This window comes from Zingiber officinale, chromosome 3A, assembly GCF_018446385.1.
Source record: "Zingiber officinale cultivar Zhangliang chromosome 3A, Zo_v1.1, whole genome shotgun sequence".
NCBI classification, from domain to species: domain Eukaryota; kingdom Viridiplantae; phylum Streptophyta; class Magnoliopsida; order Zingiberales; family Zingiberaceae; genus Zingiber; species Zingiber officinale.
Genome location: NC_055990.1, coordinates 125,605,053 through 125,677,141, shown reverse-complemented (window position 1 = coordinate 125,677,141; position 72,089 = coordinate 125,605,053).

The following is a 72,089-nucleotide window of genomic DNA, read 5'->3' as shown; positions in this document are numbered from 1 at the left end:
TAGGTTCCTGTCGTAGCCTCAATGAAGCCTTAAATCTACTCATATAAAGCCCATCTTGGTTTCCAAGAGGAGGGCCAACCCAAGGCTTGGTGACCAAGCCAAGGGGCCGGCCACCATCTTCTCTAAAGGGGCTGACCACAAGTTTTGTAAAGGGGGCTAGCCATAAAATTCAAACTAGGAGGGGTGTTTTGAATTTTTTTTAAAATCTTCTCTTTGTAGATATCAACAAGTTTTAAAAGAGAGTTTTAAAAATATAAAACTTTCCTTATTTGAATTAGGCCACATGGTTTAAAAGAAAGTTTAAAAGTTTTAAAATTTTCCTTTTTAACCATCCTCATGGTTTTAGAAAAAAGGAAGGGAGTTTTAAATTTAAAACTTTCTATTTTTGTAACCATATTAAAAAAGGAAATTTTAGAAGAGAAGTTTAAAATTTCAAAACTTGGTTTTAATTTTTAAAACTTTCCTTTTTTAACATCCACTTTAGGGAATTAAAAGAGAGGTTGTAAAATTTTATAAGAGCTTTTCCTTCTTTGCTTATAAAATTTTTACAAAGTTTTTTTTTCCTCTTTTAAGGGACCGACCACCCTTGCTTGGTGCCCAAGCAAGGGGTCGACCAATCAATGATTGATCCAATCAATGATTGAATCAATCAAGAGGAAGGAAAAGGAAAAATAAAAGGGGAAAAGGAAAAATAAGAGGAAGATTTTAATTTTTGTGAAAATCTTTTCCTTATTTGCCTTGGGCAAGTTATATAAAAGAAGGGGAGGGGAGGCCTCATGATCATCAATTCTTATTCTCTTGTTGGAGCTCTTCATTGTGGTCGGCCCCTCTCTTATTTCTTTTCCCCTTGCTCCCTTTTGTTCCTTGGTGGTGGTGGTGGCCGAATACTAGAGAAGGAGGAGGAGCTTTGGGTGGTGTTCATCTTGGAGGATTGTCACCCACACGACGTCCAAGAGGAGGCAAGGAATACGGCAGAAGATCTCGAGGTTATTAGCATAGAAAGAAGAGGTATAACTAGTAATTATTTTCCGCATCATACTAGTTCTTCTTTGTTAGGATTCCAAACACAAGAGGCATATGATTCTAGAGTTTCGGATTTGTTTCGAAGTTGTGTTTTTTTTTGTTTTTCGAATTTGTGATTCGATTGTTCTTTTTGGTTAAACCTAGTGTTATTTAAGGAAATTAAATATTTAATTTTGTTAAGAGGTTTTGTTGAGGCAGTGGTGGATGCTCCCATACCCAAGAAGGCGATGTGCCTCGCCATGTTTGTCCTGTGAACCGATTTCCGAAATAGATATTCAATTAAATTTATAACATAGGTTGATTTGGATCAATACTGTTAAATTCTGCTTGCGATCCAAATCTAAACCATTAAGAACAGATAAGTTAAATTTGGAATCAATAATGTTAAGTTCCTTTTGCGATTCCTAATTTAACTTCTAAAGAACACAATAGGTTGTTTAGGAAAGGTACGACACTTGTGCAAAATTTTTATACAGTGAAACCGGTACGATCTTCCTAGGACCAACCAACAGTACTAAGCACATAGAAGTTAAACATCACTTTGCAAGGGATCACGTAGCTAAGGGTGACATTGTTTGTACTTGACTATGTTGAGTCCAAGTCAAACCTAGCTGATATTTTCACAAAACCTTTACCTAAACTTGAGTTCAGTATACTTAAAAGATAATTAGGTATGTACTTAGTAGAATAGATTCTAAAACATTCAAAATCATTCCTTTTATAGTATTGCTTTTTCAAAAGTATTTTTTTTTTCAAAATCAGCTTGGTTTAGAAATTCTATGAAAAATTATTTTATTTAAAATTTTCAATTTTACTAGTATTTTTAAAAGATTGGACTTATCCTCGATAGCTACCCCCTAGAAAGTATGTACCCATAGGTTTCAGCCAGAGCATCTCACAAAAATACTAGGAATACCTTACTTGTATATAAAAAATACTTAGAATAGAGTGAGATGCATAGGTAGCCTAGAATTTAGAATGCTTATGTTTGTGCATCAACATAAGTCTGGACAATAAATACCAAGTTAAATTAATCAAGTTAAGTTATCCATTTTAGTCAAACTAACTGGAATAAATGCTTAACTTGACTAACCAAGCGAAAACTCTACCTCATAGTAAACAGCTAGTAGCTAAATATTAGACACTTGTTTAAGGAAAGTAGATGGTTGTTTTGAAGATTTTTTTTTTCTTTTACAACTCTCATACTTGGACTCTAGGACCCTAAAACTTAAGGCACTTAATTATATTTTTTTAGGGCATTAATTAAGGGGGAGTGAAAGGAGTTAAGGAACTAAATTTTGTTTGGGTTAAATATTTTCTCAAAGTTAAAGTATTCCTTTTTCAAAATCTCAAATATCCTTTTATGTTTTTTTTTTGAAGTTAAGCTTTTAAGGTTTAACTATTTTTGAAAAGAAACTTTAAACAATTTTTGTAAGGCAAGCTTAAATATTTTTAAAAAAGCAAGGTTAAACTAAGTATTTAACAAGGTTCGTTTGAAATATTTCAAAAGTAAAGTATTTAGCTAAACTTTTTAAGAAAATCTTTTCAAAGCTAAGTATTTAGCTATGTTTTTTTTTTAAAGAAAATCCTTTCAAAACTAACCTTTAAGTATTCCTTAATTGTTTGTTTCAAGGCTTTACAAAAGGGCTAAGTATTTTTTTTTTAAATGAAAAGCTATAAAGTTTTGAAAAGCTAAATTTCAAAAATTCTATTTTTTAGCCAAATTTCTTCTTCAACTCCCTATTTGAATTTTTTATTTTTCACTCTCCTTATCAGAGTTTTTCAAAACAAAAGAATTCTATCTCAAAAGGATGTTTTCCAAAGTAATTTTTCAAAGACAATTGGTATCAGAGTTAGGGTTTGCCTCTGTGTGTTTTGGTTTTCAAATAGATTATGCACATGTCATACATAATTTAGGCAGGATAATAGTAGGATGTGCTAACTTTGTGGTTGCAGGCTCCAACTATTATGGCATATAGATTGTAACGACCCAGCCCTTTGGCCTCTTGGGCAGCCCTTGCTGCGGGCCACTGACGACCCCTTATGTCGTCGGCCCATTGGCGACCTCTAATGTCGTCGACCGACGACCCTTGGCCGTGTCGTTACTCACTAGGACTTTCCACCCCTGGCAGTGGATATTTGCTTCCCCCAGGATTCGAACTTTAAACCTCCAGACTTAAGTATTAGAGTTTATGAATCCTGGTAACCAAGTGAGCGGCACTCACTTGGTTACCAGGATTCATAAACTCTAATACTTAAGCCTGGAGGTTTAGAGTTCGAATCCTGGGGGAGGCAAATATCCACTGCCAGGGGTGGAAAGGCCTAGTGAGTAACGTCACGGCCAAGGGTCGTCGGTCAACGACATAAGGGGTCGTCAGTGGACCGTAGCAAGGGCTGCCCAAGAGGCCAAAGGGCCGGGTCGTTACAATAAAAATGCACCTTTTTATTGTAACGACCCGGCCCTTTGGCCTCTTGGGCAGCCCTTGCGGCGGCCCACTGGCTGCCCCTTATGTGTAACACCCACGAAAATTTAAAATAGGTATATGAATATTATTTTCCTTAGAGCATAAAGAAATGAAAAGAATAAGAGAAAAAGGAAAATAAAAACAAAAGAAAATATATAATAAGAAGAGGTGAGGTCAAGGATTGAACCTTGAACCTCCCACAGTTAATGGAGATAAATTGATGAATGATAACCATTAGGATAAGGAGAAATAATTGGATATAAAGGAATGAAAAATTTAGTTAAAGGAAAAAAGAAAACTAAGCAAAAAGAACAAGAGAAAACCAAGTTGCTTACCTTCTTTTCCCTCTTGGTTAAGAAAAGGGAGGAAGCAAAAGAGGGATTTCCTACTCCCCTCCCTCTCTCTATTTTCGTGGGAATTAATGGAGTGAGGGAAAAGAGGAGTTGGGGGAAAGAATGGGGACATGTCTCATTGGCAAAGGGATAAATAGGATTAGAGAAGAAAAACAAAGGGATTTAATTCATTTTCTTCTTCCTCCTTCTCCCTTCTCCATTCTCACTGAACCAAGAAACCCCTTTCCTCTCCTCATACCAATTTCTAAGTTAAGTTCTTCTCCAAGAAAGCTAATTTCCGAGAAGGAAACTTCAAGTTCTAGCCCTTACAAGCAAAGGAAACAAGAGGAGGTACAAGAAGAAGAAGCTTCCACCTTCCTTATCACTAGAACACTTTTCTCTCTAAGGAAAACCACAAGCGAAAGGATGTAAGTTCCCCTCACCTGTGGTACAATAGCTCTTATTTTTCTATGTAGAATTCGGTCACATAAAAAGCTAAGAAAACATCATGAAGAATTTCTAACCAAGATAAGACCAAAGGAAGGACCTAGAGAAAGAAAGGATCTAAAAATTTATATGCTTGATATTTCTCTTGTAGCATGTATTTTATGGTAAGGAGTTATCTATGTTGAAATGTTTGGTAGAACTTAGATTTATGAGTATTCGGCCATGGTAGAACTAAGGGCCTAGGAGAGCTTTAATTTTAAACTAAGTATGCCAAGATCTCCTTAAGATAAGATATGAAACTATTACGATATGCCCATGATTATATGTTAAGTTGAACTCTATTTTATGTCCATGAAGGTTCGGCTATGTTTGGATGTTTTGTTCTTAAAAAGCCTAGGAGAATTTAAAGCAAATCTAAGATGCTCATGATCTCCTTGATAAAATGATTGTGTAGCTAATCTAATGTGCTTATGTTAATTGTTGTATGGAAATTAAATTCATGCTATATAACCTTCGGCCACTTCATGATTTAGGACTTAGGAAACTTAGAACCCAACTCAATCATGCTCATGTTATTCTTTGAAATGTTTGTTAAGAAAATTGTTAAGGTTCTCATGTTTTTAGGGCACTTGAACCCTAATATGAAGCCCTACAAGTTTCGGCCACTTCAAGATTTAGGGCTTAGGAAACTTAGAACCTAACTCAACTATGATCATGTTATTCCTTGATATTTTTGCTATGCAAGTTGTTTAAGATTCTCATGCTTTTAGGACACTTGAACCTAAATTTTAAGTCCTATAATATTCGGCCAATACATGATGAAGGACTTAGGAAACTTAGAACCTAACTCAACCATGCTTATATTATTCCTTGAAATGTTTGCTATGAAAGTTGTTTAGGGTTCACAAGCTTGAATGATAGTCTTTAACCCAATGTATGCTTGATAAGGTTTGGCCATGATAAGTTGTAAGTTTAAGTAACCTAGAACTCTACCTAAACTTGCTCATGATAGTTCTTATGGTATAAGAAGTGATGCTTGCTTAGGGTTCACATGTTGGGATGAAGTTTTACCAAAAACCCAACCTATATGGTTCGGCCACTAAGAGACATTAGGGTTAGAGATCGAATTATGTTTTCCATGTATCTTATATGCCATGATTTTGAGATTTCTATGCTTCTATGTTTAATTATGCACACTTATGATCTATACATGATGGAAACCCTTATGCTATGGTGTGTATTATTTATGATGAAGCTATGTGCAAATTTATGCATGAAATATATGATGTGCTGTGTGCTAGTTTATGCATAAAATATATGATGTGCTGTGTGCCCAATTTATGCATAAAATATATGATGTGCTGTGTGCCAAATCTTTACATACCATTATGATGAGCTGTGTGCCCAAAAGTCTATTGGTATGATATGATAAGTGACACGATGTACAAGAAAAGATAAGAACCATGATATGTATAAACATGTTATTTTACTTTATGTATGGCTTGTACCAAGGGTGGGCTCCATAAGCGCCCCGGGGTCGATGGACTAAGAAACGGGTCTCGTTAGGGATGGACTCCTAAGTGCCCCTAGGTCGATGGACTAAGAAACGGGCCTAGTATGTATGCCTTGTAGGGTTCAAGACTTGCTACCTTGGACCTACATAGGACGCGCGCATTTATGTATGTGGTACAAGCTGGGGCCCCAATCATGTTAAGATTATGTTTAAGTATGTATATTATAAGTTTTCAAAGGACATATTGCATATGTTTTTATGATACATGTTTATGAATTCACCTTGCATATACCTTATGTTTATGCCATGATATTTATGATGATGTTATGATATGTCAGGGTGCAGTTGATGATTATGTTATGTTATGCCATGATACCTTATGCTTACGTTATGATATGCCATGATATGCTGCATGATATAATGAATTTCCTCCATGTGTTATGTCTTGTGATTTTAATATGTTATACGGTTTTGTGAGTAGGAAAGGAACTTACTGAGCCATGAGTACTCACAGCTTACTTTCTTGTACCACAGATAAAGGCAAGGAATGGATGAACTAGGGGAGCAGCAGGAGGGGCTAGAAGGATGTGTGTGGTAGTGCCTTGGCTAAAGGAGAAAGACCTGCTTTTTGTTTAATAAGAACTATGCCTAGTTATGTTACTGCTTTATGACTCCATGACATTTAATTTTGTGTTTGGGCATTATGACTTACAAATCATGTTAAGTATGCTATGTGGTTTTATATGTCCAGGTGATTAGTCATGTTGATTTTAAAGAAAAGAAAAGTTTTTAATTTTTATAAATAAGACTTCCGCTGTAGCAAGTAAGTATACATAGGTATGTGTAAGTAACCCCCGTCGCCTTAGCACGAGGGGCGGGGCGTTACATTATGTCGTCGGCCCATTTGGCGACCTCTAATGACGTTGACCAATGACCCTTTGCCGTGCCGTTACTCACTAGGTCTTCCCACCCTTGGCCAGTGGATTTTTGCCTCCCCTAGGATTCGAACTCTAGACCTCTAGGCTTAAGTACTAGAGTTTATGAATCCTGGTAGCCAAGTAAGTGGCGCTCACTTGGCTACCAGGATTCATAAACTCTAGTACTTAAGCCTGGAGGTCTAGAGTTCGAATCCTGGGGGAGGCAAAAATCCACTGGCCAGGGGTGGAAAGTCCTAGTGAGTAACAACACGGCCAAAGGGTCATCCGTCGATGACATGAGAGGTCGCCAAATGGGCCGACGACATAAGGGCCGCTAGTTGGACCGCCACAAGGGCCGCCCAAGAGGCCAAAGGGCCGGGTTGTTACATAGATATTGTGTGTGATTGGACCCTTGGACATGTCAAGGGCATTATTTTTATGTGTGCATGATTGTATGTGACTAATACAGTAGCAGTTGTATTATCCCTAGGATTTTAGAATTTTATTTTCGATCTAGATTACATGTACATTCCTTCGTGGAATATAGGATCGATATATGTAAAATTCTATTTTTGTCCCGGATCGTATCCTTGCAAGGCATGGTGCTATTGGAGGACCAGAGGCGCAGTGGAATAAGTAGCAAGATGAATGCGATTACTAGACCCGATGGCGGTGGTTAAAGATGGCAGCAGCTAGTGTTGGAGCACACAGAGGACAGTGATGGAAAATGTCATAATAGTTGAAAAATTAATTTTCAAATTTATTACTTTTAATTACTGTGATGTGTGTGTGTGCATGTGATGTATGCTTGCATAAGTTAAAATTCCTTACCTTAAATAACTAAGTGGGAGAGGGATTTTTAAATAAATTCCACGGTCTCCATTACTGGTTTATAAGTGATGCAAACAAATTTACGCGTTGGCTCTGAGTGCCTTCCTCCATATCAGATGAGTTTGTTTGTGGATCACTAGATCAAACTTTCATTTTGGATGACTATAGGAAATTAATCAAGAGCGTGTGATCTTCCCCATTAGAAGGGGCACACTCTTATTAATGGACTAAGTGTCAAGTAATGGTAAACACTTAGGCACGTCTAATAGTATCCTCCCCATCGGAGTCACTACTATTATTTGTGTGATCGAAGGAAAACCAACTATTAATTTTATTTGTCAAAAAGTTAGGTTGACAAGAATAAAATTAATTGGTAAAACATCCTCTTACAAATATTTGATTTTGTATACGTCCACACTATCGTGGCATACAAAATTCACGGTGATTTGAGGTGTTGGTTAATTTAAATAGTATTGTTTGAGGAATCAATATTATTCTAAATTTAGAGTATTGACCAAAGTCTATTTTGTGATTCTTAGGATGACTTTCAACCCACTGACCATTATTTTGAAAGAGAACAAACTTATTGATCCAAATTATATAAATTGGAAAAGAAATCTAGATATTGTCTTAACTGATAAAAGCTATAAGTTTGTACTGTCAGAGCTATGCCCAGATACACCTAACAGTGATTCTACCCCAGAGGAGATTGAGTATTATAAGAAATGGGTAAAAGTAGATGAGATGGCGCGGTGTTACATTTTGGCTTCAATGTCAAATGTATTGCAACATCAACATCAAAATTTACCAACCGCTTATGATATAATGAACAATATCAAAGAACTCTTTGGACACCAGAGTCGGACTGCTAGGCAAGAGGCAATGAGAAAGTTAATGACAGACACCATGTTAGAGGGGACACCTATAAGGGATTATATCCTCAAAATGATGGCTTATCTGAATGAAATACAAGTCCTTGGAGGTGAAATCGATGGGGAAACCCAGGTCGATATTATTCTCCAAATGCTACCCAGAAGTTTTGACTAGTTCTGCCTAAACTATAACATGAACAAAAGGGAGTATACGTTGGCAGAACTTCTGACAGAACTATAGGTAGCAGAAGGTATATTTCGTCACAGTTCCCAAATTCACTATGCTGAAAATGGTTCTACTTCTAAGTCGAAAGACAAGAAGAAGAATAAATAGGTTGTTTCAGCAAAGAAGGTGAATAAACCTCTAGGAACAGGACCAAAAGTTGGAATGAAGAAGCCGAAGGGTAAGTGCTTCATTTGTAAGCAGTAAGGACATTGGAAGGCGGACTACCCTCGTAGGAATTAGAACAATAAAGGTATATCTCATTCTCTAGTAGTTGAAACATGTTTAGTGGTGTTATCTACCAGCACCTGGTGTGTAGATACAAGAGCCACTGATCATGTCTGCAACTCTTTGCAAGGGTTCCAGAAAATCCAACGACTATTTGAAGGAGAGATAACCGTCTACATGGGCAATGCTATTAAGGTGGCGGCTATTACAGTGGGAGATGTCTACTTATCTTTTGATAGGAATAGAAGTTTGATTTTAAGAAATTATCTTTATGTACCCAGTTTTAGAAAGAATTTAATTTCAGTTTCTAAACTGTATTTGGATGGATATTCTGTTTCCTTCAATAACAATGTGGTTATAAAGAGAAATAGGGTTATTATCTGTTCTGGTGCATTGGTTGGAAATTTATATACTTTAAATCCAATTTCTCCCTCAAGGCAACAAATGGAAATTAATAACACATCTTCTAACTCTAAAAAGAGAAAAAAACCTTTGGAAATGAACCAAACATATCTTTGGCATCTAAGGCTTGGTTATATTAACTTAAGTAGGATTCAAAGGCTTATAGCCGATGGACTCTTGGATTCATTAGAGTTGAAAAATTTTTCAACCTGTGAATCTTGCTTGGAAGGTAAAACGACCAAGATACCTTTTAAGGCCAAGGGGTATAGAGCCAAAGATGTGTTAGAACTGGTTCATTCTGATTTGTGTGGTCCTATGTCTATCCAGGCAAGAGATGGTTTCGAATACTTTGTCTCTTTTATAGACGATTATTTGAGATACGGATACATTTACTTGATGCGCCGCAAGTCTGAGTGCTTTGACAAGTTCAAAGATTACAAGGTTGATGTGGAGAAACATCTTGGTAAAAGTATCAAAACACTACGGTTTGATCATGGTGGCGAATACCTCTTAGGAGAGTTTAGGAATTACTTATCAGAGACCGAGATTCAATCCCAGTTGTTCGCACCTGGTACATCCCAACAAAATGGTGTGGCAGAATGAAGGAATAGGACTCTTATAGAGATGGTTAGATCGATGATGAGTTATCCAGAATTACCAAATTCATTTTGGGGATACGCTCTGGAAACAGCAGTGCACATTCTGAACTTAGTACCTTCTAAATCAGTACCCTCTACTCCCATAGAATTATGGAATGGGCGAAAGCCCAGTCTAAGATATATTTAGATTTGGGGTAGTCCAGCACATGTGCTGAAAGCATATGCTGATAAGTTAGAATCTCGTACAGAAGTTCACGTGTTTGTGGGTTATTCTAGAGGAACGAAAGGTGGTTTATTTTATAGTCATAAAGACCAAAAGGTCATTGTTAGCACCAATGCCCAGTTTTTAGAAGAAGACTATATAATGGACCACAAGCCCAAAAGTAAAATTATTCTAGAAGAAATAAGAGAGCGCACATCTAGTTCAGTACCAACAGTACAAGATGAAGTACCACAAGAGACTGCAACACGTGTCACACATGATACACAACCGCAGATAGTGTCTCGTTGTAGTGGGAGGGTTATGAGGCAACGAGAGAGATTCATGTTTTTGGGAGAGTCTTCGGATTTGATTCCAGGTAAACATGAACCTGATCCTTGGACATATGAAGAAGCACTCCAAGATATAGATGCAATATCTTGGCAAAAGGCAATGGATTCTGAAATAGAGTCTATGTATTCTAATAAGGTTTGGGAGCTTGTAGAACCACCAGATGGTGTAAAAGTCATTGGATGTAAGTGGATCTATAAAAGGAAAAGAGGGAAAGACGGGAAGGTAGAAACCTTCAAAGCAAGACCTTTTACGAAAGGGTATACTCAGAAAGAGGGAATCAATTATGAGTAGACATTTTCACCGGCAGATATGCTTAAGTCTATCCGGATACTCTTATCCAATGCCGCTCATATGGATTATGAGATTTGGTAAATGGATGTCAAGACAACTTTTCTTAATGGAAGTCTTAAAGAAAACATTCATATGAAGCAACCAAAGAGATTCATTGAAAAAGGCAAAGAGCATCTAGTGTGCAAGCTGAATCGGTCTATTTATGGACTAAAACAAGCTTCAAGATCTTGGAACATCCGATTTAACGAAGTAATCCAGTCATATGGATTTGTTCAGTGTCCGGATGAGTCTTGTGTATACAAGAAGTATAACGGAAACGTTGTAACGCCCCGCCCCTCTTGCTAAGGCGACGGGGGTTACCTTGCTACGCATACATACTTAACACAGCGGAAGTCTTACTTAGAGAATTTAAAAACCTTTTCTTACTTAAAAATCACCATAGACATAAAAGAACCACATAGCATACCTATCATAAATTTTGAGTCTTAATACCCAACACATACTTAAGGTCATGGAGTCATAAAATAAAAACATCAACATGACAAATTTCTTATTAAACAAAGGCATGCAGGTCTTTTCTTTTAGCCAGTCCACTACCGCACACATCCTTCTAGCCCCTCCTGCTGTTCCCCTAGTACATCCATTCCTTGCCTTTATCTGTGGTACAAGAAAGTAAGCTGTGAGCACTCATGGCTCAGTAAGTTCCTTTCCTACTCAAAAAAACCGTAAAGCATATCAAAATCACAAGTCATAAGGCATAAAGACAATGTATCATGTCAAGAGCATATCATGGCATATTGTAACATAATATAAAGTATCATGACATAAGATAACATGATCATCAAACATATCCTGTCATAGCATAACATCATCATAACTATCATGGCATAATCATAACGTATAAGAAAGGTAAATTCCTAAACATATATCATGCAACATATGCAACATGTCTTTTGAAAACTTATACAATACATACTTAAACATAATCTCAACATGATTAGGGCCCCGGCTTGTACCACATACATAAATGCGCGCGTCCTATGTAGGTCCAAGGTAGCAAGTCTTGAACCCTACAAGGTATACATACTAGGTCCGTTTCTTAGTCCATCGACCTAGGGGCACTTAGGAGCCCATCCCTAACGAGGCCCGTTTCTTAGTCCATCGACCCCGGGGTGCTTATGGAGCCCACCCTTGGTACAAGCCATACATAAAGTAAAGTAGCATGACTTACATATCATAGTTCTTATCATTTCATGCATATCATATTTCTTAACATATCATAAAACATGCATATTTGGGCACACAACACATACATAAATCATAACATACATCATGAACATATCACTTATCATTAAGCATGCATATTTGGGCACACAGCACATGCATGAATCATGGCATACATCACGAACATATCACTTATCATATCATAAAGCATGCACATATGGGCACACATCACATGCATGAATCATAGGCTTGCATAATGAACGTATCATTTTATCATATCATAAAGTAAGCATATTTGAGCACATAGCACATATTTGGGTCATAAGCATACATGAAAGAACATATCACATATCATAAAAAGACATAACCATTCATGAAATCATTAAATATCATCTCTTGATTCATTCATAGCATGTGAGGTATATCTAGGTCACTAAACCCATATGGCCGAAAGTCATGAGTAGAGGCATGATCTCTAGACAACATACAAACATAAAAATCTCATGATATCTTCACATACTAACATAAGAAAGGTCATAAGCATGTTAACCTAAATTTTTAAGCCCTCCTAGGTTTCTAATTCTTTCATGGCCGAAACCTTTCATGAAGAGAAATCAAGTTCTAAGCAACATGCAACATGTAAACCCTAAACTCATATCATATCATATTTCATAAGGAACTACTTAAGCATATTTAGTTTGGGTTCTAAGTTCCTTAAGCTCCTAATCTTATCATGGCCGAACCCTAGCATGTCTCATTGTAGGTTACAAGTAGCATGGAAGTGTTGAACCTTAAGCCAATATCTTATACATTTTCATGAGGAACAACATAAGCATATTTGTTTTAAATTTCAAACTTCCTAGACCCCTTAACTCAAGGTGGCCGAAACCTATAACTCATGGAACTAGGTTTTTAGTGGCATAAGAGCATGGTAACCACAACTACATTTCATGGTACTTATCACAAGAAACATCATGAACATATGTAAGTTGGTTTCAAAATTTCTCTAGGCCTTTACTCTAGTATTGGCCGAAACCTATCAAGCATGAAACTAAGTTTCTAGTGGCATAAGAGCATGGAAAACACAACTACCTTTCATAGTACTTACCACAAGAAACATCATGAACATATATAAGTTGGGTTCTAAGTTTTCCTAGGCCTTTAATCCAAAGGTGGCCGAAACATATGAGCTTGGTTTTGTTTTTCATATGGCCTAAAAGCATGGAAACCCTACACAATTTTTCATGGTATCATAACAAGGAACAACATGAGTAAACTTAGTTACAAATCTACACATCCTAGCTTTAAAAACTTGGTGTGGCCGAAAGTTATATATAACCAAAATTCTATGTAACAAGCAACCATAAAAAAAAAACATCAACTAGTTTCATATTATTTTATCAAGAAGGTCATGAGCCTCCTAGCCTTGGTTTCAACTTTCCTAGACATTTAAATCTCCTCATAACCGAACCTTCATAGGCATGAAATAAGATTCATAACTAACATACAATCATGTCATAACATTTTAGCTTCATATCTTGTCTTAGGAAAAATCTTAGCATGCTTAGTCTTAGGTTTAAAACTCTTCTAGGCCTTTACTTCTTATATGGCCGAATATTCATGAGCATGGAAATGGAGTTTCAAACAACATACAAGTAAGAGAAAAAGTTAACAACCTCATTATCATAGGGTACATAACAAAAGAATAAGGAAACATGCTTAGTTTGAGTCTTAACTTACCTAGTCTTCTTGTTCATGCTTGGCCGAGAGTCTAAGGCTCATGGATCTAATTTTCATTATTTATTCTAGCATGGAAACCCTAGATCAACCTCTTACATAAAATACATGTCACAGGAAAAATAGTAAGCATATCCAATTACAACTTTCTTAGACTCTTCTTCTTGTTTTTGGCCGAATTTTCTCAAAGCAAGTCCTAGGTTTTTAAGTGATCTATCTTCATGGAAAAACCGTATAAACTATTGTACCACAGGTGAGGGGAAGCTTACCTAGTGTTCACTTGTTAATCTTTAAAGAATTGGTACCCTTGGTGAAGAGGAAGAGGGAGCTTCTTCTTCTAGCACTCCTCTTGATTTTTCTCTTGCTTGGAAGGGTACACCTTGAAGGCTCCTTCTTGTAGTTTAGTTTTCTCTTAGAGAGAAACCTAAACTTGGCTTGTGGAGATGAGGAAGGAGGCTTCTAGTCTCGGCAAGGGTGAGGGAGAAGGAAAAAAATGAAATCCTTTAGTTCCTTTCCTTTTTATGCTAAGTGGGTGGAAGTTACAAAGGTGAACTTTGCTTCCTTTCCACCTTAATGCATGCATGTATTTTTCTAATGAGAATGTGTCTTCATTCCTTCCCCTTAACTCTTCTCTTCATTATTCCCTTAAACCCCACGAAAATAGAGAAGGAAAGGGAGAAGACAACTTGTCTTTTGCTACTCCTTTTCTTAACCAAGAGGTAAACAAGAGGAAGAAAGCTACTTGATTTTTCTCTTGTTCCCTCACTAAATTTTATCTTTACTTTTAACTACAATTCCCATCATTTCCCATTCACATATTATTCATTATCCTAGTGGTTATCATACATAGTTTTATTTCTATCCTTTGTGAGAGGTTCAAGGTTCAAACTGTAGGTCCCTTTGGAGGCCGGCAAGAGGGGAGGGGTGAATTGCCCTAAAAAATAAAACCAAAAACCCTTCTCGGATATTCAACTAACTTAAAAGAACTTGTAATTAAAAAAGGCAGAGACTAATTAAAACAGAAAATAGACACAGAGGAATTACTTGGTTTGCAATCAGAGGATTGCTAATCCAAGGCAAAGAAGGCGCACTAATTGATTCTCCTCTGGGCGGAGTTGTCTCTTACAGCGTTGAAAGCACAGAAAGAAATAACACAAATGAAAGCACTGGATTACAAGTAGTTACTCTTGATTCATTATTGCTTCTGGACCAAGGCTATATTTATAGTCTTGGTCCGGGCGCCTGGAAGGGTTCCGGGCGCCCTAGGGGGGATAAATTTTATCCCCCAACGGTCGGATCGAGTCAAAGCTCGATCCTGTAGAAAAGTCGATTCCGGGCGCCCGGAAGGGTTCCGGGCGCCCCGGTCGGTTCTGGGCGCCCGGAATGGTTCCGGGCGCCCGGAGCCCTAAGGTCAACATAGGTTGACTTTTCGACTCCGGTTCAACTCGTCTCGATCCAGCTCATCTTGGTCCGGGTCTGTTTGCTCCGGCTCCGTTTGTTTGGGTGATCTCGGCCTTCCGGAATAGGGCTCACCCGAACCCATGTTCCGGCCTTCTCCTCGAGCAGCCTTCCTTCCCGGTTTCTCGTCCCTCGAACGCCGCGCACGTTCTTCTCGTCCGCCGTTGTACTCTTCCACGGTCATCTCGTCTCTCGAATGCACCGAGCCCGTCAGCTCTCTCCCCGTGCCGTCCTTCTCGTTAGCCGCGTCTTCCGCTCGACTTCCTGTGTTCCTAAGCTCCTGCACACTTAGACACAAGGGTTAAACAAACGCAGGACCTAACTTAGCTTGTTTGATCACATCAAAACACCTTGGGGTTCCAACAATCTCCCCCTTTTTGATGTGAGCAACCCAAGTTAAGTTAGGGTAACCATATGCAATAAAAACGATTTATATTCCAATAAGTCCAAATATTTTTCAATTGAAAAATTATATTACCTCCCCTTAGACTTAACATTCTTCTCCCCCTTTGATCACATTAAAAATAGGGGTTCTTTAAACAAGTCTAAGGTAAACAAAATTTTAAGTGAATTTTCATAAAAATTCTAAGTCAATGTTTAGAAAAATTTTTAAGTTATTTTTCATAAAAGATTTCTAAGGCAATTTTCAAAGGAAAATTTATAAGACAATACTCATAGAAAAATTTCTAAGTTAATAATTTTCAGAAATTTTCTAAAAAAAATTGTTTTTTTTTAATTATAAATTAAATATTTTTCTAACACAAATTGAATAACTCTTTTAAAGCATTAGGTAAATTAAATTAATGCTTTTTCAGTTAGTAAATTAAACTTTTCATTTCGATACTTGGCTTCCAGGTCGTGGCGAGGCACTAGGCCTTCTTGGTTATTGGAGCAACAACCATTTCCTTAGACAAAACCTCATAATAAAATTAATCGTTTAATTTCCTTACTGAAAATGCTAAGTCTAAATTTAAATTAAACTGGTTTTTGGAACCCAATAGAGGTTCCTACCTACAGGGTTAACCAAGTATTTTCTAGGTACATAGATTTTTGATATATTTCTAATCTGACTTTGATGAAATCTATAATACCAATTTAAACCTCTATAATTTCTAAAAGTAGAAATATTTGAACTTTTATATTTTTTCAATCTTTCTATTTCTTCTTTTAGTTTTTCATTTTCAATTTTCAATTTATCAAAATCCTCTATAAGACATGATTTTGCTAAAATTCTTTTTGTTTCCAAAATTTCATTTTTTAATTTGATATTTTCATTTTCTAATTTATACATGGATTTAGTCATTGCCTTAATCCCAGAATAAAGTTGATCAGGGGGTAAAAGGCATACCTCACTTACCATATCGGACTTGAAGCCTGAATCTCCCTCTGCTTCGCTGCCTTCATCTGAGGTCGCTCCCCCTTCATCGATGCTAGGTTCTGATGAGCTTTGCCCTTCGTAACTTGCCATCAGCGCTATCCCAGCATATTCTTGAGCTTCTGATTCGGATGAAGAAGTGTCGTCCCAAGTTGCTTTTAGGTTGTGTTTCTTGGGTGTCTTCATTTTGACCTTCTTGAGTTCTGGGCAGTCTTCCCTTAGGTGTCCCTCTTTCTGACACTGGTAGCACCGTACCTTTCTTCTACCTTTTTGATTCTTGTTATTCTGCATTTTAAATTTATTAGATCTAAAAAACTTTTTAAAGTTTCTTACCATGTACGCTTCTTGATCGTCTTCGGAGTCTGACTCGGGTTCATCCTTATTGGTTGCGTTCAGTGCCATAGTCTTGGTTGTGTCCTTTGATATCTTTGCACATCTAGTTTCGTGTAATTCAAGGGTAGAAAACAACTCTTCTAAAGTACTTACCTTCAGGTCTTTTGAGATGTAGTAAGCATCGACGATTGATGTCCATTCCGGAGTTCTTGGAAACGCATTGAGCGTGTAGCGTATAGTGTCCCGGTTTGTTACCGTTTCACCAAGATTTTCGAGACCAGTAACTAGTTCTTTTACCTTTGCATGTAGACTGGCTACTTTCTCACCTTTCTCCAGATGGATGTTCATCAGTTTGTTGCGGAGGATGTCCCTTCTAGCGAGCTTTGCTTCGGACGTGCCTTCGTGGAGTTCCAAGAACTTCTCCTAAAGTTCTTTAGCAGATAAGTAGTTTCCGATGCGGTTGACCTCTTGAGGCGGTAACACGCTCAGCAGGTGATGTTCCGCACGGCTGTTTGCTACCGACTCATTCTGCTCCTTCTTTGTCCAATCGCTCTCTTCTTTTTCTTTTCCATCTTTATCTATTGGAGCTACAAAACCATATTTCATAATAAACCGAATTTCAAAATCTGTTTTTAGGAATACCTCCATACGACGCTTCCAGTCTGCGAAGTTCCCCTCGAATTTTGGTGGAAGAATACTTGGTCCGGCCATCTTTGTTGCTTCGATCGGCGGTTAGTCCTCCTGAAGCGCCTCGCTCTGATACCACTTGTAGGTCCCTTTGGAGGCCGGCAAGAGGGGAGGGGTGAATTTCCCTACAAAAATAAAACCAAAAACCCTTCTCGGATATTCAACTAAGTTAAAAGAACTTGTAATTAAAAAAGGCAGAGACTAATTAAAACAGAAAATAGACACAGAGGAATTACTTGGTTTGCAATCAGAGGATTGCTAATCCAAGGCAAAGAAGACACACTAATTGATTCTCCTCTGGGCGGAGTAGCCTCTTACAGCGTTGAAAGCACAGAAAGAAATAACACAAATGAAAGCACTGGATTACAAGTAGTTACTCTTGATTCATTATTGCTTCTGGACCAAGGCTATATTTATAGTCTTGGTCCGGGCGCCTGGAAGGGTTTCGGGCGCCCTGGGGGGGATAAATTTTATCCCCCAACGGTCGGATCGAGTCAAAGCTCTATCTTGTTGAAAAGTCGATTCCGGGCGCCCGGAAGGGTTCCGGGCGCCCCGGTCGGTTCCGGGCGCCCGGAATGGTTCCGGGCGCCCGGAGCCCTAAGGTCAACATAGGTTGACATTTCGACTCCGGTTCAACTCGTCTCGATCCAGCTCATCTCGGTCCGGGTCTGTTTGCTCCGGCTCCGTTTGCTTGGGTGATCTCGGCCTTCCGGAATAGGGCTCACCCGAACCCATGTTCCAGCCTTCTCCTCGAGCAGCCTTCCTTCCCGGTTTCTCGTCCCTCGAACGCCGCGCGCGTTCTTCTCGTCCGCCGGTGTACTCTTCCGCGGTCATCTCGTCCCTCGGACGCACCGAGCCCGTCGGCTCTCTCCCCGTGCCGTCCTTCTCGTTAGCCGCGTCTTCCGCTCGACTTCCTGTGTTTCTAAGCTCCTGCACACTTAGACACAAGAGTTAAACAAACGCAGGACCTAACTTAGCTTGTTTGATCACATCAAAAGACCTTTGGGTTCCAACACAAACCTTCACCTCTTCTTTTATTTCTCTTATTTTTTTTTTTGATTCTTCTAACTTTTATGCTCTAAGCAACTAACACCCATATACTTGTCTTATAGTTTTGTGGGTGTTACAAACGTGGTGGTATTTCTTGTACTATACGTAGATGATATTTTGTTAATTGGCAGCAATGTCAAAGTGTTATCGGACATAAGGGAATGGTTGTCCAAACAATTCGATATGAAGGACTTAGGAGAATGTGCACACATTCTTAGGATCAAAGTCATAAGGGATCGCAAGAAAAGGATGTTGTGCTTATCTCAAGCTTCATACATAGATACAATCCTTGCTCGTTTTAGCATGCAAAACTCCAAGAAAGGTTTCTTACCTTTTCGGCATAGAGTAGCTTTATCTAAAGAGATGTGTCCGAAGACATCAAAGGAAATAGAGGACATGAAGGCAGTTCCTTATGCTTCGACTATAGGAAGCCTAATGTATGCAATACTGTGTACGAGACCGGATATCTTCTTTATCGTGGGCATAGTTAGCAGATATCAAAGTAACCCTGGACAAGGACATTGGACTGTTGTAAAGCATATATTGAAGTACCTGAGAAGAACTAGAGATTATATACTAGTTTACCAAGCAGACGATTTGCTCCCTGTAGGTTACACGGATTCAGACTTCCAATTAGATAGGGACAATAGTAAGTCTACGTCAGGCTATGTGTTTACTTTAGGAGGTGGAGCCATTGCATGGAGGAGTGTTAAGCAGAAATGCTTTTCAAACTCAACCATGGTAGCTGAGTATGTGGCAGCCTCTGCGGCAGCCAAAGAAGCTGTATGGCTCAGGAACTTCCTAATGGACTTAGATGTGATTCCTGGTTTGCCCAAAATCATCACAATTTATTGTGATAATAGCGGTGCAGTTGCAAACTCGAAGGAACCACGAGCCCATAAGGAAAGTAAACATATAGAGCGTAAGTACCACCTGATACGAGACATCGTCAAGCGAGGAGAAGTTGTCGTCGCCAAGATTGCATCAGCAGAAAACCTAGCAGATCCTTTCACTAAGGCCCTTCCGGCGAAAGCTTTTGATCGGCATGTGGAGGGGATGGGAATCAGATGTATGGCAGCATATATAGCAGCTTAGTCTTTTATTATAAGTGGGAGATTGTTAGAGTATATACTAAAATCCTAGCTTTTGTAAACATATCTTTTTTGAAATAAAAGAATCACATTGGTCAAATATCTACATTTATTTATTAAGTGTAGTTGTTCAATTAATTTATATTGTAGATAACATAGTGTGTGGTGTCACACATAGAAGATCATGTTATTAGTTCTTTATAAATTATAAACAGTTGCTCACGACTAAGATGGAAAGGAACAAACCATTGGAATTGTCGTAGTGTAATTAGGTATTAGTTTATCTTAACTAATAAATTACATTAGTACACTCTAAATGTATTGATTAGGACCATTTTAGGTAAGTTCTTTTTATACTAACTTAATAAAATAACTAGACTTAGTTATTATGGAAGTGCGTACTCTTAATCCTAATATAATTGTCATGCCCGAGGTAGTCCCTGCCAGAAGAAATTTCGGCAGCATCTTCCTTGTACGGGTGACAATATGAATCCAGAATACATATATCCATACATCGGCCCACACGGCTGGAATAATACTATACAAATAATAACCAAACCATGCAGTTTATATCAACATTCCACACAGTTTAATATGAACAAAAGACGATATAGAAATCATCGCAAATATATGTCTAACATCCTACTCCACTACAACGAAGAAAACGAAATCCATGAAATAATGAAAATATCCGCAGCGGAAAACAAAAGTAGCAACCCCAAAGGTTCAACATAAAGTCCATAATACAAAACCCACATCACCGGTATATGCATAGAAACCATAACAGAAATCAACAATAAATCCTCGCGACAAGGGGAGCTAGCGACTGGAATCTCTCCTGACGGCCTCAACCAGAAAAATAGTAATATAACGGTGTGAGTCCAAAGAACTCTGCAGGTAATCCAATAGATATGTACAGCAACATATAACTACCAGCAACAATCCTACGGTACAGTATCCTAACAGTAAACATATAGTACAGTCTCCTGACAGTAAACAGATATGTATAACTGAATAAACTGCAGTAACCAATAATAGACATGTAATACAGTCTACTGCAAGAATAATAAGAAATGCAATACTGAAATGAACTGTACTCACTTGCGAGGCTTGGGCAAATGACTATGGACATACACAGATAAAGATAGTCAGAGCAAATAAGCATGTATCATGTATGCATGTCAATCATATGCAGTCACCAAAATGCATCATCCAATATGAAACAATCACAATAAATGCAATCTGTGCATATGATGCAATATGACATGGTCACCCCTGACGCAAGTCAGCCATCTCACACGCGATGGTGAGACCGAGTGGGTAGGGATGTGACACCGTGCACTCTGCCATCACTACCCCTGATGAGTGACCGAGTGAACGGGATGCTGTCGGAGTACACCTATCCTCCTACCTCAAACATAGTGAGGGAGCCAATGCTCTCATCTCCCGGTACGCAATGACGAGGAGGGACCCTAGCGTGCTACCACGCTCCTGTCACGCTACCCATGAGCGTCCTAGCGGAGCACCACCGAGCAACCTACCATACACACCCTGAGTGTTGTGCCACTACCCATGCAGTGATCACGTTATGTGCAGGCCCATGTAGCCGGCTGACGAGCTCAACAATAATAGAGTCGTCAATCGCCCAGCATGCAATCATGCAATATGGTGCATGTGGCTACAGTATGTCATACCTGAACATATCCTCCTCCATATGTGTAGGTGCCAAAAAGGTAAACACATATATAACCATGATAACAAACAACATGAATCCAACATCACATATCCAACATATCTATCAACTAATCCAGTATAGAGGGAAGCACAATAAATACTTCTATCTCTATGAACACAGATAAACATAGCCAGAAAGAAAAGCATGCCAGACTAATGTATATCAGCTAACAGTAGAAGCATGTATCAGGTATCAACTAAACTAAACCCAGGGAAAGTGCTAAACTACCAATCACTAGTAATTATATATAAACTATACATATCATAAGACAATATCGAAAAGATAAGTCTAAGGGTACCCGCCTCAAATAGAAGGTACAATCAAACAATCCCAAGTCGAGATGCCCGTCTCGAATCAGAGTCCTACATCATACAACAATATATATAGTTTATTTAGCTAAATCCAAATGAATAGCTAAATAAAATCCCTAAAACTAAATTAGGGCAAAACCCTAATCAATACAATCTCAACCTACCTAATTAAATCTAACGGTCAATTAGGGGTAGTTACCTAATCCCTAATCACCAATAGATTAGAAATCTAAACTTAGATTAAATCTAATAGTTGACTAGGGTTAAGTTTCTTAACCCTAATTATTCCATTAGATTAATCTAAGCAATTAAATCTAATCACAATCAACATAACCCTAATTCAAATCTACACATCATGTATCAACTAATCATGGATTAATCCAATGTATTCCTAATCCAATACATGAATCTAATTCATCAACATGTAACAATTACTCTACTCCTTACCTTGATTCTCAACTGCTGGAAGGAGATCCTGCCAAAACAAGAATACCCCACATAACAGACCAACCTACTATTGATGCTGGAACCAATCAATCCACAGAACATCACCTTGCTGGAATTCTTCCCACGAAACAGATCAAGATGATATCAAGCAGGAATATCACTGATCGGAACAAGAACAGAGATCAAGCCATGGGAATTATAGATCTAAACACCAACCTAATTAACAACCTAAGCTTACCACAATCGTGACCTTAATTAGCAGCAAGGAAGATAAGGTCCAAGATCCCTATCGATCACCTCCAGAACACACAACCTCTCTGCTGGATTTCTTCCCTACAAGGTGAGATCAAGATTGGAATCGATCGGATCAAATCAAGGAAATCCAAAGTAAGAATCGACGATGCCTTACCTTCAAGAATATAGCTAGGGCACACCTTTGCCTTTGCGATGACCGATCGGAGCTGATCGAAGGGATCTAGGGCAAGGGATCTAGGGCACGGTTGCACAAGAAAAAGGGAAGAAGAAGAATCGAAGCTAGTTCCTCACCTCTGTGCTCTGAGCCCTAATCTGCACCGGTGATCGATGATGGCACGATCGATCAAGGGCAGTGGGAATCGGCCGCTGGAAGCAAGGGAACCTGACGTTGGTGAGGCTTCGGAGAGGGAAATGCCAACCGATTCTAAGCTCAATCGGAGACAATGCCGGGGAAGAAAAATCGCCGAAACTGGGTCTTGCTCTCGTCGCCGTCGCTCGTCCGCGAGAGAGAACATAGAAGGAAGAGAGGGGAAGAAGGCTTCGGCACAGAGGGGGAAGAAAGGTCGGGATCGGGGAAACACCGTTTGGGGAAAGAAAAATAAAAGGAAAAGGTTTTATAAATAAAACATTTCCTCAATTAAACGGGTATCCCAAACAGGCTTTATCCGTACTCGAAATTAATCCCCTCAAAACTTGTCGTACGAGCTCCGAAAACTTCTCAGAAAACCTCTAAAAATTCCGGAAAAATTTTATAAGGTTATTTCTCAAATAACCCTATTATTTAAATTTTTCGATATCTCACATTCTCCCCTACTAATAAAAATTTGGTCCCCAAATTTTGCTATAACCAACAGCAAACACTAGAATATAACCAAACAGTATAAATGCTGAAAGAAATTCTAACCCACATACCTCAAGTAAAAAGATGAGGATATCGAGCTCGGATCATATCCTCCAACTCCCAAGTAGCCTCCTTATCAGAATGATGTTGCCATCCTACTTTAACCAGCTGGACAGTCTTGTTCCGCAACTGACGTTCTCTATGGTCCAAAATCCGTACAGGAACCTCCTCGTAAGTAACGTCAGGCTGAATGGGAACTGATATATCTGACAGAACATGTGCCAGATCGAATACGTATCTCCTTAGCATAAATACACGGAATACATCGTGAATGCTAGCTAGAGATGGTGGTAGCGCTAGACGGTAAGCTACTGCTCCAATCCTCTCCAAGATCTGGAATGGTCTAATATATCGTGGAGCTAACTTACCTCGAAGACCAAATCTCTTCACCCCTTTCGTGGGTGAAACTCTCAAAAATACATGATCACCAATAGAGAACTCTAGGGGTCTCCGTCGCCGATCAGCATAACTCTTCTGACGGTCCTGAGCCTCTGACATCCTCCGTCTGATAATACGAACCAACTCTGCCTCCTGTTGAGCTCTCTAAGGTCCTAATAGTTGGGCCTCCCCAACCTCCTCCCAGAGGATGGGTGTCCGACACGGTCTTCCATACAAAGCCTCAAACGGTGCCATCTAGATAGCCGAATGATAGCTATTGTTGTAGGCGAACTCCACCAATGGCAGGTGGTCCTCCCAACTGCCTTCGAAGTCCATAACACAAGACCTCAGCAAGTCCTCCAAAGTCTGAATGGTCCGCTCTGACTGCCCATCTGTCTGCGGATGGAATACCGTACTGAAACGGAGCTGTGTGCCCAAAGTCTGCTGCAGACTCTGCCAGAATCGGGACGTGAATCATGGGTCTCTATCTGATATAATGCTCAAAGGAACACCATGCAACCTGATAATCTCACCACAATATAGCTCTGCTAATCGATCCAGAGAATCAGTCTTCCAGATCGCTATAAAATGTGCGGATTTGGTTAATTGGTCAACGATTACCCAAATCGCATCATGGCCTCATCGAGTCCTAGGAAATCCTACCACAAAATCCATAGTAATGTGCTCCCACTTCCACTCTGGAATAGTGATCATCTGAAGTAAACCAGCAGGTCTTTGGTGCTCAGCCTTCACCTGCTGACAGACAAGACATCTAGCTACAAACTCCGCGATGTCTTTCTTCATACCGTTCCACCAATAGGAACGCCTCAAATCACGATACATACGGGTCCCACCTGGGTGGATAGCAAATCTAGAATGATGAGCCTCCTGAAGTAACTCCTCCATGACCAAGTGAGACTGAGGTACACATAATCTGCCTCGGAAATAAACAATACTGTAAAATACCGGAAATAGGCGAATATTAGTAAAGGAATTTTCCGGAATTTTTGGAGATTTTTCAGGAATTTTTCGGAGCTCGTACGAACGAGTTAACGGGGATGAAAACGGGGCCAGGGAAAAGCCTGTTTAGGCGACCCATTTAAGCGAGGAAATGTTTATAATTTCATTTCCTTTTTCTTTTAATTTCTTTATATTGTTTTTTTTTCTTTTTTCTTTCCCCGTCGAAGACGCGTGCCATTCTCCTCTGTGCGATTCTGTGCCCTAACCGGCGCCGCACGAGTCCTTCTTCCTCCTCTCCCGAGCCTCTTCTCTTCTCCTCCGGCCCTGCCCAAGCGCCGGCGAGCGCAAGCCATTGCCGGCGATCCATCCTCTGCCCTAGACTCACTCCGCACCGCCGCCGACCCATCTCCTCTTTGCGCCAACCGTGCCCTAGATCTACCGCCGGCCACAACTCACAGAGCCAACGCCGAGCAGTGCCGGCGATCCATCTTCGTGCCGCCACCACCACAGAGACACCCCATCCTCACTGCCGCACCTTCGACAGTTACTCTTCGCCGTCGCGCACGGTCTGTTGGCGCCATTGAGTCCTGCCGAAGCCGCTACCCTCACCGGACAGGAGCAGTGCTGTCGCATCTGCCCTAGCACAGTCGTGGGCCATCAGATTCAACCTAACATCGTGGTCGATACCCTAGTTCACCCCTACACAGTGGGTTTCTTCCATCTCCGGTCAAGGGTAAGCTGCTAGCGTGAATTTGGGATCTGATTTTATACATTTTTTTTTGTTAGGTTTTTTGATCACCTCAGTGGAGGGTTTACAGCAGCACCCCTTGTTCCAGAAATCAACAAGGCTGAGGAATAAGGTAAGGAGTTAAGCATTTTATACATGCTATGGATCATGGGCTGATTCAATAATGTTAGATAGTTGTTCATGTGTTGATTTAGGTTTATAAGTTGTATAACTGTGTGATTGGGGTTCATGAAACTAACCCTAACTAGTCAGTGGGTTAGAAATTAGTTTAGCTATTTGTTTATAATTAAATTAGCTAAACTGTTCCATTTAACACAGGACCTTGACGCGAGACGAGTATCTTGACGTCCGGATTTGGACGGATTGGACCACTTTATTGGAGGCGGGTACTTTTGACTTATGTCATTTGATATGCTTAGTAATTAAATTAACATGTTGCATTAATTGTGTTTCTTATCTGTTTCGGTTAATCACTACCCAAATCTTACATGCTTGATTGATTGATTGGTTTTGCATCTCGGGTATATTTTACCTGTTTATACATGCTTATAGGGGTAGTGATATGCCATGCTTGACCATGTTCAGGACCTAGGTTTTATACCTTCTGTATACCTTTGATTCGATATGATTCGTTGACCTAGGGTGCACTTTTCTATATATATGGATTAGGTCAGGATGTTTATATGGTTATTGCCATGCATCATTTGCATGATTGCATGCTGTGCGATAGTCCGCTCCATTATTGTTGAGCACATCGCCAGTTACATGGATCTGCACATACCACCACTCATGGGTTAGTGGTCGATTCAGGCTGAGTGTGTTGCAGCAGGGACTTTGTTAGGCACCGTTGGTACGCTCATGGGTAGTGTGACACAACGTGTTATCCGGCAGGGATTCCTCCCCGTCTTTGAGTACCGGGAGTTGAGAGCATTGTGCTCCCCCATCTATAATTTGGGGTAGGAGGATAGGTGTACTCCGACAGCGTCCACTCGGTCACTCATCGGGAGTAGTGACGACAGAGTGCACGGTTGTCACAGCCCTACCCACTCGGCCTCACTATTCTGTGAGATGATCGACTGGCGTCAGGGGTGACCAGGACGCATCATTGGCATCATATGCATGATGCATTTATTGCTTGTGTTTGTGTTTGCTGCATTTATATGTTGCATATTGTTTGGATACCTATGTTTGACATGCATACAGGATTTCCTTATCCCTCGGACTGTTTGACCTTATACTCAGGACCTGGTTAGTACAGTATTCTCCTGTTTATTTCAGATGCATTCTTATCTTTCTTATCAGGAGACTGTACGCATGATTAGTGCTAGGTGTTGTTTCTTTACTTTGCATATCAACTGTACCTGCTGAGTGTTGGACTCACCCCGCCTCCATTGTTGATATTTTCAGGTTGATGCTGTCAGGAGGGAGTTCCAGTCGCTAGTCCCCACTGCACGTAGTGCTACTCCGCTGTTGGTTTTTGAGTTGTTGTTTCATTTTATCTTTTCGCTATCAGACTTTGTTTTAGTTTTGTTTTGGACTTACATATGGATATTGTATGGAATCTTTCCGTTGGATGGACTTTTAGTATGATTTGGATTTACTCTACTACATGCCTGTCTGGACGGCAGAAGAGGTAAGAAAAAAAATCGGATTTGGGCTTTACGAGTGTAGTTGAGTAGGGTTGATTTCGAGTCAGAGTATTACTATGTTGTTTATTTTATTAACTGCGTGGTGATTGATTTTATTTACTGTTATTATTCCAGCCGCCTGTGGCTGAGGTATTTGTGAGATGTAGAAAAGTTTCAGATTGTCCACCGTAGAGGAGAGATGCTGTCGAAATTTTCTCGGACAGGGACTCCTCTGGGGCGTGACAATTTTTAGTGGTATCAGAGCACAATTTTACGATCTTTTGTTTCGTATTTTGGATTTTCGGGATTTATCTGATACCAATTTATTTGGTATCAGAGCGGGTTATGATACCTGCTTTTGGTGTTCTGGAGATTTATCGGATACATGTTGTTGGTATTCTTGATATTTGGGTTAGCCAGGTTTGCGAGTCAAACTGGGCATTATCGGATTTTCGATATGGTTTTGTTTCGGATTTCCGTTTCAGATTTATTTGGATTTCCGGCGATATGTACGTTCGGAATTTTGAGGTCAAATTGGGGACTGGACAGCGACGGAACATCTCCAGACGGCAAATAGGTATGTTGTTATTTTATGTTGGCTATATTGGTATTAATATCTGTAATTTAATTTAACAGATATGAGACGATATACTCAGATACGCGAGACGTGGCCGACGACCACGCGAGGACCACGGATCTCGGATATGCCGAGATGCCCACCGTTAGTGAGCCCGCTACCGTGATGCACTTAGATGCAGCAGAGCATCGTGCCTCAAATCCCGATAGCCCCGTAGAGATACCTATTTTGGCCACACCGACGTATCCACGCCTACCCTGTACGGTACCATCGGGGATACCATTGGTGTACCCGACATCTGCTCCAGAGCAGCCTACGACGTATTCAGTGCCACCACTACTTGGATCTACAGTATCCTATACCTGGCACTGTACTCCCTGCCTCAGAGGCAAAGAATGCCCACATCCAGACCTTTTCCCACTGCACTCCTTGCCACCACTTTTGTTCCCTAGGCAGTACCACCGACGACTTATCCTCCAGTATACAGCAGACCGGGAGTTCCTCCGGTTTATTCCGCGGTACCACCTGTAGTATCGCTCCAAGAGCCCGCCAGCCTCGCACTCCCGACATACCATCGACATCATCACGCACGAGCTAGGATTCCAGACCGGCTGAGTCGATGAAGACTCGTTTCACTCTTTTCCGCGGAGATCTCGATCCGAGTATGGCTCTGTCATGGATAGAGACTATGGAGCAGACTTTTTTCTATATGGCTTGCTCCGAGTGGGAGAAAGCAGAGCTGGCTGCCTATCATTTACGGGATGAAGCTAATGCCTGGTGGGTTACTCAGCGTTCTAGTATTGGTGAGCGCAACGTCACATGGACCAGGTTCAGAGAGGCTTTTGAGAGCCGCTTCTTTCCACTGTCTTATCAGATGGCTCGCCGATAGGATTTTATGAGTCTGAGGTAGAATAATCGCTCAGTGACCGAGTATAATACTGAATTCCTCCGGTTGGCTCAGTTTTGTCCAGAGTTAGTTGCGGAGGACAGAACTCGCATGATGCAGTTTATACAGGGATTGGATGGTTATCTGCATGTACAGCTTACCAGATTTGGGATTACATCTTACTCTGATGCATTGAATCGAGCTTTGATGATTGAGTTAGCTCGGCAGACCGCATATCCGGACAGGAAAAGAAAGCATACGGGTCAGACATCAGGGCAGGTCCAGCAGACACAGGCGATAGGACAGCCTCAGAGTAGTCGCAGACAACAGTCGAGTTCTTCCGGGCGCCTCGTAGGCCTCGTAAATCGTGGCGGTCTTCTTCAGACGCCTCGGTTTTCTCAGAATCCCAGAACCACCTTCCTGATACTCATTGTTTCGGATGTGGGTCCAGATCACCTCACCCCTTGCTCGGGATACCGCTTGCTTTTATTGCAACCGCCGGGCACCAGAGCCGAGATTGTCACCAAGGCTCAAGACACGACTTTGAGGGTCAGTCGAGGGACAGCTAGTCACTGGGGCATATCGAGGAGGGCGTAAAGCCCAATCTTCACACAATAGGGAGCAGCCCTCCGCAGCAAAGATTTGGCATGCTTGGACAGAGTACTCCGGCTCAGAGCACCCCGTAGTTTTGCTCCAGGACCTTATTATCCGACCAGGCGTGATCGCACTCCGGCCCAGCCACCAGACAAGACGCCACCATCCTCTCGCCTTATCCGCACATAGTCCAGAAGCCGCCACAGAAGACTACCGGCAGCATTACCACCTCCTCCTCCGCCAGAGACTGGTCGTGTTCATGCTATTACCAGAGAGGATGCTCAGCGGGCCGACAGATCCGTTTTCCGCGGTACGATTTCTATTTATGCATTTACTGCTGATATTTTGATTGATACTGGTAGTTCGCACTCTTTTATATCCCGTACCTTTATGCGGGAGATTGGTAGATTACCTACTGTTAGGTTGCGGCGATTGACTGTCTCCCTACCGTCCGGTGATACTTTAGACGTCACCAAGGAGATCAGAGGTTGCCCGTTAGACTTTGGCAACATGATACTTACGGTAGATCTTCTAGTATTGGAGATGGTCGAGTTTGATATCATTCTTGGTATGGATTGGCTATCAGTATATCATGCTACCGTTGATTGCCAGACGAGGGTGGTCACCTTTCGGCCTCCGAACCAACCCTCGTGGATTTTCACTGGCATCAGAGACGACGGCATCTCGATTATTTCGGCGATTCAGGCGCAGAAGCTGCTGTCTCACGGCTGTCATGGTTTTCTGTTGTCGTTGATCAGTACTGAGGACAGTAGTAGTTCACAGCTCTCCGATGTTCCTGTTGTCCGGGAATACCCAGATGTATTTCCATAGGAGCTGCCAGGTTTGCCTCCTAGAAGGCCAGTGGAGTTCGCTATTGAGCTGATTCCGGGAACCGCGCCGACATCGAAAGCTCCGTATCGTATGGCACCGAAAGAGTTGAACGAGCTGAAGGTTCAACTCCAGGAGCTTTTAGACAGGGGATTTATTCACCCTAGTATTTCACCATGGGGTTCTCCAGTTCTGTTTGTCAAGAAAAAAGATGGTACTATGAGGTTGTGTATTGACTACAGGCAGCTGAATGTAGTTACCGTTAGAAATAAATATCCATTACCATGGATCGAGGATTTGTTTGATCAGCTCAAAGGTACATCAGTGTATTCTAAGATTGATCTGCGATCCGGATATCATCAGCTGAGAGTCAGAGACTCGGATATCCAGAAGACAGCTTTCCGTACCAGATACGGTCATTATGAGTTTTTGGTAATGCCATTTGGGCTTACCAATGCTCCAGCGGTGTTTATGGACTTGATGAACCGCATCTTTCTGGAGTATCTGGATCAGTTTGTTATCGTTTTCATCGATGATATATTGGTCTACTCTCGTTCCGAGGAGGAGCATGCACAGCATCTTCGCACAGTCTTGGAGATTCTTCGACGACATCACCAGACAAGTTCAAGTGTGCATTCGCTATCCTCACCGGTTTTCGGGACACGTGGTTTCTAGCAGAGGTATTTCACTGATCCTCGAAGATAGAGGTCACACCGTTGGGAGCACCAAGTCGATTCAGAGATCCGCAGCTCGATTGGATATTACCGACGCTTTGTCGAGGGATTCTCGCATTGCTATGTCGCTGACACGCCTTACCGGGAAAGGCGTGAAGTTTACATGGTCCGAGGATTGCGAGACAAGCTTTCAGGAGCTGAGATAGTGTCGGCTCCAGCTTTGGTTTTACCTTCCGGAGAGGATGGATTTGTACTTTACACCGACGCGTCTTCATGGTTTGGGCGCTGTTCGATGCAGCACGGCAGAGTAGTTTCTTATGCTTCTCGTCAGCGAAGGAGCATGAGAAGAACTACCAGTTCATGACTTGGAGTTAGCCGCCATCATCTTTGCTCAAGCTTTGCGCCATCATTTATACGGTATCACATTTGAGATTCTCACTAATCATAAGAGTCTCAAATATATTTTTACTCGAAGGAGCTTAATCTCCAACAGAGGAGATGGATGGAGTTCAAGGACTATGATTGTACCATTAGCTATCACCCGGGAAAGCTAATGTGGTTGCAGATGCACTCAGCAGAAGTCCAGAGGGACTTTGGCTTGCCACCGACTTCAATCACTGACTTGATTCAGAGTTTCTGAGTTAGATCTTGAGGAGCATGGACCAAAGCAGGGTATTCTTGTTACCATGGTTGCTCAGTTCGGGACGAGGATCCGAGAGGCACAGGCGGTGATCAACATTTGCGGTTTAGCCAGATAGCTTCCGGGCAGCAGACCGAGTTTACACGAGACGAGGAGGGTATTATATTCTTCCGAGGCAGATTATGCGTACCTCAGTCTCATCCGGTCTTACAGGAGCTACTTCAGGAGGCACACCGTTCTCGATTTGCGATCCATCCAGGCGGGACCCGTATGTATCGAGACTTGAGACGTTCCTATTGGTGGAACGGTATGAAGAAAGACATCGCGGATTTCGTAGCTAGATGTCTTGTTTGTCAGCAGGTGAAGGCTGAACACCAGAGACCTGCAGGATTACTTCAGCGGATTCCTATTCCTGAGTGGAAGTGGGATCACATTACCATGGACTTTGTGGTAGGGTTGCCGAGGACACGATGAGGCCATGACGCGATTTGGGTAATCGTTGATCGATTAACCAAATTAGCGCACTTCTTAGTGATTCAGAGGACTGATTCCCTGGATTGATTGGCAGATCTGTATTGCCGAGAGATTATCAGACTACATGGTGTTCCATTGAGTATCATTTTGGATAGAGATCCACAGTTCATGTCTCGTTTCTGGCAGAGTCTGCAGCAGGCATTGGGCACACAGCTCCGTTTCAGTACAGCTTTCCATCCACAGACAGATGGACAGTCAGAGCGGACCATTCAGACTTTAGAGGACCTGCTGAGGTCATGTGTTATGGATTTCGGAGGCAGTTGGGAGGACCATCTGCCATTAGTAGAGTTTGCCTACAACAACAGCTTCCATTCGGCTATCCAGATGGCACCGTTTGAGGCGTTGTATGGTAGACCTTGTCGGACACCCATCCTTTGGGATGAGGTTGGAGAGGCTCAGTTGTTGGGACCTCATAGAGTTCAGCAGGATGCAGAGTTGGTCCGTACTATCAGACGAAGGATGTCAGAGGCGCAGGATCATCAGAAGAGTTATGCTGATCGGAGATGCAGACCACTAGAGTTCTCTGTTGGTGACCATGTATTTCTGCGAGTTTCACCCACGAAAGGGGTGAAGAGATTTGGCATCAGAGGTAAGCTAGCTCCGCGGTACATTGGCCCTTTCGAGATTTTGGAGAGGATCGGAGCAGTAGCTTACCGACTGGCACTACCACCGTCCCTGTCAGGCGTGCACGATGTATTTCATGTATCCATGCTGAGGAGATATGTACCTGATCCGACGCATGTGCTGGCAGATATCCCAGTTCCAGTTCAGCCTGACATTACTTATGAGGAGGTTCCGGTACGGATTCTCGACCGGAAAGAGCGTCAGTTGCGGAACAAGACTATCCGGCTGGTTAAAGTCGGATGGCAGCATCATTCGGACGAGGAGGCTACTTGGGAGCTCGAGGATACTATCCGAGCTCGATATCCCCATCTTTTCACTTGAGGTATGTGATTTGTTTACCGTTCAGCATTTATACTTTAAATCTGTTGTTAGTACTTGCTGATGGTAGCGAAATTTGGGAACCAAATTTTTATTAGTGGGGGAGAATGTAAAATACCGGAAATAGGCGAATATTAGTAAAGGAATTTTTCGAAATTTTTGGAGATTTTTCAGGAATTTTTCGGAGCTCGTACGAACGAGTTAACGGGGATGAAAACGGGGCCAGGGAAAAGCCTGTTTAGGCGACCCATTTAAGCACGGAAATGTTTATAATTTCATTTCCTTTCTCTTTTAATTTCTTTATATTGATTTTTTTCTTTTTTCTTTCCCCGCCGAAGCCGCGTGCCATTCTTCTCTGTGCGATTCTGTGCCCTAATCGGTGCCGCACGAGTCCTTCTTCCTCCTCTCCTGAGCCTCTTCTCTTCTCCTCCGGCCCTGCCCAAGCGCCGGCGAGCGCAAGCCATTGCCGGCGATCCATCCTCTGCCCTAGACTCACTCCGCACCGCCGCCGACCCATCTCCTCTTTGCGCCAGCCGTGCCCTAGATCTACCGCCGGCCACAACTCACAGAGCCAACGCCGAGCAGTGCCGGCGATCCATCTTCGTGCCGCCACCACCACAGAGACGCCCCATCCTCACTGCCGCACCTTCGACAGTTACTCTTCGCCGTCGCGCACGGTCTGTTGGCGCCATTGAGTCCTGCCGAAGCCGCTACCCTCACCGGACAGGAGCAGTGCTGTCGCATCTGCCCTAGCATAGTCGTGGGCCATCAGATTTAACCTAACATCGTGGTCAATACCCTAGTTCACCCCTACACAGTGGGTTTCTTCCATCTCCGGTCAAGGGTAAGCTGCTAGCGTGAATTTGGGATCTGATTTTATACATTTTTTTTTGTTAGGTTTTTTGATCACCTCAGCGGAGGGTTTACAGCATCACCCCTTGTTCCAGAAATCAACAAGGCTGAGGAATAAGGTAAGGAGTTAAGCATTTTATACATGCTATGGATCATGGGCTGATTCAATTATGTTAGATAGTTGTTCATGTGTTGATTTAGGTTTATAAGTTGTATAACTGTGTGATTGGGGTTCATGAAACTAACCCTAACTAGTCAGTGGGTTAGAAATTAGTTTAGCTATTTGATTATAATTAAATTAGCTAAACTGTGCGATTTAACACAGGACCTTGACGCGAGACGAGTATCTCGACGTCCGGATTTGGACGGATTGGACCACTTTATTGGAGGCGGGTACTTTTGACTTATGTCATTTGATATGTTTAGTAATTAAATTAACATGTTGCATTAATTGTGTTTCTTATCTATTTTGGTTAATCACTACCCAAATCTTACATGCTTGATTGATTGATTGGTTTTGCATCTCGGGTATATTTTACCTGTTTATACATGCTTATAGGGGTAGTGATATGCCATGCTTGACCATGTTCAGGACCTAGGTTTTATACCTTCTGTATATCTTTGGATTGTTTTGGATTCGTTGACCTATGATGCATTTTTCTATATATATGGATTAGGTCAGGATGTTTATATGGTTATTGCCATGCATCATTTGCATGATTGCATGCTGTGCGATAGTCCGCTCCATTATTGTTGAGCACATCGCCAGTTACATGGATCTGCACACACCACCACTCATGGGTTAGTGGTCGATTCAGGCTGAGTGTGTTGCAGCAGGGATTCTGTTAGGCACCGTTGGTCTGCTCGTGGGTTGTGTGACACAACGTGTTATCCGGTAGGGATTCCTCCCCGTCTTTGAGTTCCGGGAGATGAGAGCATTGTGCTCCCCCATTTATGATTTGGGGTAGGAGGATAGGTGTACTCCGACAGCATCCCGTCCACTCGGTCACTCATCAGGAGTAGTGACGACAGAGTGCACGGTTGTCACAGCCCTACCCACTCGGCCTCACTATTGTGTGTGAGATGATCGACTGGCGTCAGGGGTGACCAGGACGCATCATTGGCATCATATGCATGATGCATTTATTGCTTGTGTTTGTGTTTGCTGCATTTATATGCTGCATATTGTTTGGATACCTATGTTTGACATGCATATAGGATTTCCTTATCCCTCGGACTGTTTGACCTTATACTCAGGACCTGGTTAGTACAGTATTCTCCTGTTTATTTCAGATGCATTCTTATCTTTCTTATCAGGAGACTGTACGTATGATTAGTGCTAGGTGTTGTTTCTTTACTTTGCATATCAACTGTACCTGCTGAGTGTTGGACTCACCCCGCCTCCATTGTTGATATTTTCAGGTTGATGCTGTCAGGAGGGAGTTCCAGTTGCTAGTCCCCACTGCACGTAGTGCTACTCCGCTGCTGGTTTTTGAGTTGTTGTTTCATTTTAGCTTTTCGCTATCAGACTTTGTTTTAGTTTTGTTTTGGACTTACATATGGATATTGTATGGAATCTTTCCGTTGGATGGACTTTTAGTATGATTTGGATTTACTCTACTACATGCCTGCCTGGACGGCAGAAGAGGTAAGAAAAAAAATCAGATTTGGGCTTTACGAGTGTAGTTGAGTAGGGTTGATTTCGAGTCAGAGTATTACTATGTTGTTTATTTTATTAACTACGTGGTTGTGACAGCCAGAGGCTGAATACATATATAAACTGCGTGGTGATTGATTTTATTTACTGTTATTATTCCAACCGCCTGTGGCTGAGGTATTTGTGAGATGTAGAAAAGTTTCAGATTGTCCACCGTACAGGGGAGATGCTGCCGAAATTTTCTCGGACAGGGACTCCTCTGGGGCGTGACAAATACCCTCGCCATCTCGTGTAAACTCGGTCTGCTATCTGGAAGCTATCTGGCTGCCAATGAACTGTAAATGCTGATCTCCGGCCTGGGCCTCTCGAATCCTCATCCTGATCAATGACTGAGCAACCATGGTAACAAGAACACCATGCTCTGTCCGTCCCTGCTCCTCAAGGCCCAACTCGGAGAATCCCTGAATCAAGTCCATGACTAAAACTCGGTGACAAGCTAAAGTCCCTCTGGACTTCCTGCTAAGTGCATCAGCAACCACATTAGCTTTACCCAGATGGTAACTAATAGTACAATCATAATTCTTCAGGAAATCCATCCATCTCCTTTGTCGGAGATTGAGTTCCTTCTGTGTGAAAATATATTTGAGAGTCTTATGATCAATAAGAATCTCAAAAATAATACCATAAAGATGATGTCACAAAATCTTCAAAGCAAAGATAATAGCGGCTAGCTCTAAATCATGTACTGGGTAGTTCTTCTCATGCTCCTTTAACTGACGAGAATCATAGGAGACTACCCTACCGTGCTGTTGGTTAGTCCTAGGAAAACGTACCAGTTCCACTGTATAAAAATTTTTGTACAAGTGTCGAACCTTTCCTTAAATAACCTATTTTGTTCATTAGAAGTTAAATTAGGAATCACAAATGGAACTTAACATCATTGATTCCAAATTTAACTTATCTGTTCTTAATGGTTTAGATTTGAATCGCAAGCGAAACTTAACACTATTGATTCGAATCTACCTATGTTATTAATTCCATAAATATTAATTTCCAAAATTGGCTTCCAGGACTGCATGGCGAGGCATATGGCCTTCTTGGATATGGGAGCAACCACCACCGCCTAGGCAAAGCCTTTTAAGGAAAGCTAATATTTATTTCCTTAAATAACTCCAGGTTAACCAAAAAGAACAATCGAATCACAAATTCAAAAAAGAAGAAAACACAAACTCGAAAAACTATTTCAAAAAACTAGATCTAATTGCCTCTTGTATTTAGAATTCTTACAAAGAAAATAACTAGTATGATGCGGAAGAAAATTACTAGTTATACCTTCTCTTTGTAAGGTAATGACCTCGAGATCTTCTGCCGTATTCTTTGCCTCGCCTTGGACGTCGTGTGGGTGACGATCCTCTAAGATGAACACCACCCAAATGAGCTTCTCCTCTTCTTCTAAAATCCGGCCACCAACACCACTAAGGAGAACAGAGCAAAAGGGAAAAGAGAGAAGAGAGGGAGGGTCGACCACTTGATGATCTCCAAGCAAGAGAATAAGAATTGTTTCTCATGAAGCCCCCTCACCCTTTCTTTTATATTACTTGCCCAAGGCAAATAAGGAAAAATCTTTTACAAAAAATAAAATCATCCAAGAGTTTTTCCTTTTACCTTTTTATTTTTCCTTTTCTTTCTTCTTTATTGAGTCAATCACCAATCAATGGTTGTAATCAATCCTATTTGGTTTAGGATTGTGTTTTGGCCGGTCCCTTGCTTGGGCACCAAGCAAGGTGGTCGGCCACCATATTTAGGAAAGAATAATTTTTTTTATAAAATTTTACAAGAAGAAAAAACTCTTATAAAATTTTCCATGCACTCTTTCCTAGAGTTAAAAAAAAGGAAAGTTCTAAAAATTAAAACCATGTTTTAAAATTTAAAACTTCTCTAACAAAATTTCCTTTTTTAACATGATGATAGAAAATTTTAATTTTAAAACTTATCTCCCTTTTTTTTTCTTAAACCATGAGGATGGTTAAAAAAGGAAAGTTTTAAAACTTTTAAAACTCTCTATTAAAACATGTGGCCTAATTCAAATAAGGATAGTTTTAAAAATTAAAATCTCACTTTTAAAACTTATAGTTTTCTACAAAGAGAAGATTTTAATAATTCAAAACACCCCTTCTATTTGAAATAATTGTGGGCCCCTACATGCTTGGTCACCAAGCAATAGGGCCAGGCCTATTAAGAGGAGATGTGGCCGACCATTGCTTGGTCACCAAGCAATGGGACGACCCTCTTCTTGGACACCAAGAAGGGTCTTTCTTTGGATGGACTTGAGGCTTAAATGAGGTTACGACAGGGACCTAGAGGAGAAATTGATTTTGGCATTTCGATGAGCTTGAGTATCTAGTGTTTTCCTCGAACACACAACTCAAGTTCATCGATAATAACTCATTCCACTAGAGAGTTATTACCGCACTACCGCACCTATCCCAAATTATATTATGGGCTCGTTCTTATCATGAGTGTGTTAGTCTCCCTGTGTTTAAGATTACGAATGTCCACAAATTAAGTAAGTTACTGACAACTCACTTAATTAATATCTAGCTCCAAGAGTAGTACCATTCAACTTCATTGTCATGTCGGACTAAGTCCACCTGCAGGGTTTAACATGGCAATCTTTATGAGCTCCTCTTGGGGACATTCTCAACCTAGATAACTAGGACACAGATTCCTTCTATAATCAACATTACACACTATAAGTAATATCATTTCCTAACTTATCGAGCATATTGATTTATCGAGCTAAACCTCACCCTTTGATAAGTTAAAGAATTAAATATTAAATATATGTGCTTGTTATTATATTAGGATTAAGAGCACACACTTCCATAATAACTAAGGTCTAGTTCTTTTACTATGTCAGTACAAAAAGAACTTACCTAAATGATCCTACTCAATACACTTAAAGTGTATCAGTGTAATTTATTAGTTAAGATAAATTAATACTTAATTACACTATGACTATTCTGATGGTTTGTTCCTTTCCATCTTAGTCGTGAGCAACTGTTTATAATTTATAGAGAACCGATAACATGATCTTCTGAGTGTGACACCACACTCCATGTTATCTACTATATAAATTAATTGAACAATTACATTTAACAAATAAATGCAGATATTGACCAATGTGATTCTTTTATTTCAAAAATAAATATTTACAAAAGCTAGGCTTTTAGTATACACTCCAACAATCTCCCACTTATACTAAAAGACTAAGCTACCATATTTGTTGCCATACATCTGATTCCCATCCCCCCACATGCCGATCAAAAGCTTAAGCCGGAAGGGTCTCAGTGAAAGGATCTACCATGTTATCTGCTGATGCAATCTTGGTGACGACAACTTCTCCTCGCTTGACGATATCTCATATCGGGTGGTACTTGCGCTCTATATATTTACTTGCCTTATGGGCCCATGGTTCCTTCGAGTTTGCAACTGCACCGCTATTATCTCATTAAATTTTGATGATCTTGGGCAAACCAGGAATCACATCTAAGTCCATTAGAAAGTTCCTGAGCCATACGACTTCTTTGGCTGCCTCAAAGGCTGCCACATACTCAACTTCCATGGTTGAGTCTGAGACGCATTTCTGCTTAACACTCCTCCATGCAATGGCTCCACCTCCTAGAGTAAACACATAGCCTGATGTAGACTTACTATTGTCCCTATCTGATTGGAAGTCCGAATCCGTGTAACCCACAGGGAGCAAATCATCTGCTTGGTAAACTAGCATATAGTCTCTAGTCCTTCTCAGGTACTTTAATATATGTTTTACCGCAGTCCAATGTCCTTGTCCAGGGTTACTCTGATATCTGCTAACCTTGCCCACGATAAAACAGATATCAGGTCTCGTACACAACATTGCATACATAAGGCTTCCTACAGCCGAGGCATAAGGAACTGCCTTCATGTCCTCTATCTCCTTTGATGTCTTCGGAGACATCTCTTTAGATAAAGCTACTCCATGTCTAAAAGGTATGAAACCTTTCTTGCAGTTTTGCATGCTAAAACGAGCAAGGATTGTATATATATATAAAGCTTGGGATAGGCACAACATTCTTTTCTTGCGATCCCTTATAACTTTGATCCCAAGAATGTGTGCACATTCTCCTAAGTCCGTTATATCAAATTGTTTGGATAACCATACCCTTACGTCTGATAATACCTTGACATTGTTGCCAATTAACAAAATATCATCTACGTATAGTACAAGAAATATCACCACATTTTCGTTACACTTCTTGTATACACAAGACTCATCCGGACACTGAATAAATCCATATGACTGGATTACTTCATTAAAACGGATGTTCCAAGATCATGAAGCTTGCTTCAGTCCATAAATGGACCGATTGAGCTTGCATACTAGATGCTCTTTGCCTTTTTCAATGAATCCCTCTAGTTGCTTCATATGGATGTTTTTTTCAAGACTTCCATTAAGGAAAGCTGTTTTGACATCCATTTGCTAAATCTCATAATCCATATGAGCGGCAATGGATAAAAGTATCCGGATAGACTTAAGCATGGCTACCGGTGAAAAAGTCTCCTCATAATCGATTCCCTCTTTCTAAATATACCCTTTCGCAACAAGCTTTGCTTTGAAGGTTTCTTCCTTCCCATCTATCCCTCTTTTTCTTTTGTAGATCCACTTGCATCCAATGGCTTTTACACTATCAGGTGGTTCCACAAGCTCCCAGACCTTATTAGAATATATAGATTCTATTTCGGAATTCATTGTCTTTTGCCAAGATACTGCATCTATATCTTGGAGTGCTTCGTCATATGTTCGGGGATCAGGTTCATGTTTACCTGGGATCAAGTCTGAAGACTCTCCCAAAAACATGAATCTCTCAGGTTGCCTCACAATCCTCCTACTACGACGAGGCACTGTCTCTGGCTGTGTATCATGTGTGACTCGTGTTGCAGTTTCTTGTGGTACTTCATCTTGTACTGTTGGTACTAAAGTAGACGTGTCCTCTCTAATTTCTTCTAAAACTATTTCACTCATGCACTTATGGTTCATTACATAATCTTTTTCACCTTGCCCACCATATTTTGGAAAGAATATTTTTTTTATAAAATTTTACAAGAAGAAAAAACTCTTATTAAATTTTACATGCTCTCTTTCCTAGAGTTAAAAAATGAAAGTTCTAAAAATTAAAATCATGTTTTAAAATTTAAAACTTCTCTAACAAAATTTCCGTTTTTAACATGATGATAAAAAATTTTAATTTTAAAACTTCTCCCTTTTTTTTTAAACCATGAGGATGGTTAAAAAAGGAAAGTTTTAAAACTTTTAAAACTCTCTATTAAAACATGTGACCTAATTCAAATAAGGATAGTTTTAAAAATTAAAATCTCACTTTTAAAACATATAGTTTTCTACAAAGAGAAGATTTTAAAAATTCAAAACACCCCTTCTATTTGAAATAATTGTGGGCCCCTACATGCTTGGTCACCAAGCAATAGGGCCAGGCCTATTAAGAGGAGATGTGGCCGACCATTGCTTGGTCACCAAGCAATGGGACGACCCTCTTCTTGGACACCAAGAAGGGTCTTTCTTTGGATGGACTTGAGGCTTAAATGAGGCTACGACAGGGACCTAGAGGAGAAATTGATTTTAGCATTTCGATGAGCTTGAGTATCTAGTGTTTTCCTCGAACACACAACTCAAGTTCATCGATAATAACTCATTCCACTAGAGAGTTATTACCGCACTACCGCACCTATCCCAAATTATATTATGGGCTTGTTCTTATCATGAGTGTGTTAGTCTCCCTGTGTTTAAGATTACGAATGTCCACAAATTAGTAAGTTACTGACAACTCACTTAATTAATATCTAGCTCCAAGAGTAGTACCATTCAACTTCATTGTCATGTCGGACTAAGTCCACCTGCAGGGTTTAACATGGCAATCTTTATGAGCTCCTCTTGGGGACATTCTCAACCTAGATAGCTAGGACACAGATTCCTTCTATAATCAACATTACACACTATAAGTAATATCATTTCCTAACTTATCGAGCATATTGATTTATCGAGCTAAACCTCACCCTTTGATAAGTTAAAGAATTAAATATTAAATATATGTGCTTGTTATTATATTAGGATTAAGAGCACACACTTCCATAATAACTAAGGTCTAGTTCTTTTACTATGTCAGTACAAAAAGAACTTACCTAAATGATCCTACTCAATACACTTAAAGTGTATCAGTGTAATTTATTAGTTAAGATAAATTAATACTTAATTACACTATGACTATTCTGATGGTTTGTTCCTTTCCATCTTAGTCGTGAGCAACTGTTTATAATTTATAGAGAACCAATAACATGATCTTCTGAGTGTGACACCACACTCCATGTTATGTACTATATAAATTAATTGAACAATTACATTTAACAAATAAATGCAGATATTGACCAATGTGATTCTTTTATTTCAAAAATAAATGTTTACAAAAGCTTGGCTTTTAGTATACACTTCAACAATCTCCCACTTATACTAAAAGACTAAGCTACCATATTTGTTGCCATACATATGATTCCCATCCCCCCACATGCCGATCAAAAGCTTAAGCCGGAAGGGTCTCAGTGAAAGGATCTACCAGGTTATCTGCTGATGCAATCTTGGTGACGACAACTTCTCCTCGCTTGACGATATCTCATATCGGGTGGTACTTGCGCTCTATATGTTTACTTGCCTTATGGGCTCATGGTTCCTTCGAGTTTGCAACTGCACCGCTATTATCTCATTATTTTGATGATCTTGGGCAAACCAGGAATCACATCTAAGTCCATTAGAAAGTTCCTGAGCCATACGACTTCTTTGGCTGCCTCAAAGGCTGCCACATACTCAACTTCCATGGTTGAGTCTGAGACGCATTTCTGCTTAACACTCCTCCATGCAATGGCTCCACCTCCTAGAGTAAACACATAGCCTGATGTAGACTTACTATTGTCCCTATCTGATTGGAAGTCCGAATCCGTGTAACCCACAGGGAGCAAATCATCTGCTTGGTAAACTAGCATATAGTCTCTAGTCCTTCTCAGGTACTTTAATATATGTTTTACCGCAGTCCAATGTCCTTGTCTAGGGTTACTCTGATATCTGCTAACCTTGCCCACGATAAAACAGATATCAGGTCTCGTACACAACATTGCATACATAAGGCTTCCTACAGCCGAGGCATAAGGAACTGCCTTTATGTCCTCTATCTCCTTTGATGTCTTCGGAGACATCTCTTTAGATAAAGCTACTCCATGTCTAAAAGGTAAGAAACCTTTCTTGCAGTTTTGCATGCTAAAATGAGCAAGGATTGTATATATATATAAAGCTTGGGATAGGCACAACATTCTTTTCTTGCGATCCCTTATAACTTTGATCCCAAGAATGTGTGCACATTCTCCTAAGTCCTTTATATCAAATTGTTTGGATAACCATACCCTTACGTCTGATAATACCTTGACATTGTTGCCAATTAACAAAATATCATCTACGTATAGTACAAGAAATATCACCACATTTTCGTTACACTTCTTGTATACACAAGACTCATCCGGACACTGAATAAATCCATATGACTGGATTACTTCATTAAAACGGATGTTCCAAGATCATGAAGCTTGCTTCAGTCCATAAATGGACCGATTGAGCTTGCATACTAGATGCTCTTTGCCTTTTTCAATGAATCCCTCTAGTTGCTTCATATGGATGTTTTCTTCAAGACTTACATTAAGGAAAGCTGTCTTGACATCCATTTGCTAAATCTCATAATCCATATGAGCGGCAATGGATAAAAGTATCCGGATAGACTTAAGCATGGCTACCGGTGAAAAAGTCTCCTCATAATCGATTCCCTCTTTCTAATATACCCTTTCGCAACAAGCTTTGCTTTGAAGGTTTCTTCCTTCCCATCTATCCCTCTTTTTCTTTTGTAGATCCACTTGCATCCAATGGCTTTTACACTATCAGGTGGTTCCACAAGCTCCCAGACCTTATTAGAATATATAGATTCTATTTTGGAATTCATTGCCTTTTGCCAAGATACTGCATCTATATCTTGGAGTGCTTCGTCATATGTTCGGGGATCAGGTTCATGTTTACCTGGGATCAAGTCTGAAGACTCTCCCAAAAACATGAATCTCTCAGGTTGCCTCACAACCCTCCTACTACGACGAGGCACTGTCTCTGGCTGTGTATCATGTGTGACTCGTGTTGCAGTTTCTTGTGGTACTTCATCTTGTACTGTTGGTACTAAAGTAGACGTGTCCTCTCTAATTTCTTCTAAAACTATTTCACTCATGCGCTTATGGTTCATTACATAATCTTTTTCACCTTGCCCACCATATTTTGGAAAGAATATTTTTTTTATAAAATTTTACAAGAAGAAAAAACTCTTATAAAATTTTACATGCTCTCTTTCCTAGAGTTAAAAAAGGAAAGTTCTAAAAATTAAAATCATGTTTTAAAATTTAAAACTTCTCTAACAAAATTTCCGTTTTTAACATGATGATAAAAAATTTTAATTTTAAAACTTCTCCCTTTTTTTTTAAACCATGAGGATGGTTTAAAAAAGGAAAGTTTTAAAACTTTTAAAACTCTCTATTAAAACATGTGACCTAATTCAAATAAGGATAGTTTTAAAAATTAAAATCTCACTTTTAAAACTTATAGTTTTCTACAAAGAGAAGATTTTAAAAATTCAAAACACCACTTCTATTTGAAATAATTGTGGGCCCCTACATGCTTGGTCACCAAGCAATAGGGCCGGGCCTATTAAGAGGAGATGTGGCCGACCATTGCTTGGTCACCAAGCAATGGGGCGACCCTCTTCTTGGACACCAAGAAGGGTCTTTCTTTGGATGGACTTGAGGCTTAAATGAGGCTACGACAGGGACCTAGAGGAGAAATTGATTTTGGCATTTCGATGAGCTTAAGTATCTAGTGTTTGCCCCGAACACACAACTCAAGTTCATCGATAATAACTCATTCCACTAGAGAGTTATTACCGCACTACCGCACCTATCCCAAATTATATTATGGGCTCGTTCTTATCATGAGTGTGTTAGTCTCCCTGTGTTTAAGATTATGAATGTCCACAAATTAAGTAAGTTACTGACAACTCACTTAATTAATATCTAGCTCCAAGAGTAGTACCATTCAACTTCATTGTCATGTCGGACTAAGTCCACCTGCAGGGTTTAACATGGCAATCTTTATGAGCTCCTCTTGGAGACATTCTCAACCTAGATTACTAGGACACAGATTCCTTCTATAATCAACATTATACACTATAAGTAATATCATTTCCTAACTTATCGGGCATATTGATTTATCGAGCTAAACCTCACCCTTTGATAAGTTAACGAAATTAATATTAAATATATGTGCTTGTTATTATATTAGGATTAAGAGCACACACTTCCATAATAACTAAGGTCTAGTTCTTTTACTAAGTCAGTACAAAAAGAACTTACCTAAATGATCCTACTCAATACACTTAAAGTGTATCAGTGTAATTTATTAGTTAAGATAAACTAATACTTAATTACACTACGACTATTCTGATGGTTTGTTCCTTTCCATCTTAGTCGTGACCAACTGTTTATAATTTATAGAGAACCGACAACATGATCTTCTGAGTGTGACACGACACTCCATGTTATCTACTATATAAATTAATTGAACAATTACATTTAACAAATAAATGCAGATATTGACCAATGTGATTCTTTTATTTCAAAAATAAATGTTTACAAAAGCTAGGCTTTTAGTATACACTCCAACACGTGATGCATCAAAACAGTGCCCAAGCCCTGAAGAGATGCATCTGTGTAAAGTACGAATTCGTCATCACCATAAGGTAAAACCAAAACTGGTGCTGATACTAATCTCCGCTTCAGCTCCTGAAAGTTAGTCTCGCAAGCCTCTGACCATGTGAACTTCACGTCTTTCCTAATCAGACGTTTCAATGACATAGCAATACTGAAGAAACCCTAAACGAATCATCTGTAATATCCTGCCAGTCCTAAGAAACTGCGGATCTCTTGGACTGACTTCGGCTGCTCCCAGCTAGTGATAGACTCGATCTTCTGAGGATCTACTGAAATACCTCGGCTTGACACCACGTGTCCCAGAAAACCAACTGAGGATAGCCAAAAAGCACACTTACTGAACTTCGCATATAGATGATGTCGTCGTAGTGTCTCCAAGACTACGTGAAGATGTTGCGCGTGCTCCTCCTCAGAATGCGAATAGATCAATATATCATCGATAAACACAATAACAAACTGATCTAGGTACTCTAGAAAGATACAGTTCATCAGACCCATAAAGACTGTGGGAGCATTGGTAAGCTCAGATGGCATCACCAAAAACTCATAATGTCCGTATCTAGTACGAAATGCTGTCTTCTGAATATCAAAATCTTTGACTCTCAGCTGATGATATCCAGACCATAGATCAATCTTAGAATACACTGATGTATCTCTGAGCTGATCAAATAAATCCTCAATCCATGGTAAGGGGTACTTATTTCTGATAGTCACTGCATTCAGCTGCCTATAATCAATGCACAACCTTAGAGTACCATCCTTCTTCTTGATGAATAGTATAGGAGAACCCCACGGAGATACACTAGGGCGAATAAATCCCCTATCCAACAACTCCTGGAGTTGAACCTTCAGTTCATCCAACTCTTTCGGTGCCATATGATAAGGAGCTTTCGATGTTGGTGCAATCCCTGGAATTAGCTCAATAGCAAACTCCACTAGCCTTCGGGGAGGCAAACTTGGTAACTCGTCTGGAAAAACGTCTGGATACTCTCGGACCACCGGAAGGTCTGAGAGCTGAGGACTACTGTTGTCATCAATACTAATCAAAGATAATAAAAATCCCTGACATCCATGTGACAGCAGTTTCTGCGCCTGTATTGCAGAAATGGTCGATATCCCATCGTCTCTGATGCAAGTGAAATCCTAAGAGGGTTGGTTCAGAGGTCGGAACGTGACCACCCTCTTCTGGCAATCAACTATGGCATGATATGCAAACAACCAATCCATGCCAAGGATAATATCGAACTCGACCATTTCCAGTACTAACAAATCTACAATGACTATAATGCTACCAAAATCTAACGGGCAACCTCTGACCTCCTGAGTGACATCCAAGGTATCACCAGATGGTAAGGAGACAGTCAGTCGCCTTAGTCTATGAGAAGGTATTCTACCAATCTCTCTCATAAATGCACAAGATATAAAAGAATGTGAACTACCTGTATCAATTAGCATATCAGCAGAAAATGCATAAAGTAAAACCGTACTGCGGAACACGGATCCGTTGGCTTGCTATGCATCCTCTCTGGTGACCGCGTGAACTCGTCCAGTATCTGACGGTGGTAGAGGCGGTAGCACTGGCAAAGGCTGCTGCGTTGGAGTCTGAGCCTGCCACTGAGTCGGTACTGGATACTGAGTCAGAGATGGGACTATGGGTTGTAGTGTGTACTGAACCGGTGGCTGGGGCTATAACTGATACTGCGCCAATGGCTGAGGCTGCAACTGATACTGCACCTGTATTGAGATCCCAATATAGAACTCTGGGACTCCATAAGGACACCAGAATGCTCCTGACCATGTATGCCATAAGCAGCTGCTGCAGGGGGAGCTGTCTTCTGCTAACGATGCGAAGATTGGGCTTTCGACCCTTCTCGCTGAGTCCCAGACTGACCAAATGGTCCTCCCAAAACAGAAACTCCGGAAGCTACATGCTGAGCCTTCAGCGAACAGTCTTGTCTCAAATGTCCAAGCAGTTTGCAATAATAGCAAACTTACTGTCCCAGAGTACATGCAGAGATGATGTGATCTCGGGACCTGCATCGGGTGCAGTGAGAGTCACCGGTGGACTGTTTCTGGTTCTACTGAGAAGACCGGGAATGTCTTGATGCAGAGCGTCCTAACTTCTGGGGTCGGCCAGATGACCCAGAAGTACTCTGACCCGTCTGAATGTAACAGCTCTGCTGCTGCCCAGTATTTTATATCTACTCGATCTGTCCGGAAGTCCGATCAGTCTGCTTCCTCTTCTTGTCTGCGTTCACTCTCTTATGAGCAGACTCAATCATAAGCGCTCTTTCCAGTGCCTCTGTGTATGATGCAATACCAAGACCGGCAATCTTCACCCGAAGATGTCCATCTAATCCCTGGACAAACTGAAGCATACGAGATCTGTCATTGGCAACCAACTCAGGACAGAATCTGGCCAACCGGTTAAATTCGGCATTATACTCCATCACTGAGCGGTTATTCTATCGAAGACTCAGAAAATCCTGTCGACGAGTCATCTGATATGCTCGGGGGAAATACTGACTCTCGAACACCTCCCTAAATCTCGTCCAGGTAATATGCTGCTCACCTATAATGGAGCGTTGTGTGTCCCACCAGCTCTCTGCCCTGTCTCGCAAGTGATAAGCAGCCAGCTCAGCCTTCTCCCACTCGAAGCAGGCCATGTAAAAGAATGTCCACTCTATAGTCTCTATCCAAGACTGAGCTATGCTCGGATCAGTCTCCCCACGGAACAATGTGAATCGGCTCTTCACCAACTCTGCCAAGGCTAGAATCCGTGCTCGTGCCGCAACTATATCAGTAGGGATCGCTGCAGAACTAGGTAGAACCACTAGAGCTGATCCTATGGGTGGTACTGAGGGATAGGTCAGAAGAGGTACCACTGGTGTTGCCGTATAAACTGGGGTGGGTACTGCTGGTGGAACTACAGAGTATGCATGAGTAGGGGCGAATGGAGGTATGGTGGGCGGTACTGGATAAGGAGCAACCGATGTGCTTCCATTCGATATGTACCAAAAAGAACAATGAATCCATAACAATAAACTAGGTATCATAATGTCTAGGTACAAGTAAAATAAAGGCATATCACAGGTACCAGGTAGTGACAAACCAAGGCTGATATAAACATAATAATTACTACTAGCTATAACATACTATGCATATCGTAATGACAATATCAAAAGGAGATAAGTTAAAGGTACCCGCCTTTATTAGGGCATGTGTCAAAAGCGATCCCTACATCAAGCGGCTTGTAGTAAATCAGAGTTCTGCAACTACATGTATAATTTTAGCTAATTTCATATGCTACAAATAACTAAGACATACCAAAATGAATAGCCATCTACAATGTACTAGTTCACCTTGGTTAATTTCCCCTTTAATAAATCAGATCTATTCCCCTACCTAGTATCTCTTGTTAATAACCCTAATCTAATATCAAATTCATTTCATCAATACCCCATATTCATCTACTAATTAATCATAAGCTGTGCATCCAACTAACATGATGAAAATCATCTAACCAATATGTGAATTACACAATTCTAGTTAACAAATAACCTACAAATCCCTAATTCTCATTACCTCTTCTTCTTCTCTTGCCGCCTGTGATGACAACAGATCCATCGATGTTAGCTACAAGCTCTTGGCAATGGAATGGCCGGAACTGAAGGAACCCACTACCTTCCAAATAATAATCTCAAGTCAACACCACACAAAGGCTTAATACCCAAATCAACATATCACATCTGAATATCTAATGTAGATCAACCAAACTTAGGTCAAAAAAATTCGTTACCCATGGTTGTTTCTTCTTCTCCAATGGTTGTTCACTAATCTAGCGGTGACTCACGATAGTTGGTGGTTGGTGATGGTGTTGATGGCGCGAACATAAACATCAAGAGGAATTAAGGAATTTCGTCAGGCACATCTTCTGCATCATCGATTTAACCAAATGAGTCATGCATTGACACAAGAGCAGTGTTGAAAAAAAGCATCTGAGTCCCTACCAACCTTAGCTACGGATCTGTGATGACAAGGTGGTGATCTAGAGGAAATGGAGAGATGGCTGGCTAGTTGCCATGCTAGTTGCGACTGTGTGCTGGGGACTATGACCATAGTACAACGCTGATAGTATCCAGGGATTCGCCGCTTCAGTTAGGTCCCCAAGCCATGGGAGGGTAGCTCAACCCTTCTTGCGTCGTACACCCCCCCTTCCGGCGGCGATGGAACCTATTGGGACCGATTATATAGCTAGAGGGGGGGTTAATAGCTCGGCGCGCTCCTCGTGCTCCTCGTTGCTTGTTTCGTCAAGGATATGCAGCGGAAATTACAAAGAAAACAAACACAGCGCTAACACTAAGGATTTACTTGGTATCCACCTCAAGAAGAGGTGACTAATCCAAGGATCCACACACTCACGCACCCTCCACTATGAAAAACACTCCTTTATGGTAACTACCAAAGGCGGAGAAACCCTAGAAGTTCACACTACAAGAAGAAAGGGAAAGGGAACAAAATACAAGCTAAAAGCTTACAAGTTAGCACAAGAAAACCCTAACCCTAGATTTCTTCTTCTTGCTGTAGATCCGCCTCTTGACTTGGAAGAACCTCCAAGAACTTCAAGAACTGGCGGTGAGAACTCTGTGGAGAAGCCCTGTGAAGATCTGTGTACGCTGGAGAAGAAGTCCGTAGAAGTTCAGCCGAGAGAACAGCTCACCAGTAGCTAAATTCAATGCCAACGGTCGGATCTCGATCGATTGGATTGCTCCCAATCGATCGTGGAAGCTTTGGATCGATCGGTCGATCGATCCAGAGCGCCTCTGTGCTCTCGGAAATTGCTTGGATCGATCGGCTGATCGATCCAGCCTTTATCGTGCGAAATCGCACCTCCCAATCGATCCACTGATCAATTGGGGGCTCTGGATCGATCGGCCGATCGATCCAGAGTTGTTCTGTTCGCGCGACACTTCTCCCCAATCGATCCACTGATCGATTGGGAGGAAGCTTGTCATGGGGACTCACCCAATCAATCGGCCGATCGATTGGGCATGAGCCAATTGATCGGCTGATCGATCTAGCTCCTTGATTTTGCCCAAAATTAATTCTGAAGACCCTTAAACCAACATCCGGTCACCTATGACCTGTTGGTACATTATGTCTAGCATCTGGTCACTCTTGACCTACTAGAACTCGCTCACCAAGTGTCCTGTCAACCTTGACCCACTTGGACTTATCTTCACCAGGTGTCCGATCAATCTTGATCCACCTGGATTTCCCGTGCCAAGTATCCGGTCAATCCCTTTTACCTACTTGGGCTTCCCAACACCAGATGTCTGATCATCTTTGATCCATCTGGATTTTCCTTGTGCCAAGTATCCGGTTAATCCCTTTGACCTACTTGGACTTCCCAACACCAGATGTCCGATCATCCTTGATCCATCTAGATTTTCCTTGCCCGGCTTCACTCACCAGGACTTCCCTTCTGCCTAGATTTACTCACTAGGACTTCATGTCTGTCTGGCTTCACTCACCAAGACTTCCCTTCTGCCTAGCTTCACTTAATAGGTCTTTCACCTGGCTTCACTCACGAAGATTTCCCTTCTGCCTAGCTTCACTCACTAGGTCTTCCACCTGGCTTCACTCACCAGGATTTCCAGTCAAGTATCCAGTCAATCTTGACCTACTTGACTCTCCTTCACGCATGAGCAATTGTACCTTCAAGTATCCACTGATCGATTCAAGAGGGATGGATCGATCGGTGGATCGATCCAGGAAGCTTCTGTTCGCGCGAATCTTGCTCTCAATCGATCGCTCGATCGATTGAGACCCTTCAATCGATCGGGTGATCGATTGAAGCTCTGAAAAAGCTGAAATTCTATTTCAGTCAATTTCAGAAACCCCTAGAAAAATCTACAAAATTCCAAAAATCGTGAAACTTGTTGTAGACATTATTTAGGGTATATACTATCAAGGAAAAATAGTTTTCTAGGAAAATACATTCTATTTTCAAAGATTGACATAAACTTGGAAACTTGTAAAAAGTTTAGTGTTTTCTTCCAAGTTTGTGCTCAACTATTCAATGATGATTACTATCAAAAGATAGTCTTCATCAAGGTTTTCCAGAGATATTTTAAAATATTTTCAAATCAATATCCAACCATGTTCCTTGGGCTCAATGCACATGACTTGTACATTAGCTTTCCCAATGATTGGAAAACGCATAACTATGTGTTTTGATGAACCTAAAACTCAAAAGAATGCACTAAATCAATATCTTGAGTTTTGTTCATCATTCTAACATCTCACTTGTATCTAATGTGTACTAAAATACATACAAGTCACCTTATAATTCTTTAGTGAGATGTAAACTTTGGTTTTGCTCTATTCTAGGGATCATGCATATCTATCTAGGCATTTTGAGGTTATGAACATTCACCAAAGATGTTACTTGTTAATGAATGCCATTGATCCTTAATTTACAAGGAAATAAAATAATACATGATGATGTTATGGCATACATAAAAAAGAAATAATTTTCAAAAGAAAATTTCTATAACTACATGATGTATGTTTGGCATGACATGGTATTTTTGTATTTTTCATAATAAAGCATGAATGCAAAAACAAATATGATGTCATGGCATATGATGGGCAAACAAGGCATGGCAAGTTTTAGCATAAATAAAATATACCTAGATTACCTATCTAAGTATCCTAAAATCTTAGCACAATTAAAAATAAACCTAGATTGCCCACTATTTCCCAAGAAAATGCCAAAACCCAATTTTTACATTTCTTTTGCTTTTCCTAATTTTGTGCCAATTCAAATTAAGCATATTCCTCAAATTTTGGCACAAATTACTCTCTCAAAGAGTAACCACCTGAGTTAAGGCATAAATTGCCTTTAATTTCCTAAGAACATACCAAAATCCCAACTCGATAGTTCTTATGATTTTCCCAATTTGTGTCACTTAAAATATCATCCAATTTCTCAAAATGTGACACCTTTTACTCTTACCAAGAGTAAGCATTTAATCCTTATCATTTTCAAAGGTTAACAATAACCTTAAAAATGCTCTTAGAGTGTCAACTTCATCAAAGTTGGGTTAACTACCCTTCTAATCGGAGTTGACACTCTCTAACCCATTTATGGGGTAAAGAAAATGCTCCTAGGAACCCAAAACCTATTGGTGCTCCTTGGATACTCTAGGTATTCACTAGGGATAACCTCCCTAGATACCTTCCTAGTGACCTTGTTAGGCTTCTTAGAAGCCTTGGTCACCTTCTCTAGGTCAACCCTAGGGATTTCTTTCCTTGTGACCTTTTTAGTGACTTTGTTAGATTTCTTAGAAGTCTTAGTCACTTTAGTTCCAAAAATACTCCTAGGGATAACTTCCTTTGTATTTTTGACTTGACCATTTGACCTAGGGTTGGTTCCATAACTATATGGAACCCTATGGTAAGAAATTACATCCTTCTTAGCCTTAGGTTTGTATCCCAAACCTCTATGGCCATTGGATGGCTTTTGTACTCCTAGACCTAGGATATGCTCATTTTGCCCTTTTAGGATATTTTCCATCCTTTTTAGGGTCTTTTCCATTTTATCAAGTCTTGACCTCAAGACTTGATTTTCTATCATTAAATCCTTAGTTTTTGATTTTTCATTAATTCCTTGAGCATTTTTATTTTTAGGCTTATAACTATGGTCCTTAGTATTATTGCCTACCATTTTACCTACCTTCCTAACCCTAGGTGTGGTGGTCTTAGCATGAAAAGCTACATGATTTTCCTTAAATCTATCATGCTTTCTATTCTTATGGTAAATAGCATTGAAATGATATAAATTAGAACTACCATGCTTTTTACCATTATTCAAGGGAGTAGGCTCAATAAATGATACCTTTCTTTTTTACCTTGGAGGCTCCCCCTTGAGTTGTGCTTCCTCCATGAGCCTTTACCGCTTTCTTCACCTTGGGACATTGACTTCTATAATGTCCCTTTTGGTTGCACAAAAAGCACAGAATGTGCTCCTTGCTCTTTTTTGTTGAGGGAGCGGTCTCTTTGGGCTTCTCCTTACCCTTTGGTGCCACTTGGCTCTTCTTCTTGGCCAACTTAGGGCACTTGCTCTTGTAATGCCCATGTTCCCTACACTCAAAACATATAATATGATTTTTATTTTTAATTGAAACATTTATACCTTCATGTGTAGGGATGGCATCTTCTCCTTTTGATCCGGAGGTAGAGGTTTCCTCTTGATCCGATAATGATACTCCTCCAATAGATTCGACTCGACTTGTGGAGGTGGAAGCTTCTTCATCCTCTTCTTCTCTTGACCCGATGTGGAGACTTCTCCTTCTTCTTGATCCGGTGTCATCAAAAATTGCTCCCCCTCAATCCTAGAGGTGAAGGCTTCTTCATCTTCATCTTCTACAAGAAACAAAGAGTACACACCCTCTTTGCCCTTTTCGTTGCATTCCTTTGAAGATGAGGCTTCTTGGACTTCTTCTTCTTTGGAAGTTGAACATCTCTCAACTTCGGAGTCCTCCTTCTCTTGGTCTTGCTCCAATGAGTCACCCTCTTTGGATTTATCTTGATTTAGTACAGTGGAGGGGATCCCATGAATCTTTGCCAATTTGCTCCATAGCTCTTTGGCATCCTTGAATTCCCCAACTTGAGCCAAAATATTGCTTGGCAATAAATTGACCAAAAGCTTGGTCACTTTATTATTTTCCTTGCTCCTTTGAACTTGCTCTTGACTCCATTTGCTTTTCTTGAGAGGCTTCCCCTTGGAGTTTGTTGGAGCTTCACATCCTTCCATGAGAGCAAACCATTGCTCAATCTCCATCAACAAGAAATTTTCAATCTTTGATTTCCAAAGATCGAAGCTTGTTGAAATAAATGATGGAGGCACCCTTGTATCGAATCCAAGCCCGTCTTGGAATTCCATTTGAAGTTTAGCTTCTTGTGATGAAGTCTTCGACTTGTAGAATTGCTTCAACTTCTTCACCCTCTAGCTTGTTGACCCTTCCGGCGATGATTTCGGTGAAGAGCAACCTTGCTCTGATACCACTTGTTCGGACCGATTATGTAGCAAGAGGGGGGGGGGGTGAATAGCTCGGCGCACTCTTCGTGCTCTTCGTTGCTTGTTTCTTCAAGGATATGCAGTAGAAATTACAAAGAAAACAAACGCAACGCTAACACTAAGGATTTACTTGGTATCCACCTCAAGAAGAGGTGACTAATCCAAGGATCCACACACTCACGCACCCTTCACTATGAAAAACACTCCTTTATGGTAACTACCAAAGGCCGAGAAGCTCTACAAGTTCACACTACAAGAAGAAAGGGAAAGAGAACAAAATACAAGCTAAAAGCTTACAAGTTAGCACAAGAAAACCCTAACCCTAGATTTCTTCTTCTTGTTGTAGATCCGCTTCTTGACTTGGAAAAACCTCCAAGAACTTCAAGAACTGGCGGTGAGAACTCTGTGGAGAAGCCCTATGAAGATCTGTGTACGCTGGAGAAGAAGGCCGTAGAAGTTCAGCCGAGAGAACAGCTCGCCAGCAGCTAAATACGATGCCAATGGTCGGATCCCGATCGATTGGATTGCTCCCAATCGATCGGGGAGGCTTTGGATCGATCGGTCGATCGATCCAGAGCGCCTCTGTGCTCTCGGAAATTGCCTGGATCGATTGGCTGATCGATCCAGCCTTTATCGCGCGAAATCGCACCTCCCAATCGATCCACTGATCGATTGGGGGCTCTGGATCGATCGACCGATCGATCCAGAGCTGTTCTGTTCACGCGACACTTCTCCCTAATCGATCCACTGATTGATTGGGAGGAAGCTTGTCGCGGGGACTCACCCAATCGATCGGTCGATCAATTGGGCATGAGCCAATTATTCGTCTGATCGATCCAGCTCCTTGATTTTGCCCAAAATCAAGTCCAAAGCCCCTTAAACCAACATCCGGTCACCTATAACCTGTTGGTACATTATGCCTAGCATTCGGTCACCCTTGACCTGCTAGAACTCGCTCACCAAGTGTCCGGTCAACCTTGACCCACTTGGACTTATCTTCACCAGGTGTCCGATCAACCTTGATCCACCTGGATTTCCCGTGCCAAGTATCCGATCAATCCCTTTGACCTACTTGGGCTTCACAACACCAAATATCCGATCATCCTTGATCCATCTGGATTTTCCTTGTGCCAAGTATCCGGTCAATCCCTTTGACCTACTTGGACTTCCCAACACCAGATGTCCGATCTTCCTTGATCCATCTGGATTTTCCTTTCCTGGCTTCACTCACCAGGACTTCCCTTCTGCCTAGCTTCACTTACTAGGACTTCATGTCTGCCTGGCTTCACTCACCAGGACTTCCCTTCTGCCTAGCTTCACTCACTAGGTCTTTCACCTGGCTTCACTCACCAGGATTTCCCTTCTGCCTAGCTTCACTCACTAGGTCTTCCACCTGGCTCTACTCACCAGGATTTCAGTCAAGTATCCAGTCAATCTTGACCTACTTGACTCTCCTTCACACATGAGTAATTGCACCTGCAATCTTCATGTATTGTCAAACATCGAAACCACAACATCAAGACTCGAGCTTGACTCAATTCAAGCTCAATCAACACGGTCAATCTTGACCTGGGGAATATTGCACCAACATAACCTAATGATCGGCTGGCGATGATAGTGATCTAGTGGATTGATGGATGGATGTAGGGCCCATTCCCTTGATTGATGTCGCCCTTGTGTGGGATGGCTCAGACGGAGAAGGAGGAGATGTGAGGGAAAGAAGGGTTGCAACTCCCGGGCGGCGGTGGATCGAGCTTCAATTAGCGGAGGAGAAGGGAAGCGACTTCATGCCCAAAAGAGAGATCGGGTGGAGAGTGGTGCGAGGAAGTGAAGAGAAGGTGGGTGCAGATCGGGGAAGAGGAAAGAAAGGGACGACATTAGAAAGGGATCAAGTAGGAGAAGAGGTGATTAGGTATTTATAACTTGAACTTAGGTTTAGGCAAATCAAAACCTAAGTTTATTACTCAATCAACTCCCATTTTTGAGTATTCCAAACAAGATTTTCCCAAGCCTATAGATTCATCCCCTCAAAATACGGTATACAATCTCCAAAAAATTCTTAGAAAATTTGTAAAAATTTCTAATAATTCCATTAAGATTATTCGTCTATTAAATCTTATTATACCATTATTATTTTGTTACGGTATTTTATATTCTCCCCCACTAATAAAAATTTAGCCCCCAAATTTTGTTATTTGCCATCAGCAAGTACTAGTAATAGATAACCAGTATAAATGCTGAACGGAAATCTAACCCACATACTTTAAGTAAAATGATTGGGGTATCGAGCTAGGATTGTATCCTCGAGCTCCAAGGTAACCTCCTCATTAGAATGTTACTGTCATCCCACTTTAACCAACCGGATAGTCTTGTTCCATAGTTGATGCTCTCTGTGGTTCATAATCCATACCGGAACCTCCTCGTAGGTAACGTCAGGTTGAATGGGAACTGATATATTTGACAGAATATGTGCTGAGTCGAGTACATATCCCCTCAGTATGGATACATGGAATACATCATGAATGTCTGCCAGAGTCAGTGGCAGCGCCAGACGATATTCTATCGCTCCCACCCTCTCCAAAATCTGGAAAGGCCCAATGTATCATGGAGCTAACTTACCTTGGAGTCTAAATCTCTTCACCCCTTTCGTGGGTGAGACTCTCAGAAATACATGGTCTCTAGTAGAGAACTCCAGGGGCCTCCATCTCCGATCGGCATAACTCTTCTGACGGTCCTGCGCCTTGCACATCCTCCGTCTGATAGTGCGGACCAACTCTGCCTTCAACTAAGCTTTCTGAGGTCCTAGTAGCTGGGCCTCCTCAACCACCTCCCAGAGGGTGGATGTCTGACAAGGCCTACCATACAACGCTTCAAACAGTGCCATCTAAATAGTCGAATGATAGTTGTTGTTGTAAGTGAACTCTACTAATGGTAGGTGGTTCTCCCAGCTGCCTCCGAAATCTATAACGCAAGACCTCAGAAAGTCCTCTAAAGTCTAGATGGTCCACTCTGACAGTCCATCTATATGTTGATGGAATGTTGTACTGAAACAGAGCTGTGTGCCCAAAGCTTGCTGTAAACTCTGCCAGAACCGGGACATGAATCATGGGTCTCTATCTGATATAATGCTCAAAGGAACACCATGTAATCTGATGATCTCCCGACAATATAGCTCTGCTAATCGATCCAGAGAATCGTTCTTCCGAATCGCTAAGAAGTGCGCGGATTTGGTTAATCGGTTAACATTTACCCAAATCACGTCATAGCCTCGTCGTGTCTTAAGCAATCCCACCACAAAATCCATAGTGATGTACTCTCATTTCCACTCCGGAATAGGAATCATCTGAAGTAATCTAGCAGGTCACTGGTGCTCAGCCTTCACCTGTTGACAGACTAGACTGTTGGAGCAATCCTAATGGTCCGTGCGACCATGTGTTTTGATGTTTGGGCAAAGGGTTTAAGTTAGGTTCACCCTTGTATTTGATATGTGTATATGAGTGTGCAGGTTTGCAGGATACACATATGACTCAACTTGATGGCTTCAGATCCGGTGAAGGATGGTGCATCCAAGGGACCGTGGACAAGGCAGCAAGGATGAGGGTCGAGGGAAGCGACTTCGGGCATACGCGAAGGATGGCATTGGGGACGAGCCGTAGGCTTGGATGCATCCAAGGGACGAGAGTCAAAGGAAGTAGGCTTGAATGCTAGAGGTCAAGGCTGCAATGAAGAGTCAAGTGGGTTGTGAGGGTACGAGTGCATGAGAGATTCTACTCAGGGTAAAATCCTAGTTTTAGGGGTTACTGTAGCAATTACTATAGAAGTCAACTGGTGCAGTTGACTGGGGCAGTCGACTGGGAGCGAACAGAATTCTTCTGTTAACTCGACCAGTGTAGAGCAGTCGACTGGTATCGAGCCGTTGGAATGTAACGGTCGAATTTCCACAGAGGGCAGTCGACTGATGGTTTTAGCAGTCGACTGGTAGGTGGGGTTTTCCAACCCGTGGCCTATATAACCAAAGCTTGGGAGCTTGGTTATAGTTGATGAAATTGGTGGTGGTAAACCCTAATTAGTAGTCTACTAGTCTCAAGAGTCTTGGTTGGTATTGTGGTGAGGTTTCTCCACCCACAAGGAGCAACTTGAGATAGTCAGAGTTTACCGGAGGCTAATCCACGACAGATAGGGATCGTCCACCTCAAGGACACGCCGTGGAGTAGGAGCAAGAAATCTTCAAACCACATTAAATGATCGTGTAGCTTGGTTTGATTTCTTTCTTATCTTTAGCTTTCTTTTTATTCATATTAGTTTGTATTTCTGCTGCACAAACTAACAAGTGTAGGAAGCGAGTATTTGGGGGTGCCTAGCTATTCAACCCCCTTCTAGCTAGCCACCGATCTCCTACATAGACATCTAGCTACAAACTCAGCGATGTCTTTCTTCATGCCGTTCTACCAATAGGAACGCCTCAAATCTTGATACATGCGGGTTCTGCCTTGGTGGATAGCAAATCGAGGGCGACAAGCCTCCTGAAGTAACTCCTCCATAACTGGATAAGATTGAGGTACACATAATCTGCCTCGGAAATAAATATCACCCTCATCATCTCGGGTGAACTCCGTCTGCTGCCCAGAAACTATCTGACTGCCAATGGACTGTAAGCGCTAATCTCCGGCCTGGTCCTCTCGGATCCTCATCCTGATTGATGACTGGGAAACCATGGTAACAAGGATACTCTGCTCAATCTATCTCTACTCCTCAAGGCCCAACTCGGAGAATCCTTGAATCAAGTCCGTGACTAAAATTCGGTGGCAACCTAAAGTCCCTCTAGGCTTTCGGCTAAGTGCATCGACAACCACATTAGCTTTCCCTGAGTGGTAGCTAATGGTACAATCATAATCCTTCAGGAACTCCATCCATCTCCTCTGTTAGAGTTTTAGTTCCTTCTGGGTAAAAAGATATTTGAGACTCTTATGATAAGTGAGAATCTCAAATGTAATACCATACAGATGATGCCACCAAATTTACAAAGCAAAGATAATGGTGGACAGCTCTAGATCATGTACTGGGTAGTTCTTCTCATGCTTATTTAACTGATGGGAAGCATACGAGACTACCCTACTGTGCTGCATCTAAACAGCGCTCAAATCTTGTAGAGAAGCGTCGGTGTAGATTATGAATCTGTCCTCTCCAGAGGACAAAACCAGAACTAGCACCGACACTAATCTCCACTTCAGCTCTTGGAAGGTGGTCTCACAGGCTTCTGATCATGTGAACTTCATGCCTTTCCTGGTCAGGCGTGTCAACGACATAGCAATGTGGGAGAAACCCTCAACGAACCATCTGTAATATCTGGCCAAACCCAAGAAACTACGAATCTTCTAAACTGATTTTGGCTACTCCCAGCTGGTGACAGCCTCGATCTTCTGAGGATCTACCGAAATACCTTTGCTGGAAACCATGTGTCCCAGAAAACCGACTGAGGGTAGCTAAAAAGCACACCTGCTGAACTTCGCATATAGACGATGTCGTCGAAGAATCTCCAAGACTATGCGAAGATACTGTGCATGTTCCTCCTAGGAACGTGAGTAGATCAAAATGTCATCGATGAAGATGATAACAAACCGATCTAGATACTCCAGGAAGACGCGGTTCATCAAATCCATAAATACTGCTAGACCATTGGTAAGCCCAAATGACATTACCAAAAGCTCATAATGTTCGTATCTGGTACGGAATGCTGTCTTCTGAACATCAGAATCGTTGACTCTCAGCTGATGATATCCAGACCACAGATCAATCTTAGAATACATTGAGGTACCTATGAGCTGATCAAACAAATCCTCAATCCGTGGTAAGGGTTACTTATTTCTGACGGCCACTGCATTCAGTTGCCTATAATCGATGCACAACCTCATACTACCATCTTTTTTCTTGATGAACAATACCGGAGAACCCCACAGAGATACACTAGGGCGAATAAATCTCCTATCCAATAACTCCTAGAGTTGAACCTTCAGCTCTTCCAACTCTTTTGGTGCTATACGGTAAGGAGCTTTCGATGCCGATGCAGTCCCCGAAATCAGCTCAATAGCAAACTCTACTTGCCTTCGAGGAGGCAAGCCTAGTAGCTCATCTGGAAATACATCCGGATACTCTTGGACCACTGGAACGTTTGAGAGCTGAGAACTACTATTGTCGTAAGCATTAATCAACGACAATAGAAATCCCTCATAGCCATGTGACAGTAGCTTTAAAGGTTGAATCACAAAAATGGTTGATATACCATCATCCCTTATGCTAGTGAAATCCCATGAGGGTTGGTTTGGAGGTCAGAATGTGACCGCCCTCATCTCGCAATCAACCGTGGCATGATATGCTGACAGACAATCCATGCGGAGGATAATGTCGAACTTGATCATTTCCAGTACTAATAAATCTACAGTGAGTATAATGTTGCCGAAGTCTAATGGACATCCTCTGACCACATGAGTGATGTCCAATGTATCATCAGACAGTAGGGAGACAGTCAGTCGCTGCAACCTAAGAGTAGGTAGTCTACTAATCTCCCTCATAAATACACAAGAAATAAAGGAATGCAGACTAACAGTATCAATTAGCATATCAGCTAACAATGCATAAAGTAAAACCGTATCACGGAAGATGGATCCGTCCACCCACTACGCATCCTCTCTAGTAACAGCGTGAATTCGTCAAGTCTCTGGTAGGGGTGAAGGTGGTAGCACTACCAAAGACTACTGCATTTGAGCCTGAGCCTGCCATTGAGACGATGTCGGATACTAAGGCAAAGATGGATATGAGGGGCTAAGACTGATACTGTACCTGTGGTTGGGGCTACAACTGGTATTGAACTAGTGACTGAGGTTGCAGTTGATACTGCACTAGTGGCTGAAGCTATGATTGGTACTAAACCAGTGGCTGGGGCTGCAGCTGATACTGCACCAGTGGCTGAGGCTGTGACTGATACTGCCCCTACGTCAGATACTGAGGTCCCGAAACAGAACTTTGTGATGTCGTATGAGCAGTGGAGTGCTCCTTTCCATGCATGCCATATGCAGCTACTACAGGAGGGGTTGTCCTCTGCCGGCGATGCAAAGATTGGGCTTTTTGCCCCTTCGCTGAGTCCCTGTCTGACTAAACTGTCCTCCCTAAATAGAAACCCCGGAAGCCACTTGCTGAGCCTTTAGTGAACAATCTCGGCTCATGTGTCCAAGCAGTTTGCAATAATAGCAAACTGACTGCCCCAGAGAGTAGGCTGATGTGATGAAATCTCTGGACCCGCATCGGGTGCAGTGCATGTCACTGGCAGACTGTTTTCGATTTTGCTGAGAAGACCGAAAACACCCTGATGAAGCCCGCCCTAACTTCTGAGACTGGCTAGATGCCCCAGAAGTACCCTGAGCTGGTTGACTTCGTCCACTCTACTGTTGTCCGGTAGCCATTGGCTGCTGGGTCTGTCCTGAAGTCCGATCTGTCTGCTTCCTTTTCTTGTCCGCATTTGCTCTCTATTGAGCCAACTCAATCATAAGTGCTCTATCCAATGCCTCTAAGTAAGATGAATTACCAAAACCTGTAATTTTTACATGAAGATGTCCATCCAGTCTCTGGACAAACTGGAGCATATGGGACCTGTTCTCAGCAACTAACCCTAGAGAAAACTTGGATAACCAATTAAATTTAGCATTGTATTCCATTACTATGCGGTTATTCTGCTGAAGACTCAGAAAATCTTGACGGTGCATCATCTGATATGACCATGGAAAATACTGGCTCTCAAGGCCTCCCTAAATCTCACCCAAGTGATGTGCTGCTCGCCTATGATCTAGCGTTGTATGTCCTACCAGATATCGACCTCATCCCATAAATGGAAAGCAGCCAGCTCTGCCTTCTCCTACTCGGAGCAAGCCATATAGAGGAAAGTTCACTCCATCGTCTCTATCCAAGACTGAGCCACACTCAGGTCAGTCTTCCCGCGGAATAGTGTAAATTGGCTTTTCACTGACTCTGCCAAAGCTGGGATCTGAGCATGTGCTGCAATCATATCAGTAGGGTGAGAAAGGATTGCCGCAGGAGCTAGCGGAACCACTGGAGCTTATACTATGGGTGGTACCGTTGGATAGGTCGGGGAAGGTACCCCTGGTGCTACATAAGCTGAAGAAGATACCGCTGGTGGCACTGCAAGGTCAATATAGGTAGGAGCGGTTGGAGGTATGGTAGGTGGTGGTACTGGATAAGGAGTAACTAGTACTGTTGGTGCGGGTGCCAGGTATGTAGTAGCAGGCATCGGTGGTGGTGGTGGTGCTGGGTACGTCGTAAGTGCTAATGGAGGTGTCGGGTATGCAGCAGCAGGCACTGCTGGTGGAGGGGTCGGGTATGCCTCAGGTGGTACTGTGAATATTGTAGGGGTGGGTCCGATGGGTACGGTCAAGGTGGGTACCTCTGGGGAAGGAACCATCGGAATCCGAGAGCCCCATGACCCCGTAGTACCATGACTAGTTTATCCCTGATCGATAGGCTCGATCCCTGTAGACATCTCTAGTGACTCCGTCGCCAGAGATTTCAACGCCCTCTTGCATGGTCGTCCTGCACCATATCTCGACGCGGAAACATGTGTATTTTACTTCATGTTTGTTAAATTATTACCCAGGTATTATTAAAGATACCAAAATTATAAAACTTAATTATTTTACCTATTTGTCGTATAGAGATGTTCCATTGCCGCCAAGTCTCTAAATATGACCTCGTCAAAGAATACCTTGGAATTCTGAAACATGAAAACCCACGGAAATCCATACGAATCCAAAAATACCCAGATTGACTCGTAATACTGGGCTCTGATACCAAATAAATTATCACACCCCTAGAGGAGTCCCTATCGATGAAAATCTGGCAGCATCTCCCATGTACCAGTGACAATATGAATCTTGAATACATAACCCTCAGGGCCTCACAATCCTTAGCCAACACGACAGGAACATATACCATAAAGTAAATAAAACATTCCACACAGTTTAATAAAGACAACCTTCGACTGACAAAACAATACGAAAAGAAGTGAAACGATATTAAAACATCACAGATATATATAACCTACTCCACTACAACGAGAGAAACACAACCCACCAAGAGAAACATTTGCAGCGGAAAAATGAGGGTAGCATACCCAAACTCGATATAAAAATCCATGAGTGTAAGAACTACACATCACCAGTTATAGGTCACATAGCAAGGAAACAAATGACTGAAAATAGAAACCATTGCGACATGGGGAGGGGACTATCAACTGGAACCTCCTGAAGGCTTCAACCTGAAATAGGAATAAAATTAACGAAGTGAGTTCAATGAAATCAACGGGTATCTAGCAGGCATGCATAGTAATATAACTATCAGTAATAATCATGTAGTAAACTCCCCTGAACAATAATAGGTAAAGCAAACTGAACAACGGAAGAAACTGTACTCACCAGGACCTTCTATCCTGACATAAGAGTGTGAACCATACAAGAAGATGCAGGATCGTGAGACCAAATATATAATGTCTCCTATATGCATGTCAATCATATACATCAACCAAAATGCAACATCCAAAGTGCAGCAATCACACACAAATAAATGCAATCCATGCAATATGGTGCATATGACATGGTCACCCCAAACGCCAGTCAGCCACCGTCATCGCGATGATGAGGTCGAGTGGGTAGGGCTATGACAATTGTGCACTCTACCATCACTACTCCTGAGTGACCGAGTGGACAGGATGTTGTCGGAGTATACCTATTCTCCTACCCCAACTAAATGGGAGTCAAAGCTCTCATCTCCCTGTGTCATAGTCAAGAGGAGGGATCCCTGTCCGCTACCATGCTCCATCACCACTACACATGAGCGGCCGAGCGGAGCCCTGACAGAGCAACTACACGCACTGTACCTGATGTACCACTAACTAATGAGTGGTTGTGTGTGCAGATCAAGTAGTTGGCGATGTGGTCAACTACAATGGAGCCAACAATCGCACAACATGTAATCAAGCAAGATGGTGCATGCCACTAAGCATGTAACCCCTAACAATATGCGTCTCCATCCGATATGTACCAAAAGGAACAATGAATCCATAACAATAAACTAGGTATCATAATGTCTAGGTACATATGCCAGGTAAAACTAGTAGCTAGTCCTATACCCAGGAATGCATCATATATCACTACTTCTATGAACATAAGTACACAGGGCAAAAATCAAGATGTTATAGGCCAAAACACATATCAGATAAAATAAAGGCATAGCAAGGTATCAGCTAGTGACAAACCAAGGCAGATATAAACATAACAATTACTACTGGCTATAACATATTGTGCATATCATAATGACTATATCAAAAGAAGATAAGTCAAAGGTACCCACCTTTATTAGAGCACATGTATAAAGCGATCCCTACGTCAAGTGGCTTGTAGTAAATCAGAGTCATGCAATAATGTGTATAATTTTAGTAATTTCATATGCTGCAAATAACTAAGACATACCAAAATGAATAGTCATCTACAATGTACTAGTTAACCTTAGTTAATTTCCCCTTTGATAAATCAGATCTATTTCCCTACCTAGTAGCTCTTGTTAATAACCCTAATCTGATATCAAATTCATTTCATCAATACCCCCATATTTGTTAGCTAGAGCCCTACAGCCAATCATTTGATGATTGTATTTTGGACTTGTTATATCATATTCAAGATAAATAAAGGCATTTACATTTTGGTTATTATACTTACTTGTATTGGTGCCAAATAAACTAAGTATAATAACGTCCTTGAGTAGAAGGTTCTTACCTATATCAATCGATTGATTGAATCGATAGTGAGATGATATAGGGAACACTACTCTTAATCATTCCTAGTCGAGTATTAACATTCAGGGACAATGTTAATGCAATAAGACTAGCACGTAGGTCAACTCGATGACTTGATCTCACAAGTCATGGATATAGAGATATCAAGTTGACACATGGGTATGCATTAGAGAATGTATACTGAATGACCCGCCATGAGAAAGTATCATGGATCGTTATATGAGTGTCATATACTTTCTCATGTGGCTATTAGTATGACTACTAGTCCTTAGACCTGAAGTCACCATGGTTCCCTACATAAGGAGTTATGTACTTTGGTTTCGTCAAACGTCACCCGTAACTGGGTGGACTATAAAGGCGATTACTGGGTATGTAACAAATTATGCAGAGGGATGTGAGTGATGTAGATGGGATCTATCCCTCCTATATGACGGGAGAGACATCGGTATTCTTGATAGAGTGAGACCACGAAGTGCATGGTCATGCCCAAATGAGTCAATATAGTATATTGAGCTCATTTGATTTAGTGAGTCTACTTGGAGTTCAAGATTTAGATTGATTAGAGGATGACACAGTCTATGCCTCACATTGATCAATCTAGATGTCTAGGATAGAAGGACACTTGTCATATATTGTGAGGAGTCACAATTAGTAGTCACAAGGTGATGTTGGATCTCAACATTTCTTGTAACTTGGGTAGCAATGATGTATTGCTAGATGCCGCTCATTGCTTATGTTTCTAAAGGAGTTTAGAAACATTGCCAACGTTACAAGAACCTATTGGGTCACACATAAAGAACAAGTGGATGGAGATTGGGTTCATATGATGAACCAATTGGATTAGGTTCATATGATGCACCAAAGATTGGATTCAAATTAGACTTATTGAGTTAGACTCAATTAGATTCAATTGTTGAATGAGTCTAATTTGAATTTGATTCATTGAGTCAATTTATATTAATGAATTGAGATTCATTAAATTAAAATTGACTTGAATCAAAGGTTGGATTTAAATCAACAAGGAAGATAATTGGTCAATTTTGACTTGACTAAATGGAAGTTGAAACATCAAGTTTGACTTGATGTATTGCCACATCATGAAGGTTGACTCATCCTACATGGCATGACTAACCTTGCCACATCATTTCCACCTCATAATGGTGTGCCACCTCATGGAGGTTACACATCTTATACCACTTAATGTGGCCGGCCACATTAAATGAGGAGGTTACATTGTGTGGCCGGCCACACTAATGTGAGGAGGGGTTTTCATTTGGTGGCGTTCATGTGTGGTAATTGCTTCATCTTCTTCCTTGGGTTCTTCCTTCTCTTGGCTACTGTTGCCGTGGGTGTTCAAGCAAGAGGAAGGTGAGTGAGTTGAGTTCCAAGTGAAAAAGGTGAAGTGAAGGTCACAAAGGAGGGTACCTAGAGGAGTATGTGAGATTCCTTTTACTTTCTCTCCTTTTCTCCTTTTAAATCCTACCCGAGAGCCCTAGAAAGTGCTAGCACACTTGTGGTGCTCTTCTTCTCCATCCTTGAGTGTTAGAGAACACTTCTTGTTCGTGTGGATATCACTAGAGAGTTGTCTACGTTGATAACTTTGAGATCAAGCGTACCTTGGACTTGCGGGATTTGCGAGGACACGCTTCAAAGGTATAAAGTGTTTTTCCCTTTGTAGATCTACTGTAGATCAAAGTTTAAAACTCGTACTCATATTTTCGAAAGTTTTTCTTCGCACGAGATCCAGTGGCATGGGTGATTCGGGGTTTCCGCGACGCGAAAATCGATTTTCGCGGCCCGAAAAACTCAACAGTGGTATCAGAGCCACGTGCGAAGACTTGTACGAGTTTAATTAGTATTTTTATGAAAAATATGCATACTATAACATTCTGTGAATTTCCTAATTTTTATGATTTTATGGGTATTTTTCTCGTAGAAGCGAAGCACAAGTGTTTTTACACTTGTAGGCTTCGACTACCGAGAAGAATTTTCCGAAACGACAATGTTTCGACCCAAATCGTTTTGGGACAGCGGACTTAGGCGCTATAGGATCGCTTAGGAGCAACTCGCGATGGTTAGATCGCGGGTAGGGGTACTGCCCCTAACCCCGCAAGGGGATTTGCTCCGCGATTGCGCCTGAAATCGCTAATCGAGACCGCCGGGAAAAATTTACTCATAAAATCTGTAAAATTATGAAAAATTACATAAAAATTATGAAAAATATATAATTTTGAATTATATATTATTTTTGTGATAGTCATGGCCCAAAGACCCAATTCGATTGGACAATTGTGTTGTAATTCATAATACGGCCTGTGTGCTGTTATGTGATGTGCGTGCTTGTATTTTTATTTTTTATTTTATTTTCGCAACCTGCGCATCGTGCCTTTCTCTTATATTCTGGTTGTAAATAAGATTTAGACTCAAATATAACTCGAGTTTCAAAATTGTAATGTACAAAATTGGAGTTGTGGAAGGTCCACTCGAGACGGAGTTACGAGGAGGGCGCGAGCAACACAAGATGGTCAAACGAAGAAGCTTGAGAAGCTGTTGACCTTAGGTTGACCATCCGATCTTCTCATTGGCTTGAGAAGATCGTAGTAGGGCCATGACATAATCACAAAAATATTTGATTAATTATTTAGTTAATTGTTTTGTGTGTATGTGATGCATGCTAGTTAATTAAGTAATTAATTAGTGCCTTACGATTAGATTAGATCTAAGTCGTGCACATGATGCACCCTTCGATTATATTAGATCTATCGAGTATATGGTACGCATCATCGTTTTAGATTAGATCTAAATCACGTCAACTCGTAATTCCTACCATGCCGTGATACCTACCACTTCCTCGATCGCATGTTGTTGTTGAATCTGCCAAAGCAGAACAACACATACTATCTTGGTAGGGTACGGAGGGACAATCTTGGTCCCGCCTATCAACGCATGGGTGAGTACAACTCAATTAGATTGAGTATTCCTAGTTAACTCGGTTGGATCGAGTAAAACTATAGGCATTCTTCCAACAGTTGGAAAGATAGGTCAAAATCACATATATATTAACTCTCGGGCGTATTAGCCAAAGCTAACTTGAGTTTTAATATAAATGCAGATATTGATCCTATAAACAAGAGTTGCATAGAGATGTAATTGGTAATCATTACCTACCGATCATACTAAGTCTTGGGCGTATTAGCCAAAGCTAACTCAAGGGTTAGTATGATGTGGATCTTATCCCACATGAATTATAGAATTCAGTGGGAGCATCATTTAGTTAAAGGCCTAATTAAATGATTAAGAATATGATACTTATTTCTGCATTTATTTCTGTTGTAGAATTGTCATAACGTCAAACACGAACATATTCTCTCTGCGTTCTGTCCTTAAGAAGGACAAGCTCAACGGAGCAAATTTCCTGGACTGGTACAGGAATCTGAGAATAGTTCTCACTCAGGAACGTAAACTGTACGTTCTGGAGCAGCCCATTCCGGAGGCTCCTCCTGCCACTGCCACGCGAGCAAACCGAGATGCTTACAAGAAGCATCAAGATGACGCATTAGATGTGTCCTGTCTTATGCTCGCGACCATGAACTCTGAGCTTCAGAAGCAACATGAGTTGATGGGCGCTTACGATATGGTTGAACATCTTTGTCACCTATATCAAGGACAAGCAAGGCACTGGAAGAGGAACTTCAAAGAATACCTGGAAGATCTTAAGAAGAAGAGAAATAAAATTTCTACTTCAGATATACATGTTATAGAAGTCAACCTCTCTATTTCTTCATCGTGGGTATTAGATACTGGATGTGCTTCGCACATTTGTACTAATGTACAAGCGCTGAGGAATAGCAGGGCATTGACGAAGGGTGAGATAGACCTACGAGTAGGCAATGGAGCACGGGTTGCTGCTATTGCTGTAGGAACTTACCATCTATCTCTTCCCTCTAGGCTTGTACTAGAATTAGATGATTGTTGTTATGTGCCTGCCTTGACTAAGAACATAATTTCAGTTTCTTGTTTGGACAAGAAAGGATTTTCGTTTATAATAAAGAACAAATGTTGTTCCGTCTATTTAAACGATATGTTCTATTGTAGTGCACCTCTGATAAACGGACTCTATATTCTAGACCTTGAGAGCCCTATCTATAACATAAATACTAAGAGGTTCAAGTCAAATGACATGAACCAGACCTACCTCTGGCACTGTCGCTTAGGTCATATAAATGACAAGCGCTTATCCCAGCTCAATAAGGATGGTTTGCTGGACTCATTTGATTTAGAATCATATGAGATATGCGAGTCATGCCTACGAGGCAAGATGACCAAGACTCCCTTTAGTGGGCACAGCGAAAGAGCGACTGATTTGTTAGGACTCATACATAGTGATGTATGTGGCCCTTTCAATGTCGCTGCTAGAGGCGGTTATAGGTACTTCATCACATTTACTGATGACTTCAGTAGATATGGTTATGTCTACTTGATGACACATAAGTCTGAATCCTTTGAAAAGTTCAAAGAATTCAAGAATGAAGTATAGAACCAGCTTGGCAAGAGTATTAAGATACTTCGATCCGATCGAGGTGAGAATACCTTAGCCATGAGTTTCGTGACTACCTAGCTGAGTGTGGGATTCTATCCCAACTCACTCCTCCTGGAACACCACAGTGGAATGGTGTATCCGAAAGGAGGAATCGTACCCTATTAGATATGGTGCGATCGATGATGAGTCACACAGATCTTCCGACATACCTTTGGGGTTATGCTCTAGACACGGCAGCTTTTATACTCAACCGAGTTCCATCCAAGGCCGTGATAAAGACACCATATAAGATATGGACTGGGAGAGATGCCCAGGTGTCTTTCATGAGGATTTGGGGTTGTGAGGCTTACGTTTGACGTCAAGTCTCAGACAAATTAGGACCTAAATCCGACAAGTGCTATTTTATTGGATATCTCAAGGAAACTAAGGGATATTACTTCTACATTCCCAGTCAGCACAAGGTAGTTGTGGCAAAGACTAGGGTCTTTCTAGAAAGGGACTTTGTTTCTAGAAAGGCTAGTGGGAGCGCGTTCGATCTTGAAGAAGTTCAAGATCCGAACAATAGCACTGATGCCTCGATGGAAATTGAACTGGAACCACAAAGTGTTGTGGATGATGTTGTTCCACAAAGAGTTGAGGAACAACAACCAGTTCAAGTAGACATACCTCTTCGCAGGTCGGATAGGGTACGTTGTCAGCCTCAGAGATACTCATTTCTCTTGTCTGATCATGATGACGTTATGCTCATAGAGGATGAGCCTATCACCTATCAGGAAGCTGTGATGAGACCAGATTCCGAGAAATGGCTAGAGGCCATGAGATCCGAAATGGAATCCATGTACACCAACCAAGTATGGACTTTGGTTGATCCACCTGAAGGGGTAAAACCCATTGGGTGTAAGTGGGTCTTTAAGAGAAAGACTGACATGGATGGACTTATCTATAAGGGTCGCTTGGTAGCTAAAGGTTTCAAGCAGATTCATGGTATTGACTATGATGAAACCTTTTCTCCAGTAGCGATGTTTAAGTCCATTCGGATCATGCTTGCTATTGCAGCTTACCACGATTACGAGATCTGGCAGATGGACGTCAAAACTGCGTTTCTGAATGGAAACCTACTCGAGGATGTGTACATGAAGATCCACAGCATACTAGCAGAGTATGCAAGCTGCATAGGTCCATATATGGACTAAAGCAAGCTTCTCGGAGCTGGAATCTTCAATTCGATGATGCAATCAAACAGTTTGGTTTCATCAAGAACAAAGATGAACCTTGTGTCTACAAGAAGGTTATAGGGGACATAGTTGTCTTCCTCATATTGTATGTGGATGACATACTGCTCATTGGAAAGGACATCCCTATGCTTCAGTCTGTCAAGACATGGCTAGGGAGTTGCTTCTCAATGAAGGACTTAGGTGAGGCATCCCGCATTCTAGGGATATAGATCTATATAGATAGATCTAAGAGATTGCTTGGCCTAAGTCAAAGTACATACATTGACAAGGTACTCCTTCGGTTTGCCATGCAGAACTCCAAGAAGAGATTTCTGCCGATGTCACATGGTGTGAGTCTTTCGAAGACTCAAGGTCCCTCTTCTAGAGAGGACAGAGACCGCATGGATCAGATCCCTTATGCCTCAGCCATAGGATCAATCAGGTACGCCATGCTATGTACTCGACCTGATGTCTCGTATGCTTTGAGCATGACGAGCAGATACCAGTCAGATCGAGGTGAAAGTCACTGGATAGTGGTCAAGAATATTCTTAAGTACTTAAAAAGGACAAAAGAATATTTCTTGATATATGGAGGCAATGATGAGCTAACTGTAAAGGGTTACAGTGATGCTAGCTTCCAGGCCGACCAAGATGACTATAGATCGCAGTCGGGGTTCGTGTTTTGCATTAATGGTGGTGCTGTGAGCTGGAAGAGTTTGAAGCAGGACACAGTAGCTGATTCTACGACAGAGGCCGAGTATATTGCTGCATCAGAGGCAACAAAGGAGGCAGTTTGGATTCGCAAGTTCATCACTGAACTTGGGGTGGTTCCTAGCATTGCTAACCCTATTGAGCTCTATTGTGACAACAATGGAGCTATAGCACAGGCGAAGGAACCTCGCTCACACCAGCAGACCAAACACATACTACGGCGCTTCCATCTCATTCGAGAGATCATCGAGAGAGGAGATGTGAAGATTTACAGAGTACCTACAGAGGCTAACATCGCAGATCCCTTGACCAAGGCTTTGGCACAGAGGAAGCATGATGGTCACACTAGGTCATTTGGGCTTAGAGCCTACACTGATTGGCACTAGTGCTAGTGGGAGATTGTTAGCTAGAGCCCTAGAACCAATCATTTGATGATTGTATTTTGGACTTGTTGTATCATATTCTAAATAAATAAGGGCATTTAGTTTTTGGTTATTATACTTACTTGTATTGGTGCCAAATAAACTAAGTATAATAACGTCCTTGAGTAGAAGGTTCTTATCTATATCAATCGATTGGTTGAATCGATAGT